The sequence below is a fragment of the Sceloporus occidentalis genome, unplaced genomic scaffold (assembly GCF_023333645.1).
Source record: "Sceloporus occidentalis isolate IW3139 unplaced genomic scaffold, rSceOcc1.0.p SCAF_6, whole genome shotgun sequence".
NCBI classification, from domain to species: Eukaryota; Metazoa; Chordata; class Lepidosauria; order Squamata; family Phrynosomatidae; genus Sceloporus; species Sceloporus occidentalis.
The window spans coordinates 71561395-71625226 of record NW_028316986.1 but is presented as its reverse complement, the minus strand read 5'-3'; the positions used below and the strand labels follow the sequence as shown (position 1 = coordinate 71625226).

General features: G+C 40.3%; 1 protein-coding gene across 3 annotated transcripts; it reads left to right on the top strand.

Annotated features, from left to right (window-relative positions):
• The first annotated feature begins 5042 nt into the window (after positions 1-5042).
• LOC149310919 (uncharacterized) lies at positions 5043-57584 on the top strand. 3 transcript variants are annotated; one of them, XM_089530025.1, is made up of 21 exons: positions 5043-5064; positions 9456-9902; positions 14361-14457; positions 15718-15903; positions 16368-16463; positions 18343-18460; positions 19531-19624; positions 20856-22266; positions 22701-22827; positions 29886-30042; positions 31965-32180; positions 40177-40323; positions 41531-41680; positions 42894-43005; positions 43303-43406; positions 43919-44074; positions 44659-44760; positions 49626-49766; positions 51540-51624; positions 53486-53606; positions 55343-57584. In XM_089530025.1, exons 2-21 carry the CDS (start codon positions 9474-9476, stop codon positions 55530-55532), a joined length of 4239 nt encoding a protein of 1412 aa, XP_089386151.1. In that variant the 5' UTR covers positions 5043-5064; positions 9456-9473; the 3' UTR covers positions 55533-57584. The 3 variants fall into 3 exon arrangements, with proteins under 3 accessions (XP_089386151.1, XP_089386152.1, XP_089386153.1); XM_089530026.1 differs by lacking the exon at positions 43919-44074; XM_089530027.1 differs by lacking the exons at positions 49626-49766; positions 51540-51624; positions 53486-53606; positions 55343-57584 and adding an exon at positions 47493-47512.
• Positions 57585-63832: the final 6248 nt, after the last annotated feature.

Sequence of the window (63832 nt, the reverse complement as noted above, 5' to 3'; positions counted from 1 at the left end):
GTATAGTATTGCACTGGTCTTGTCATCAATCTGGTTACCAATATAGCAAGGGACTGAACAGAAATGGATAGCAAATTATTACCGTATTTAGAATTGTAAAAAATGTGTTGGGTATGAACAGTTGGCACTTTGATAATAAATACATTTTAAAGAAGAATTAGATGCCTTCTTTGGAATCAACCTGTCGTCTTTCTGCTAACTGAGAAAGGAAGACAACAGTATTAAGTAAATATATGGAGCCTTGGCCAGTTTCTGGATCTTTTTCAAAGAAATAACAACTTGCATGTTACCCTACTGAAAAAATGTTGAAGGTCTCTGTTAGGTATTATGACAGAAGCAAGCACTGCAAATCATTTCTGCCACCTGCTTCCTTCATGCAGGCATGACATTCTGAGACAATACATTTCAGTAGAGGTTCTTACCATATTCCAATTATTAAGGGCCCTTAGGTTTTAAATTACAGGGCAATGCCTGCACATAGGAGCTACCCCATTTGTGCTTTTCCTCCAAATTAATTGAATAAAAGTTGACTCAAGACTGAATGTGTCTTGCAAAATTATTAAATATTATCAATGGGCCGTTCACACAGCTACTTGAAGACAAGGGGAAATCAAAAGACTCATCTGCCAGTGTGGTTTTCCACCCATTTTAAAAACTTTAATGCTATGATGGGGAGGGGGATTTAACAACAACAACAACAACAACAACAACAACCATGGGGGAGTAAGTGGGAGAGAAGTGAAAACTTACTGTACTATCATGCAGTGGCCCTAATGTGTTGAGAGTAAAAATATAAGTGTTTGAAACTGCACTCTTTGGCACACAAAGGGATGTATTCAAACAACATGTAATGCAATTAATTTCCTACCTAACTCTCTTTAACCACAAACAATCAGGACTGTAGTAAAAGGAGGTATATTTTATCTGACTCTTCATTGTGCAGCTACCTCCGGCTAAAGGGAAGATTTAGGACTCCCAGACCTTTCAGCTACAACTGAAGTATCTGGTTTTTCAAGCCCTGCCTCCTGGCAAGTTGTTCAACGGGGCTGGGTGAAGGTGCTGCAGCAAGAGGAAAGAGAGGCAAGCAGCAGTGACATAAGGAAGCTCTAGTGGGCTTCCTATTTTAATTAATTATTGACTGCTCTTCTTGAAGGTAGAAAAGATGGTGAAGGAGCCAGCATGATGTAGTGTTGGGCTCTGGAGAATAAGGTTTGAATCCCCACTTGGCCATGGAAACCCAGTGGGTGACCCTGGGTAAGTCACACTCTTTCAACTGCAGAGGGTGGCCAACCAAACCCCCTCTGAACTTTGCCAAGAAAGCCCCATGCTAGGTTCATCTTAGGGTAACCAAAAGTGACTTGAAGGCAGACAACATCAACTGGGGTTATGCTAAGCCGAATTCTTCTGAATTATGCTGTGTGTGCTTTCCCTGTGGCCCCAAATGGACGCTATACTCTGGGCAACCATAATCTCTGAGGCAAGCAGTCAACGTCCACACTACCCCATATGCTCTTAACAGAATAGTTTGGGAGTTGCAAATGTGAAACTTTAAACACCTCTGAAGTCAAGAAAACAGGAAACTGAGGCAAAATATTTTGTCAGATCAGCCTGATAAGGCTGATTTGCAACTTCATTCTCAACCTGGACATTTCCAGACCAAGCAATCCTTTACAATGCAGATTTGATTTCCTTTGATGTAGGTCAAACACCTTTGCATTCAGGTTAGTTTTGCCTATAAAAGATCCTCAAAATCCTTTGTTAGTGGGCTAGTTAGAAGGTATAATGATGCTCTGTCACTGTGAATTCTGACTGGTACATCCGTTCCTCCCTCCGCTCACCGAAACGGCCATATCCCATGCCATTCCCCTCACAATTGGATCTGGAGTCAAACCTCATGTTGTGTAAGTATCACCATTAGTTCAGTCTCCAACTATTCCAAGCTAATACCTGATTTCCTTAGTACTGGCATGCAAGTGTGAGTGAATGTGAATTTTTTGTGTGATTCCCCCCTTAATAAAAGAAACACTTCAATTCTGCCTCTGCAATATTCCTTTGATCTCTTTTCTCTCAGTGTACAGGTGGGAAACTTTCCCATAAAGGTTGCTTGTAGCACAACCAATTAATTAAGCCAATTAAAATCCCCCCAGAGAGTCTCATTGCTACAGGAGGCGGGGAGCAGATGGAGAAGAAGAAAATAAAATAAATGCTGCCTGGGTCTCTTGTTGAGCTCTGCATGCAGCTGGCTTCTCATTTTCCCTCCCCCTCCCCACCCCACAGCTTCTTTTAAAAGCTATTGGCACACATCACTCAGCAAGAGGTCTGGATTGTATCTTCTTTCCAGTTGTCCCACTCCTCCCCTCCCCTCCCCTTTTGCCCAGACAGAAGCAGTCAGTGTTGAAGGGTCTTTATTGCTGCTGCTATCCATTTTTCCTCATTGCACAGTAGAAGTGGGAATAACAGCTGGATTTACCTGCTTGCCTCCAGCCCTCCATTGTTGTTGGTTCTGTGCCTGTGACTGATCCTACTTGCTGTTGTTGATGGAACTCACAACGCAAGTAAAATTATTTATTTTGAGAGAAGGAAGAGTTATAGAGTCAAAGACAGGCCAATGTGATGCTGGTGTACTTGTGAGGTGTTCTCCTGCCCTTGCTTACACAGTCTTGGCCAAAGATTAGTTTGCAAACAAATTAAAATTGAATACATTTCACATCTAGCAGAGAAATTTTTTTAAAGCTATGTTGTAGTTGCAGAGTGTTGGATGGGGACTTAGAAGATAAGGGTTTGGGTTCCATACAGAACCATAAAACTCATTGGCTTTTGTGCAGTAAATCTCTAAAAGTGTTGTACCTTCCAAGGGTGATTGTGAGGATAAAATAGAGAATAGTCATGGAAACACCTTGAAATCCCTGAAAGAAAAGTTGTCTAAAAGTAATAATAATAATAATAATAATAATAATAATAATAATAATAATAATAATATTTCCAGGGGCTTTCCCTATGTCTTAAGCCTATGGAAAGGACCTGACCTGGCAACCCTAATTCTATATCTGGGCATGCAATTACACAACCATGTGGAAGTGATGTTAAGTGTGTTCAAAACTCAGACATATGAGAACCCTATGCTAGGGTTTTCTTGGCAAGATTAATTCAGAGCAGGTTTGCCATTGCTTTGCCCTTAGGCTGAGGAAGGGAAGGTCACCAGGGGGTTTCTATGGCTGAAACAGGTGTCCAGATGTCCTCCTTTTCCAGCATGTGTCCTGCATTTCAATCTTCTGTTCAGAAGGAATTTCAAAATGTCTCCCATTTTGAGCATGTTTGACACTTGGTGCAGATTATTTTTTAATACTCCCCCCAACAAAAGAGATTGCCCGTCTCTTTGGGCTCCTCTGGAATATCCCCTGGCAGTGAAACCTTGCTTTTGTGTCATTTGGTGCCTCTGTAGGCAAAAGTGGCTTGTGCTGAGAACAAGTTGGCTAAGTGACAGGAAAGGTAGGAACATGCACACAGAGGGGGCAGCATCAGTATGGGAGACAGCCAGAGTCACAGTTTTCTCTATTTCAGAAGTGAAGAGAAGAAGAAGGAGCCTGGGAAGAGGGGCAAAAACCAGGGGTGGAAAGGGGTGGTTTTAAATTAAGATTCAAATGTTGCCAAGAAAACCCTATGATAGGGTCACCACAGGGTCACCATAAGTCAGAAATGACTTGAAGGCACACAACAACAAAAGTTCAGAAAAATACAGCTGAGTACATAATAAAATATAGTATATGTAATATTTTGTTGTCATGTGTATTCAAAGTAATTTCCAACTTATGGTGACCCTAAGGTGAACCTATCAGGGGGTTTTCTTGGCAGGTTTCTTCAGAGGGGTTTATTAATTTATATTTCTATGTGTGTTTTTAGTTTTTGTTTGCTCATCCTCCATTTTTCTTGAAGGCCCTACATTTTGCGGTGCCTTGTCCTCCTTGATGGTGACAACATTGGGTCACCCTGGGCTGAGTGGAAATGTGAACCCTGGTCTTCCAGAGTCCTACTCCAACACTCCAACCACTACACCATGCTGGCTCCTGGGGCAAATTCCTGCACATATGAAGGGATAATCTTGCTTACCCAATCTTGTGCTGAATGTCTGCTACCTTGACAGTCCTCCCTATAACGAATGTTCTGTCATTCAGCTTCAGACCACTGAAGGGACTGAAGGAAATTGTTGGTCTCAACAGATCAGTTGATCTTGGCTTGGAAGGGAATGAAACCAACCCTGCCAGCCTTGCCTTGCTGAGCCCAGAGTGACCAGATGTCATTACCACAAAGAAGTACAAGGCACCACAGAGTGGAGGACCTTAAAAAAAGATAGGCTATCATCATCATCATCATCATCATCATCATCATCATCATCATCATCATCTTGAAAGCATACAACAACAACAACAAGGCCAACCTGTGATGGGATTTTCTTGCCAAGTCCGGGGGGGGGGGCTTGCCATTGACCTCTTCAGAGGCTGAGAGAGTGAGACTTGCTTATAGTCTTGCATAAGGCCAAAGAAAGGGGTTAACAACAATAAGCCTTGACTAGAAAGTAGTTTGTGACAGAATAAAGACCTTTGCACACTCTGCACACACATTATTATTATTATTGTTATTTCTTACCCTCCTCTCCCCATGCGTTTAGGCGGGGAACAAACAAACAACAGCAGTTAAAACACACATCAGTTTGAAAAGGCAAATCAGATGTGGACCTATGAAAAACAACCCACATCTAAAATTCATCATTAAAAGAAAAGCTAAAAACACTCATGTTGATATAGATTCCTGCTTCTTAGTGATGCTCCAAGTGGAGGACTTTTTGGAATTTCTCCTGGAGAGAAGAAGGCTGAAATGTAGGGCTGATCCTGGAACAGGACGCTGTCACCCAGTGTCCCTCTCCCTCCCTCGGTCTCTTCCCTGCCAAGGCTCAGCTTTCAGGACTGTTTACTGTTGCTGTAGCTACCTCAGTCAAGAGCTTGGGCTTTGGCTGTTCCCTTCCAGTGTTTTGCATTTCACCAAAGCCAAGCAGAGGAACAACTCCAGGTAAGGAAATCAATGTGCCAAGGACTTTTTTTTTGTCACAAATTGCTCTCTCCTCAAGGCTTGTACTTGTTAGATCCTTTCTTGGCCATATGCAAGACTGTAAGCAAGTCACATACTCTCAACCTTAGAGGAGGGCCATGGCAAACCCTGTCTAAAGAGACTTGCCAAGATAGATTGTTGTTTCTGACTTATGGCAACCCTGTCAAAAAGTTTTCTGGGGCTGAGAGTGTGTGACTAGCCTAAGGTCCAGGGCCAAGTGGGGAATTGAACCCTGCTCTCCAGAGTTGTAGTCCCAGCATTCAAACCACTACGCCACACTGGCTATATGTGTGTATAATGCATGTAATGTAATTAATATGTTCTTATATGCCTTCAAGTCATTTCTGACTTATGGTGACTATCACGGAGGGGGTTGCCATGGCCATCTTCTGAGGCTGGGAGTGTGTGATGTGCCCAAGGTGAGCTTCCATGTTAGGATTCGAATCCTGCTCTCCACAGTCCTAGTTCAACATTCAAATCACTGTACCATACTGGCTTTCAGGGTTAGGGTTAGGGTTAGCCTTTAGATCACCATAAGTTGAGAACAACTTGAAGGTACACAGGAACACAACACTGTAAATATATATGATATACGATTGCACTGAACCTCATAGTTTCTCCTTAAAATTATTCACTGGTGATTGTTGCTGTGCGATGTGCATTCAAGTAATTTCTAATGTATGGCAAACCTAAGACCAACTTTTCATGGGGTTTTCTTGGCAAGTTTCTTCAGAGGTGGTTTGTCATTGCCATCCTCAGAGGCTGAGAGAGTGTGACTTGCTCAAGGACACCCAGTGGGTTTCATGCCAAATGAGGATTCAAACCCTGGTCTCCAGAGGGATACTCCAATGCTCAAACCTCTCGTTCTCATTTAAGTTGTGTATCTTTCAAGTCCTTGGCCATCTGTTCTCAAAGCTGGACAATTCTATCCACATTTTATCTGGGAGCAATTTGACTCAGCCATTGTGTTTAATGTTTAGTGTTGCACTGTATATAATTTTTTTTGTTGATCAACTTGTGAAAAGAAACAATACAATCATCACATATGAACCCTACAGAGTATAGCAGCAAACTAAACAACAGGAAGAAAAAAATACTAATAAACGTAGATATACACTTTAATAAGATCCTATGTATGTTTACTCAGAAGTATGCTTCCTTGTGTTCAATGGAGCTTACTCCTATGTAAGTGGGTTTAGGCTTTGCAGCCAAAGTGCAACAGTGCAATCTAGCCTTTTAGTACACAACTTCACATTTCCACATTTTGGTTGTCTTGATGCCTGTAGACCACTGATGATCTTGAATAATGTTGTGGAAAAAATGCTCAACTATTGCTTGGCTGTAATTATAATATTTGTTGTATTTAACATTCCCTGTATCTATTAAAGTGTATATGTAGATATACTAATACTGACAATCTTTATTTATGGTCAATAGACCTGTCAAAGCATAAAATAACTCAACATAAATGGAAAGATCACATATAACATTAAACCAATATGAAACAAAAAGTTTCATTATAATGCAGAAAGTTAAAAGTAAAATTAAATTGTCAGATTGGATTGCAACATTGGGGATTATCTTAATTATGTTATTAATTATTAATTAATTACATTAATATTATTTCTTCCTATCCATGATAAAAAAAAAAAGGGGGGGGGGAGTTCAAATATGTAAAATAATTAAAAGTCCTGTAGCACCCAGGAACACTCCAGACTAGCTTCCCTGAGTCTCAGGGCTAGGGAAAGGTAGGATATAAATAATAATAACTTTATTATATTTAAATATAAGCACACTTCATCAGACCCATGAAGGCTGGATCTACGATGCAGAATTACTGCAGTTTAACACTTCTTTAACTGCTATGGCTTAATGCTATACAATTCTGGGATTTGCAGTTTTATGAGATATTTAGCCTTCTCTGTCAGAGAGCTCTTGTGCTAAAACAAATGATAAATCTCAGGATTCCATAGGATGGAGCCATGATAGTTAAAATGGTGTCAAACTGCATTAATTCTGCAGTGCAGCAGCACCTGAAGTCTAAACTAGAATTTCTGATGCCGATACAATATATATTATTTTTCTGTATGTACGGTACACAAATTTTTTTGCTCTTACAGCAATGGAGAAATAATTCATTGCATTATTTTCCTTGCATTATGCTGTCTGTTTTTGCCCCGTATCTGTGCTGCATCAGCCCCATGCTGCAGCACAAATGAGCCACAAAAATAGAGCCGCCTAGAGCGGCTTTTTTTTTGCAACGTCAGAAGCTGGAAGCGGTGCCACCATGATGCCTCTGACGTGACAATGGACAACAAGGTAAGGGGGCAGTTATTTCCTGCATTTTATTAATGCTACAATACACTTGATGCTCTAAACCCTTGTTTGCTTACACAGGTATTATGTTAGAAGTTTCTGGTGCTGAGATGTGTGTGGCTTTTCAACTCCATTACTAGGGAGGGGTGGCCTAGGACAAAAAGGCTAGAGAGATGAAGGATGGATTCACTGCCTATATTCTACAGAGCCTGGAAGGTTGTTGAAATTGATGTAGTTGAAATTAATGTAGTTACCTTTAAGTAGTTAAAAAAACATTTTAAAGGTAATGTAAGGCTCGGTACACATGGGTGCTTTGTGGTATGGCAGCGGTAATTTTAGGGTTCAGGAGCGCGCAGCAACCACACACTCCCGAACCCTTCCGTACAGCCATGATGCTGCCCCCACTGTACAGTGCCCAAAAGTCACTGGCAGGAAGAGGCATCATGGTGGCACCGCTTCCTGCTTCTGTCGTTGCAAAAAAGAAGCCGCTCTAGACGGCTCTATTTTTGTGGCACATCTGAGCTGCAGCATGGGGATGATGCAGCACAGACACGGGGCAAAAACGGACAACATAATGCAATGAAAATAATGCAATGAATTATTTCTCCATTACTGTAAGAGCAAAAAAATAAAAATGGATTGCTTTTTAAACACCACAACAAGTAATAGGAACAAATTGTTTTTAATGGTAACTGTCCATTCCACCTACACACATGCAGACAAGTATCACAGAAAGTAAGAAAGTAAAATAATAGCAAAGACAAAGGTAACATCATGAATAAATGGGAAAAACATTGCAAGGAAAGAGTCCAAGAAGAATTTATTAAAATATTTGGGAAGTAGAAAGGAAAGTACTGTATTTGGAAACAATAAACAAACAGAACTTGTAACCATCCTACGCACTGCACAGCACAACACAATATAGCAGGCATACTTCCTACAGAACAACTTATGTGCACATGAACAAAGGATGCTGAAGGCAACAGTAGTTTACTGAGGTCAGAATCCTTACCCAAAGGTCAGTGATGGGTGACTCCCTGGGAAAATGTGTTCTAGGATTAGAAACAACCTGTTAGGCATTTAGAACACATTCCCTCTCCCCCTTTCTCCCAGCCTCAGTGGTTTTACCTGTTGAACAGCGGCTAGTTAACTCCTTACAAGCCAGTCAAGTCAAAAGTGTGCACCAGTGGAATGATTGGTTATGTTAGGAACCAAAGTGAGAACAGCTTTGATGAAAACACAACTATTTTTTACACTAGCATAGTGCCTCAACAAGATTGCTTCTTTGAAATATAACCCCCTAATGAGGCTTTGTTCACCTTCTGGTTACTTTGGAGGAAATCCCACAAAACCTCAAGAAGCAACAATATCAGTCTGAAGGCAACAAATTTGGTTTAGGCTTTGGATTTCAGCCAAACCCACATCTCAAGCGCCTCTGCAGAGGTCCTTAGCAACTTGACTAATCTGTGCCAAGACTCTTACTATTGGATTCTGCACAGAACTAATGTGATGAAGCACATAATTATTATGTGATGACCCTTCATCACATTTGAGAAGAATATTTGGACTTTGGTTTCCTTGCATTCTCATCCTTCTATCCCTCTTTGCCTATACATTGGTCCAGCCCTAAGTCTCCAATGACTTCCAGTTACCCACTGTTAAAGTCAGTGTAATCTAGTAAGCAAAATAATGGATTTGGTTTTATGTCAGTTGACCTATTTCACTTCCTCTTTAAAATTGTTACTACTCAACCTCCACATCCTATCTTTGATGATATATTACAGGAAGTCTTGTGGGAATGAGAATGATTTGAAAGCACATCAGTAATGGTATTTGCATGTGGATTATGTAATGTCTGCTATTTAACTATTGGTGGGCTCACTATGGCATAATATTTTTGCAGTTCTTATAGAAGAGAGAACTTTGCCCTACAGTCCAAATATGCTTTCCCTGTTTACTGGAAACAGAAGACGTTAAGATCTATTTCACAGGAATGTCCTTGTTTTCAAACATATTCACTGCATTTTCTCAATAAGGATTTTGAAGAGTGGGAAATGGAAGCAGGTACTTCCCAAAGTGGATCTCAGTGGGCTGCAAAAGATTCCCTTGGAGAGATGTCATCTCATCACCCAGCTGATGAAAATATGGGATCTTCATGTTCTTTAAGTCTGGACTCAGTAAACAGCACCAGTGACTTCTTCCCTGAGCAACTTACATTCTTGTGCACTTCACTGAATAACAACATGCTGGATAGAGATGCTGGGCTGCCTGTTGTCTTGGGCCACACTCAACTGTTTCAGGACACTCCATTTCTTTATCTGGCCAGTCATAGTTCCCCACCTCATGTAGTACCACCTATTCAAGCTGAAATGTTTTCAACCAGAAAAAATAATGAACCTGGCGGAATCCCAAGTTGTTCTTCTGCCACTGCTTCTCCTCCTTTAATAATTCAAGAAGACGTAACCTCTCAAAACTTGAAACAGGTGAGTTTGTGTTCCATTTAAAACACATTACCTTTGTTATGACCAAAATTTCTGACTAATAATACAACTTGCTGATTTTTTTATCTCTTTGACAAGAGGAACATTCTCATCCGCCACGCCTAAACTATGGAATGACCTGCCAGAGGAGATCCGTCATAATACAACTTTTGATGCCTTCCGGCAGGCCTTCCCTGACTGATCGTTCCATGATATTGATATGGTTTGCCCTTGTCTGCCCAATGACACCTCATTTTAATTATATCTATTTTATTAATTTAATTATATTTTATAATGTTCTTGTTTAGTTTATAATAAGGGGTAAGGGAATCATGTAATTTTTATTTATGTTTTATATTTGTTATCAATGTATTTTATGGTTGTAACCTTGATCCTTCTGGGAGAGGCAGGCTATAAATATTATTATTATTATTATTATTATTATTATTATTCCCAAAAGTAATGCGTTACAGGTAACAACAATATGACTCCCTAGCTCTGTTTTTGAGAGTTGGCAAATGGGTCAAGCTGAGCCAGTGAGCTTCATGGTGGAACAAGCTCACCCTTTTCTACATACAGCATGCAAAGCCCCATTGCTTTCACCACACTGAGATCTTTAAAATATCAGCCCCAAGGGTGAACTAGTAAAAGCTATGCTTGGCAAGCTTTTAGATGTGGAGCTCTCTCAAGTGGTAAAAAGAAATACATTTTTTGTGCTACCATAAGCTTTTCTCACCTTCCATATTTTGCATATCAGTTTAATTTTTATTTATTTATTCTTGTGATGGGTCATCAGAAGGTAAACACGGGCTTAAATTGCAAGTCTGACTGCAGAGGCACATACGTATCTCAGGAAAGTCCATTGTTGGAGGAGCAATATGTTAACTGCAGGGAACACCCATTTCCCTATAATGTCTAGGTTGACCCTCAGTGTCCATGCTGCCTTCCCCTGTTCCTGCTGGCTGATTTTCTTTTAAATAGGAACTTTAAGCAAATGGCAAATAGATAATCTAACTGGGGTTATCATACATATGAACTGTGTTCCTGAATGGCAGAAGTCTAGCCTTAAGAATATAATATGCTCCATTCTATGGCATTTAACCACTGTAGCTTCCTGTTTCTGCTGCCAATGAATACTTAGTTTGTCACTAAGGTCAAAAATCAGCATATGTCTTGCTACTTATATGTGCTTTCACATACTTATTCATCTATGTATTAGATATGTAGGAGAATGTGTGTGTGAAAGTGCATATAAGTAGAAAGCCATATCGTGGGGATGTCTTTACAAGTCTTTATTTTGTTTGATATACATGCAAGTTGTGTAGTGAGTTGAGTATTGGACTGTAACTCTGGAAATCAAGGTTCAAATCCTGGCTTGATCATGAAAACCCACTGGGTGACCTTGGGCAAATCACTCTCTCTCTCTCTGCCTCAAAGGATGGCAATTGCAAACCCCTTCTGAAGAAACCTGCCAAAAAAAACCATGAAAGGTTCACCTTGGGGTCACCATAAGCCGCAAATGATTTGAAGATACACATCAATAGCAAACATGCATGCTAACACACACATCTATGCACACTAGGCATCAGTGATGTTGTAAAGCCAGAGCTGGAACTGTCAAAGCACTGAGACATATCGATTATCAGGGATGCTGATAGCATGTGTTAGCTCTGCTCCCCATTTCCTGTGAGCTTATCGGTAGTCTTCACAGTAGCTGGGGTGGGATCAATTTTCTAAGAAATAACATGTTCTTCTGAGTTCTTCTTCTTGTCAAAATGTTAGGGACAGTTTGGCCAGGTACACACAGGCAGGGAAGCACCGTGGTGGCACCGATTCTAGGGTTTCAGAGTGTGCAGCAACTGCATGCTCTGGAACCCTAGTCTGTATGGACACTGGCATCATGGTGGCCTCCCATCCACACAGGGGCCGCCATGATGACAACGCTGCTGTACAGTGACCAGAAGTCACTGGCAGGAAGTGGTGTCATGGTGATGCCTCTTCCTACATCGTTCCCCTGCGGTTTGATTGCTGCAGCAACTATGCACAGCAAAGAGGAGCGGCGTTTCACCACCACTGTGTACCAGGCCTTTATTAGTTAAAGGATGATAAACTTTGTAGCTTTACAAATGACCTCTTGTTGGAGATGAAAATAGAAAGTTTATTTACTGATATGCATAAACACATCTGCCTGCTGTGGTATATTGATTAGGTTTGGTTTTCCAATTTTGGTTTCTCTTTTGGGATGTAGTGATGGGGACTGCCATTATGAGCAAAATTTACAATTGAACCACTGACGTGTGTCTCTTGAAGAGACAATTGCTTGAAGATGATAATCTTGAAGAGAGAATTAAACTACATGTCACATTAAATAAGTCATGTGCACCTAAAGATTACTTTGTGAAAGTTCAAAAGTAAGTGTGTGTGATCCTCAACTGAGGCCCAGTAGACACGGACAGTAAGCGGCTGCTGATACTAAGGTTCCGGAGTGTGCAGCAACTGCACACTCTGGAACCCTAGTCCGTACAGGTGGCAGCATCATGGCGGCGTCCCGTCCACATGGGCGCTGCCATGATGATGCAGCCACCATTCAGAATCTGCATATCTGCGCCAGGAAGAGATATCATAAGGCTGGGATGCAGCCTTTATGATGTCTCAGGAAGGAGCTGCATTTTGCAGCTCCATTTTACAACGTATTGTTCCCACAGCAACTGCAAGGCCGTTGGAAAAATCCAGAGAAGGAAGGAGCCACCTCTTCCTCCTCATGGCTGTCGGGGTGTCAGGGGGCATGAAGCTGCATGGACACCCCTTTTCTTCTCTTTGGCCTGGAAAAATGCCAGATTGGGGCCACAGTTTGACCATCTGTTTACTGTGGCCCCAATCCGGCACTTCCAGGGGCGGCACAGACCCACCTCTTTCCGGAAGGTCTGTACAGCCCCTGAATTAGGATAAGTGTAGAAGCAAGGAAGTCTTAGATGCTATTGTCATTTATTTTTAAGCTAGCCCTCTTCACGACTGGATTTAAAAAGGATTTTACACACCAGGAGTAAGATTTGCACTAGTGAATTCTTCCTAAAGCACCCACATGAGTGGGTATTTTGAGATTAAGAACCATAATGTGGGGTAGGGAAGGTTGAAACCTCCCTCTCACACACTGGTAGGGTTGCCATAAGTCAGGACCTCCAAACTGGGACAAATGTAGGACAAAATTTTCAAATGGAGGACACATTTTGAAAAAATGGAGGACGCTCAAAAAATTGATGGTTTTTTTAAAAAAATTTCATATAAATGCATGTTTCTTAGGCATGATAAAAATGGAGGACATTTGGCATTATTCCTAGACAGATGGCAGAAATGTGCTTCCCTTTCTGGCCAAAAACCAGAAGAGGAGGAAGAGTGGAAGAAGCAGAGGAGGAGGAAGCGGAGAAGAAGAAAAGGAGGAAGAAGAAGAGGAGGAGGAGGAGGGGTAAAGGAGGAGGAGGAAGAAGAGGAAGTAGAGGAAGAAAAAGGGGAGGAAGAGGGGAAGGATGAGGTGGAGAAGAAGAGGTGGAGGAGGAAGAAGAGGAAAAAGAGGAGGAAGAAGAGGAGGAGGAGAGGAGACAGAAGAAGAGGAGGAGGAGAAAGAAGAAGAAAGGCCCTTTCTCCTGCCTTGAAGCTTCCCTGGCCGGCGGAGGAAGCTTCAAGGCAGGGAGAAAAGGGTCTCCCCTCACGGAGAGACCCTTCCTCCCTGCCTTCAAGCTTCCCTGGCTGGCGGAGGAAGCTTCAAGGCAGGGAGAAAAGGGTCTCCCCGAGGCGAGACCCTTCGTCCCTGCCTTGAAGCCTCCGTGGCCGGCGGGGAAAGCGGCAAGGGAGGGGAAAAGGGCCTTGCCGAGGCGAGACCCTTTCCCCTGGCCCTCCCAGGCCGCCTCCCTGGCCGGCGGAGGAAGCCAAGCAGGGAACGAGCCTTGCTGAGGTGAGGCTCTTTTCCCTGCCTGGCGTCGGTGGGGGGGTGGGGGGGTCCCGGGGGCAGGGCCAAACCGGGGTGGGACCATGTGGCCACGCCCCAAACCGGGAAAGTCCCGCCCCCAGGCGGGATATGGCAACCGTACACACTGGTCCAAGCCAGACTGGGGCCATTTTTCATTACTTAACTTTTAAAAAGTGATCTTTTGCTCCCCTTGACACAGCATGTATTTTGATCCTTGACTGCATTAAGCACAGTCCAGACAAAAGTAAATAGGTCATGGCCTAGTCTTGTTGAAAGCAATAAAGAAGAATGTGCACTGTACTCCTAGTGGGCTTGGGAAATATGTTCAATTGAATTTAGTGGTATTTATATTAATATAAATCATACTCATATATATACTCAAATAAGTGTGAGTATAGCCTTAGTTATCCTATGGCTAATTTAAATCCTGTTGCTGTGAGAGGGAATACGTTATGTTTAATTTTTGCGGGATTGAATCATTCTTGTTCTGTTTTTAGAGTCCAGGAGATCAAGAAAAGCTCATGTTGTACCAGCTGGAGCACCTGCAACAGCTAGTAACTGAACAGCAGAAAATCATTACACTCTACAATACAGGTACTGCAGAGAATGATAGCCACATGCATTCTTTCAGCAAAGTGCTATATTTCTTAGCATACTTTCAAAAGGCTATAAAAGTATTCACAGTTGTCTGGGTCATTATGACATGTTTTTTGGAAAGTGATTTCCTGCTGGAGCCCACTGGCAATACCTCTGCAATAATGAAATTCACTTTCTTGACTCTGAGGTCTCTTTGGTCCCTGATTTCTGCTACACAATGAAGGTTTAATAGATACTTTTTGGTTGTGGAATTCAAAGAATTACACAATTTCATAGAATTGAAAGAGACCTTGGATACCTTCTAGTACAATCTTTAGTTTATCCAATAACATTCAAACAATGATATCTTTATTGGGACAACCTAAATGCAAAATTACATGTTGCAAACTTTCAAAGTCACACTGGCTTCTTCATCAGGCACACAGGAGAAAGAAACTGAAGATGTTAGTCATAAACCTGCATTTTCTGTTTCTGGTCTTAGTCCAGATGATAGGGAGGGCTGTCTGCAGGCTGGCACCTCCCCCTTTGGCCATGTGGTCACTGGTAGATTTTCAAATTCAAGGAAATTGAATGTCCATTTGCAATTCAGAGAAGATGTTTCCTTGGAATGTCTCCTTATTTTGTGAAGCCACAGGATCCTGTGTAGGTAGAGAACATTGAATTTCTCAAGAAGTCATGTTTTGCATCAGAAAAACTTTAGGTGGTGTAGTGTGCCAATCAGTGCCAATATAAAAAATTGCTTTACCTTTGTTGGAGGTGGAAAACTCAGATGGCAAAGTCTTTAGTTAGAAATACTACAACTGCAGCATCCCTAAGACATTCCTCAAGCCTCGATTTAAATATCTAGAAGGAAGGAGAGACTGCCACCTCCTGTCATAACTTATGAGGCTGTCTTATTCCTCTACTGGACAACCTGTTACCATTTGAAAGTTTCCCCTAGTGCTTAGTGGAACTTTTTCCCCGCTATTCTGTTTTGCCCTTTGATGCAACAGAATGTCCCTTCTATCTTTGCTTGACTGCTGTTTGACAGGTATCTAAACATTGCTATCATATCCTCCTTAACTTTTTCTTGTCCAGACAAAACATATCTGGCTCTTTCAAATTGTCTTCTTGGGACTTAATTTCCAGACTCTTAAATATCCATTTGCTATCCTTTACCATGTTAATTACTATTACTAGTTTTGTTCATTATTCCATGCTTTTAAGTTTCTCCATGTATTCCCCCCTACTTATTTGTCATGATTCCATTTATTTTAGGAGTGTCAGCTGCTTTGTTTCCTGCCCAACTCCCTCTGGAGAACTCTTTCCAAGATCCGAATAAAGGATTTTCACAAGCCAGTCTCAGAACAATCAAGCCAGCTTTACAGCAGTGGGCCACAAGAACCCTAGAAAACAGCAGATTTTTAGAAGTTTCAAAGGAACACTTTGAACCTGAAGAAACAGGTAATAAATATGAAGTGAAATATAAAGCAGGGATTGGGAACGGTAAAAGGGGCAGCGGCCAATTTTTGCCTTCTTCCCCCCACAGCAAGCTATGTTGGCATGCCAAAACCTCCACACCCCCTAAAATGTCTAGACAGTTTCACCCCAAACCTCCTAAACAGCTGAAAACTTTTGCAAAACCTGAAATCAACCCAGTTGGCTAATAGAGATGGAACACATAGATTAAAGGCATGTAGCTAAGCTTGTCACTTTCCCCATTGTGCACATACATATACTTGACTGGTGTCTGTGCAAATAAATGCTAGTGGCCATTTCTCATTTGTGAATTCCCTTACTTGAATTTGCAATGAAAACTCCAGGAAACTGAATGGAACTCAATACTTCTTAATGTTTTTTAATCAATTCAGACTAGATTCTAATCAATTCACCCCATTTTTTTTTTTTTTTTTTTTTTGTGCATATAGGAGCAAACATGGAACCACTATGGCAAAGTGATGAAAGAGCTACAGAAAATTCTTGTGGACAACTTCCCAAAGAAGAGGAAGATGCTGCAGCACAAGGTGATATTGGGGCCATTTCTGGACAGTGTTTGTGTGAAACTGTTTTTACATTTCTTCATTATTGGAATTACTGTTCTTTATACAGAAAATCCAGTTCACTGAATTGCTGTATTTTCTGTGCTCCTGTTGTTTCCCCATAAAAAATGGTTGATGACAGTTGAATTGTTAGCATAGCAAATGTAGATAAACAAGATGCTGTTGATACAGCTGGAAGTTTGCATTTTGAACAATATCTTGTTTTCTGATTGTGTTTAAAAACAAATAATGGTAGCATATTTGAAAAAGAGCTGATAACAAGACTTCACTTGTTCCAAATATTTGGCCTCCATGGAGGTGATCCAATGTGGTGTTGAGTTTTAACTAGCCTTCTCTTACCTTTGTATTCTTTGGAAAACAACAATTATCTGGATTGTGCAGTGGTGTGTGTGTGTGTGTGTGTGTGTGTGTGTGTGTGTGGAGAGAGAGAGAGGGGGGGTATACCCTTCACCAAGGCCATGAGTGGAAATCCTATTGCCTTCTAGATATTAATGGATTGCAGCGCCTAACATTCATCACCATTGGCTAAAAGGAGTATACTGAAAACATCTCATTATTCACATTCTTGCTACATACTGTATCTTCAAGATATTTCTTGAAACAGTGAGATAGCTCACTCACATGAGTCTTGGTGTAACAGACCCCCCCAACTTTACAAAACAAACCAGAGTATTGTGTTATTACACTTTGTGAGCTTTAGTGTATAAAGAAATGCCAAAAGTCTCAGGATTAAGTCTCCATTTGCCTCAAATTGGCATCTCCAGATTAAATAACCACCTCCCAACTCCATCTCAAGATCCAGGGATAACCTGCTAGTTTTCAAACTATAACAGTTTGTGTTTACCGATATATGTGGTGCACTAGAACAGAAATGTAGTCATAACAACTACTTAAAAAAATCAGTATGTAGTTCCTTCTCATTGTACCTCTGTGTTAATTTTCAGCTGCGATCATCTCTTCCTTTCAACGTCACTTTCTTTCACTATGGAGCCAGGCATTGCAAAAAATAGCACTATACTGAATGTCATGTGGAATTGCTTTTTAAATCCCAACTAAACACGTAGAAAACTATTGGTTCTCAGCACTGCTAAAAGGCAGGAGTGTGGAAGAACCTTTCATCCTTCAGTTTCAGAAGTTTATTGCACGGGCCCTAAAACGGGCCCATTGTGTTACAAAACGTGCACACGGAATGAGATGGGGCTAAGAACTGTATTTTACTGCACGAGGGAAAGCCGCTGCTGCTGCTGGGCATTCCAATTGCATCCTCCCTCTGTTCCAGAGGGTGCGATTTCTAAGAACTGTTCTAAAGCGTTCTCAGAAATCGCGCCCTCTGGAATGGAGGGAGGATGCGATTGGAACGCCGGGCGGCAGCGGTAGCATTCCTTCGTGCAGTAAAATACAGTTCATAGCTCCATTCCATTCCAAGCACACCTGTGTGCGCACACGTATTGTAACGCAATGGGTCCATTTTAGGGCCTGTGCGATAAACTTCACTGTGTCATATCTGGGCGGATTTCAGGAAAAGGGACACCAGCACTGCTTGGCTGTCCCACCCTATACCAGATGCTGATGTTGGGCCAGTCTGCCACTAGTAATTAGTTGCATTATATTGTAGTATGAAAACAGAATATATGATTTAAATTGTGAATTTTAAGCTTCAGAAGGAGAAGGTGCAGTAGGCAGTGTGGAAAATAACTTTCTCATTAAACATTAACAGATTCATTTAGATATGTGTGAATGAATGATATCAGTTCTCCTTGGAACATTAATACTAGTCCTCACCCCACCATTCTTAAAAGAAAGCTAATTTATGTAGGAAAAACTATTTCCTTCCTTACTGAAGAACCTTGGCTTGAAAACCTGGCATCTATTACAGAAGAAAAAAAGGAACAACAAATAGATGAAAATGGGCCTCTTTCCTCTTTTGAACTGAGAATGAATACAAGGACTCAGAATGATAGGTGAGAGCAAAATCAAATATTATGTACAGGCATAAAAATCAAGTTTTTATGGAATGGCTTTGAAACTGAGACTTGGTGCAAATATTCTTTATTAAGGGGAAAACACACTGTATTTATTCTCCATTTTGTCCAGAAGGGTATCTCATTTTATCTTCACAAGATGCATGTAGAATAGGTTTTGCTAACAGATGGTGAATAATCAAAGGTTATCCAATAGACTTCATGGCAAAGCCAAAATTTCAATATAGGACTTCAGAGTCCAAATCTAGAAGAGGGATAAGCGGTCCTGGGGCTGCAAGTTCCCATTATTCAAGGCTGTTTTTTTCATCCTTGACCCTTCCATACTGCCCCTCCAGACATCCACCTTTTAAATAAGTTGCAAACTCTACAGCAAGCCCTCTACACCTGGGTAACATTAAATTGGCCCCTAGATCCATCACAGGTGTTAATCTCACTGTAGAATATGAACAGCATTTGTCCAAAATCAGAATTAAAAAATGATAAAAGCAGCCCTACAGAAAGGTGCTGAAAAATATGAGCTAATTAGATTTGATGCAGTGGGAACGTACCTTGCCCCAGGGAGTATCAGTATGTTGCCATTTCCCCCTCCAATCCTGATTACAGCACCCCAAGCATTACAACTTTATCACACACCTTTTTTTGCCCGTTATGGGAACTGGAAGAAGACTCTCATTTATGCACGCGACCAGCCAAAAACGGATTTTATTGCACGCCAAAGCATCCTCCAAAAGGCCCCATTCCATCCCCCGGCGCCAAGGCGTCCCCGTTCAGTGCTGACGGGCACCATTTTCCACAGTCGGAAAACTTCCGACCAGTACAGTTAGCACTTCTCAGCACTGAACCAGGATGGCTTGGCACTGGGGGACAGACCGGGGCCTTTTGGAGGATGCTTTGGCGTGCAATAAAATCTGTTTTTGGCTGGTCATGCACGCACACGAGAGTCTTCTTCCAGTTCCCATAACGGCAAAAAAAAGGTGTGCGATAAAGTTCACAGTTATAACTAAATGTGTCAAATATTTGTGTTCAGGTCTGCTTTATTATTACCCTAGGTCTAGCCAGCCTGGAACTGGAGAAAGACAACTCAAAGAGTCTGGTTGGGAGCAACTTAAAGTCAATATTAAAAAAAGAGAGCAGCAGCAACAGGTATTATTATCTATGATCTGTACTGATAACATGAACCAATTTTGGATGATCTTATTACTGACAAAAGCCAGCCATATCTTGCCAGTCTCTTTTTCACTTTGATAATAGGTGGTCTTGGAGATATCTCATCCACAAGGTTGCCATAAGTAGGGGCCAACTCATGCACTCTCCAGAGAGTAGAAACATGAGGAATTTTCTGAGGCATTTTTCTCCATAGAGGAAATTGGTATCCTTCTCCCATGTTAACCCCTGCTTTGAATTATATACCCCATGCAGAGAACTCAGGTTTAAGATATCAAAGATAAACTTACAATAAAATAAAATGGATCCAACTATTTCCTTTGAGGATGGATTTTGTCTACACAACAAGTTTTTTCTACATAGCAATTTTCCAAATTGCTGCCCTGGGTCATAAGATTGCATGTTTTCAGTGTTATTTACTATTAATTAAAAACCTGTCTGGACATTCCTGAAATTTTCTGGTGGTTATTCATACAGCTACTAACCAGGCCTGCCTCATCATGGTTTCCAAAACCAGACAAGATCCAGTATGTTTGAATAGTACAGGTTATGAACTATATCCTATTGTTAGTCCCAAAAGAGCAAACACATTAAATCAGTGGGGTTTGTGTAAGTGTTCATTCACTATTCCATAGTTGTTTCAATGGATCTTCTCCAATTATGATTACCAACAGAATTCAGGTTATTATAGGTTGTTGTATGCTTTCATGTTGTTTCCTACTTATGGTGACCCTAAGGCAAGCCTGTCACAAAGTACTTTGGCAAGATTTGTTCAGAGTGGGTTTGCCTTTGCTTCCTCTGATACTGAGAGAGTTTAATTTGCCTAAGCTCACCCAGTTGGTTTCCGTGGTCGAGCAGGAATGCAAACCATGGTATCCAGAGTCCAAAACTCAAACCACTGTACCATGCTGGTTGTCTGGTCATTATATTTGTTGTTGTGTGCCTTCGAGTCATTTCCGAATTATGGCAACCCTAAGGCAAACCTATCACGGGGTTTTCTTGGCAAGATTTGTTCAGAGGGGGTTTGCCATTGCCTTCTCCTGAGGCTGAGAACATGTGACTTGCCCAAGGTCACTCAGTAGATTTCATGGCTGAGCAGGAATCAAATCTTGGTCTCCAGAGTCATAGTCCAGTGCTCAAACCGCTACACCATGCTGGATCTCTGGCCATTATATATCATGACATTATTCTATCACTAAATTACTTGCAGATCTCCTATGACACTAAAGAGACAGCTCAAAAATCATTCTTGAAATGTGGACAAGGCACTGCAAAGCTTGAAAGAAACAGAGAGAACCTTGGCAAAAAGCCAACCAGACCTCTTGGAAGAGTCAGCTTTGATTGCCAAAATAATTTCTCTTCGCCTTTTGAAAGAGATAGAGGAAAGCTATCTGGCAAACATTCACAATCGAAAAGGCAGCTTAGCAGCCCCACAGTTCTGTTCCTGGGTGATAAAAATACAAATTGTGTCATCTCCAAATATGATATAAAAACTGACCTTAATAATCATGAGTATATCTCAAAAGGAAGAAAAGGCAACAGTTACATTGGGGATCATGATGACGAAGAGACAGAAGATGAAAAAGAACCCTGCATATCTTCTCAGATCAACTGGTCCAAATGTTCACACCAATGTCCTGAACAAATAAGTGAACTTAAGGCACAGGTGACTGAGAAAATAGAAGCCACATTTTCCGTGTGTGAATCCTATCCTAATGTTCTTGAGAACAGACCCATAGATCCTAAGGTTCCATTGTGGCTTATGAAGGACATAGAGGGCAATGTCTCACAGCAAGTAGATGGGGGGTCCATGTATGCCTCACCAGATGTCTTAGAACTTCACAATGGAGAAAACAACCAAACCATTCAAGAGAATCAAATCTCTGGAATCCAAGTTTTTGAAGGACTCAACAGGATTAAGCAGTGTAAAACTGAATATTGTTTTGCTGGGGAAGAAAGCCCAGAGATCCAAGAAGAAATTAGCCGTGGCTTTAAGAAAGTCAATGATCAAATAGTAAAAGTTACACCTGAATCAGATAGAAAACAGATGACCACAACTACTGATTCACAGAAGAAACATCATAACAGTGCAGGCACTGCTGACACACGGGAAGGAATACCCTTCTCCAGTGACTCAGTGTACACATCTACTGAAAGTGAAGATGAATCTAAATCCCATTGCTCTCAGTATCCCATAAAACAAATTACCCTTAGAGCAGCTAACACAAGCAAAAGCATAGATCATTCTGATGCTGACTATGCCACAGATGAGCCTAGTGGAACAGAAGATTATTCACTGAAAAGCCTGCTTCCCAAGAGGTCTGGTGGACAACAACCAACAGGACAACAGAAAGTCTCCATTATCACAAGCAGCAGCAGCAGCAGCAGCAGTGAATCAAGTGCCAGAGATAAGACTCCCTTTCCCATTAGAAAATCTCCCTTTCATTGTTTGCAAGCTGCAACAGGAGGAAGAGAGCCTGAAAAAGGGAGCAAAGGTACGGTCAGCAATTATGGCACAGAATTTAATATGCAGCCTCATTCCTTGACAACCGATCTTGTGACTAGCCTCTTCCCTATGTTCAAGAGGAAAGCAAATCTGGACAGTAAGAGAACTACACTAGGTAAGAAGTGTAATAGGTAAGAAATATTTCCCAACTCCTAGGTGGGGAAAGTGCAGTCTGTGGCTTTCATGTTGTTCCCAGGGTCCTAGTATTTCTGAGTGTTTTTGAAAAAGAATTTTTTGCCCCCAAATACCCTTGAACAATCACTACTGTTAGGTCACTTCCTGCTGAGAAAATACCTCTGTTGTGCCCAGCATGACACAGAGAAGGGGAAAGCATGATGAAATTCCCCTGTCCACATCTCTGGGGGCACTGAGAGCCTTCTCAGGACAAAAAAAAAAAACATTTTGGGGGAGCATGGGATCGTGCATGGGAAAAGGTAGTTCTCCAGTGTCCCTTGGGCATCTAATGATGTCCCAACTCTGTTCTATTTCAATCATCATTTTAAATGAACACTGACTAATCACAACATATTAACATCAATATCTTTGTAGAGGAAACTCGAAAAAGGCACATGAGCAAGTTAGAAGAATGTGAGCAGGACATTCCAGTACATCGCAGAGAAACTTCTCTGTTAGCTCAAATGAAAGAAGAACAAACAAAAGCAATGGATTTTCTCAGGTATGAAAGTAATGTAGTTATAAAATCTACAGTGCTATATAAATAAAGCATAATAATAATAATAATAATAATAATAATAACAACTGGATATGATCTATTGCAGCAATTTGACATGAATAACAACAATAATATTATTTATTATCCATATAGTTGATTTATTGCTCAAATCCAGTGGGTGACCATGGGCAAGTCACATTCTCTCGACCTCAGAGGAAGGCAACAAATGAACAAACATTGGCACAAAACCCCTGTGATAGGGTCACCATATGTCAGAAGCAACTTGAAGACACAAAACCACAAATTTCTCAAAAGCCTCTGCATGTGTACAAATAGTGAAGATAAAACAAAACAAAAACAAAATATTAAAGTGTGTGTTATTTCAAAACCTACAGGCTAACTTTATTCACCCTAGAATTAATCACATACCTAAAGCCCCATTAAATCAGATGTAACCATATTGTAACCATAATTCAAGAGGGATATTGACAATGTCCAGTGGAGGGCAACCAAAATGGTAAAAAGTCTGGAAACCATGCCCTATGTGAAGAGTGGATTAGACAGCTGGTATATTTAGCCTGGGGAAGAGAAGGTTAAGGGTTGACATGATAGCCATGTTTAAATATTTGAAGGGATGTCATATTCAAGAAGGTGAAAGCTTGTTTCTGCTGCTCTCAAAACTAGGACACAGAGCAATGGATTCAAACTACAGGAAGAGATTCCACCTAAACATTAAGAAATAATAATAATAATAATAATAATAATAATAATAATAATATTTATTTGTATTCCGCCCCTCTGAGAACAATCGGGGTGGCTAACAAAGTTAAAAATACAAAACATATAAAATCCCTGGTACCCTCCCCTTCTTAAAAAAGTATTAAATCCAATGCAATATTTAAAAAACAGAACAAAAAACAACAAACAAACAAACAAACATACAAGTTGAAAACTGACCAGAAGGTCAACAACATCACACCAGCAAACAATCAGTGGGAGCAGCAGTATCTTTCCCAGATATTTTTCTTTTCTTTTCTTTTATATTTTTAAATTTTTATTGGTTAAAAACAAATATACAGACATATCAAGGAGGGAAAAGAAAAAAGAATTACAATTATAAAATAATAACAAACAAACAAACAAACAAAAACCAACTTAGATACAAACTATCTACTCCTATTATCTAAACATCTTACATTTAAAATCACTTCCCCTCTTTCGAACAGAAAAAAGAAAATCTGACTTATTATGTACTTTCCCTTTAATATCTTTCCTTTCGGTGTTACATTTATTTAACTCTTGTCCTTTCGCTGTTATCTAAATCATGTCAAGTATATCCATTGTACATTTCTGATCTATCTTATACAATATATTATCTAATGAGTATACAAGTATCAATATTCCTAAACATTATCACTTTTCCTGTACTATATCATTTTCATTCTGTACACTCCTTATTTCTCTGTGTTACGTTTCCTTTATGTCACATCAATTCTTACTTCATTACCACCTATGACTCCTATCTCTATATATTTGAGCACTCTGCGAATATTAAATATTTATGTTAGTTTCTCATCCTCTATCTTTCCTTTTTAATTTCTATTTTGGTGCTTTCTTTACTTGTTCTTTAAAATGTTCTATAGTGGATGCCCATGTATCTTCCCACCTTGCTTCTTCTCCACCCCGCAATAGATTAGTAAGTCTATCCAACTCTACCAAGTCAAATACTTTTAGATACCAATCTTTTAATAGCAAGTCGTCTTTACTTTTCCTTTACCATCGTCTTGCGATCACCATTCTTATCATGTAAAAAATAATCTTTCCGTAGCTACTTTCCAATTTTGAGTCCTTTACCATACACAACAAGAAAAATTTAGGTTCAAATTTTATTTTTGTATTTAATATTTCTTCCATTTTTTTATGAATTTGGCTCCAAAATTTTTTTATTTTCTTACACTCCCACCACATGTGTATATAGTTTCCGTTTTTATACTTATAGTTCCAACATTCTTTCATGTTGTGTTTATCTATCTTAGGCGGGTTACAGACCGCCTGTTTGGGGTGGCGTGCACCCGCCCCTTTCCCCGTTGTTTTGGGGCCTCAGCTGTTAGAACGGCAGCCGCTGAGGCCCCGATCCGCCGCTTTCCGGGCCGCGGGGAAGCGGCAAAAGGCCCCTTCCCCGCAGCCTGGAAAGGGGTGTCCTTGGGGCTTCAAGCCCCAAGGACACTTCACGGCAGTGGGGAGGAGGAGAAAGGGGCTGCTTGGCCCCTTTCTCCTCTGCGTCTGAAGGCTGCGCCCAGCGACGCAAAACCAAGAAGGAACTCTGAAACGGAGCTCCTTCTTGCGCTGTGTAAAGGGTGCTTTAAGCGCCCTCATGCGGCACAAGGACGTCACGTCCGCGCCGCCTCGTTTGGAGGCAGCGTGGTCGTGACGTTGTAATGGTGGCGGCCGTGTGGAACGGCCGCCGCCATTTTGTGCGCGCTCCGTGCGTGCTCGAGTTGGAGCATCCAGAAAGGACACCCCTTTCTAACCCTAGCACGCGCGGAGCGCACACTTTAAGGCCCATCTGTAACGGGCCTTACTCAGCTTTTCTGGGGTTATGTACCATCTATATTGTAACTTCAAATAGTTTTCTTTCACTTTGGTACTTAGTGTATATTTCAATCTGGTTTTCCAATTCTTTTCCCATTCTTCCATTAATATTGGTGTCTCCAGATCCTGTGCCCACTTTATCATGAATTGTTTAACAGTTTCATCCTCCATTTCTAATTTTAATAATATATTGTATAATTTGGAAATTGTGTGTTTCGAATCTTCCGTCATCAGTATTCCGAATGTAGTATCTTCCTTTTCTATCTGATAAATTTTCTTGTCCAATTTAAACCTCTCAACAATTTGCCTATATAAGAACCAGTTAACATTGAATCCTTCTTCAGTCAATTCCTCCATTGTTTTTACTTTAAATTCCCCCTTTTCTATTTTTAACAGATCGTTATATCTTACCCAATCTGTTTCTTTCATCCTCTCTCTTCTGAAAAAAGCTTCATTTATCGAGGCCCATCCAGGAATTTTAGTTATGAAAAAGGGTTTATATTTCAGCCATATTCTTAATAAGGATCTCCTTAAAAAATGATTGTTGAAATTCTTATTAATCTTAATTTGGTCATATAATAAATATCCGTGCCAACCTACTACATTATCAAAACCTTCCAGTTGTAGAATTTTATCTTTTTTAATTTGCACCCAGTCCCTAACCCACTGTAAACAACATGCGTGATAATATATTTTATAATTAGGTAAACCAACCCCCCCCCCTCTTTCTTTACTGTCTTGTAGTATTTTAAGTTTGATCCTTGGTTTTCTTTTGTTCCAGATAAATTTGGTTATTTCCTTGTCCCATTCCTGAAAGGGGTTATCATTAGTTATAATAGGGAGGTTTTGAAATAAAAATAGTAATTTGGGTGTAATACACATCTGAATTGCTGCTATTTTCCCGAGCCATGAAATTTGTAAATTTCCCTGATTTTTAGGTCCTTTTTTATGTTGTTCCATAAAGGTATGTACTTATTTTTAAATAGATCAGAATTTTTCCTTGTAATATTTATCCCCAAATATTTTACTTTACTTTTTATTTCAAAACTGGAAAGGGTTTTAATTTTTTCACAATCATTTTGTTTAATATTTAAGGGCTAAATATTTGATTTTTCTCTACTGATCTTGAAACCTGCATATTTACCATATTCTTCTACTGTTTTAAGCATTTGTGCAATATCTTCCACAGGATTAGGCAGAATAATAGCCAGGTCATCCGCATAAGATAGCACTTTGTATTCGAAATTCCTTATTTTTATTCCTGCGATTTCTTTATCTCGTCTAATTTTATTGTTTAATATTTCTAAAGCAGTTATAAAAAAGTAGAGGAGATAAAGGACAGGTTTGCCTGGTCCCTTTCCCAATTTGAATATTTTTGGTTCTTTCCCCATTAATCAATATTCTGGCCTCTTGCTCCTTGTAGATTTCTTTTATCCATTTTATATAGTTTTCGCCTAATTCCATTTTTTTAAATACTGCAAACATAAAATCCCAACGTAAATTGTCAAATGCTTTTTGGGCATCTAGGAAGATTACTACCACTTGTTTATCTGGCCTTTTTTCACAAAACTTGATCAAATTTATAAGGGTTCTTATGTTGTCTTTGATTTGTCTTTTTGGTAAAAATCCACATTGATCCCTATCAATCCAATCATTTAGTATTGCTTTTAGTCTTGATGCCAAAATTGCTGAACATTTTTTATAATCAACATTTAATAGGGCTATCGGTCTATAATTTTGGGGGTCATCCAATTGTTTGTCCTGTTTGGGTATCAGAGTAATGAAAGATGATTTCCAAGTGTCTGGTATCTTTCCCTTTAATATCCCGTTCATAACACTCTGAAATGGTGTGATAAGATTATAAATCAGTTTTTGATAGTATAGAGCTGTAAAACCATCTGGGCCTGGAGTTTTATTTGTTTTTAAGTTTTTGATTGCCTCTATGATCTCTTGTGTGGATATTTCCTTATTAATAGCATCCTGTTGTTCCTTTTTGATGAATTTAATCTCTTCTTTTTCGAGAAAATTTTCTATTTCTTTGTTGTCAGTTTCCCCCCCTGAAAAGAGGCCATCGAAATAGTTCTGAAAAACCTTTTTGATTTGACCTTGTTCTGTATATTTCTTCCCCCCACTTTAATTTCTGTTATCATTTTTTTCTCTTTCTCCTTCCTTAATTTCCAGGATAACCATTTACCACATTTATTTGCACACTCAAAATACTTTTGTTTTGTATATTTAATTTTAGTTTCCATCTCGTCTACCAAAATCAAATTCAACTGTTTTTGTAATATCTGTATTTCCTCAAGTAATTTTTGATTTCCTGGATTCTTTTTTGCCAATTGTTCCTTCTCTTTTATTTCCTGTAATATTTTGTTCAAATTTGATCCTCGTATTTTTTTCATGTCTGCACTTTTTTGCATAACAAACCCCTGCATCACAGCTTTGGAGGTATCCCATACCAGCCAATCTTCTACCCCCTTGTTCAGATTTTCCTCAAAAAATAATTCTAAATTTTTTTGAGCTTGTTTTAATATATTTCCATCGTTTAATAGATTTTCATTTAACCTCCAATTATATTCCTTTCTACCGAATTTCATTTCCATTGTTACTGGGTTGTGATCTGATAGTATCTTGGGGAGAGTATCTATTTTGTAAACTTTAGGAGCCAACCATGATGAAATTAGGTACATGTCAATTCGTGACCATGATTTATGGTAACTGGAATAATATGTATAGTCTCTTGAATTTCCCAATTTTAATCGCCAAATATCTAGTAAGGCCAATATGTTTTTTAATTCAAAGAATGATTTTGGTAATTTGCCCTGGTTTTTCTTGTTGGGTTTAATACTCTTCCTGTCAATCATATCAGGTATTTTTCTAAGGCCGGGTTCTCTATTCTGGGAAGGCCTGCTGGAAGAGAACAGCCTTTTTAAAGCTGTCTAAGGATGTAAGTAGACGGATCTCATCCGGCAGGCTGTTCCACAGTCTGGAGGCGACGATGGAAAATGCCCTCTGGAAGGTAGTTGAAAGCCTAGATTTTTGTGGCTGAAGTAGGCCTCTCCCAGAGGAGCGGAGTGCACGGGGAGGATTGTAGGGGAGAAGGCGGTCCTGAAGATAGTTTGGACCCAAGCCATTGTACTGGGTCCAGAAGCTAATGGGCAGCCAGTGGAGGGACTTTAGAACCAGGGTAATATGGTCCCTCCTGGATGTTCCAGAAATGACAGAAAGACTTCCTGACAGTAAGAGCTGCAATTGTACAACTGCTCTGGGAGCAATGTTTTGTACCTGGGGATTTGTATTATTATGAGGTCATTCACAGGTTTCTAAACACAGCACCAGAGGAGCACCGTAACACCACACGCCTTGTGGTGTGGTATGTGACATCACGCCGCCATGGGGGCAGAGTCAAAGCATGCGTCATGTGGATGCCACACCCCAACTCCGCCCCTAGGCCGGTCTTAATGACCAGTCTGCACAGCCCCTAGGTAAAATGCATTAGCTTGTCAATATCCATTTATGTCCATTCATATAATTGAAATGCAGCTTGTATATATGTAAGGAAATAACTGGGATAGCAATTGAAAGTGGTGCACAGGGTATAATGTGCTTAGCCCATTCCATTTGGATCATCTTTCTGATCAAAATCAGGGATCCATAATAGGGATAGAAGAAATATTCAGAAATATTCAAAAACAGATAGAATAATGTGTTTTTCTAGTATAAAGAAACCCTGATAAGAAGAACTCTGGACTAAACAGAGCATTCATAGGATGGAACTTATTCTGAGAAAATTTTGTTTTGCACAGAAAAGAATGTTTTCTGCATAGGAAACAGAATTTTCAGTGCAGAAAATGATATTTCTATGCAGGAATATTATTTCCTTTGCAAAAAAAACCAAAAAACAAACAAACAAAAAAAACCACCTTCCTTTGAAGAAAATGCTGTAATTGAGTCTTAATGTATGCCAAATTCACATGTGGGCGATTCACCCAGAAAATAGCATTTTCAGGTCAGGAAGCATTTTCTGCACAGAAAATAATATTTCCACACAGGAATATTATTTTCTTCACAGAAGATGCAGTTTCCTGTGCAAAACAACCACATACAAATTTTACGCAGAATAAGTCCCAAATTGTGACAAGGTCTTGAAAGCTCTGTAGTTTTTGACTTTCTAAGCATGAAGAAAATTGCTAAAATTACATATTGCTTCCCTCGAGAAAGAATCTAGTCCACAATAGCTTTCCTGCTTGTGTTCTTGCATCTTTCATTGCATGGCTGAGAAAATATCAGCAATAGTAGCATATTGATATGGGAAGTAGAAAGCATTCCCTGTCACACACCTCACCAACCACCTGCTGCTGTGATCACATTCAGAGCCCTCTACAGCTGCATTCAGCAGAACATCTGACATCCTGTACATGTGGTATTCCTACTTTTTAAAAATCACCAACTAGTTTATTTTTCAACAGAAGACAAATAAGACAGTTTGATGCCTTTGGACCTCAGAAGTCACATCCCGCGCAAGAGTGCAAGAGGGACAAAGCTCTGAAACTGCAGAAAGAAAGTGTAGAGGCTGAGAAATGCACCGTCATAATTAAAGAGGAGGGAGAAGCAGGGGAAATACAAGTAAGTGCCATTATGTGCTACAGCACTGCTATGGTCGTTAATTTTTTTGAATGAGTGTGGAGCTGGTTGTTGGGTAGTTTCCAACTGATCAATATGAGGACATTTTGGAGTAAAGTCCTGAAATGAAACAGAAGTAAGGGATGAAATAGCTTGACACTTAGAAGCCTGAAATTTCAGTGAGGTGCTTTTTCTAGTTTCTCTGCCCTCTCCCCACTTTAACTTTTTTAAAGCTACTGGTTTTTGTGAAGCTCAGTCGATCACTACTGCTCTTGTCCTGACAAAAGGCATTCAGTTTAAAAATTCCTTTCTGAGAAAGAAAGACACAAACAGGGGAGGATGGTGGTAGTGGTGGCAGAAAATGAGCAGCAGCTGTCCATTGTGTTGTGTGACTTCAAACTGCTTCTTGAGGTAAGCAAAATGAATAAACACACTTTTAAAAAGCAAAGGAAAGGGAGAGCTCTGCCACTTCAGAAGGGGATGAAGATTCCCTTTGAATTACAGCACTCCTAGGACTGTGTGGCATGTACTCTTTAAAGCTCTCTTTTTCACACAATAATCCCTCCCCCTAGTTTCCCATAGGGTCCAAACAGTCAGGCCAAAATAAAGCTGCTTCAGGTCACTTTGGAGATATGCTGTTTAAATGATGCATGCGCCTTAAGAGGTCAGAAGCCGCACCAAAGCCACACTTCAGTCCTAAGATCTGGACTGCAGCTTTGGTGCAGCTTCTGGCCTCTTAAGATGTGTGTGTCATTTAAACAGCATACCTCCAAAGTGACCCGAAGCAGCTTTATTTTGACCTATCTGTTCAGTCCCTAAGGTAGGATAAATCCTGTAGAAAAGCATTCTTTATTTGTTTTTCCCCTCCTCTGTTCAGTTTTAGTTGTGTTTGTTTTGGAGATTTTCGTAAACTATATGTTTTAAGGCTCAGCTTTACTGAATTTCTTTTCTCTAGCCACTTCTTTTTGAGACACCAATCCTCGGTGCTTGCCAGGGCTATGCAGTGCCATAGGCAACAACATAGGTGTTATACAATGCAGAAACTGGGACTGAGAAACTATGATTGGCTCAAGGCAAACACACAGGCGTTATATTATGCACAAGCTGGGATCTGATCTGATCTATAAAATGCATTGTGCAAAAATGTATGTACACAGAGTTCAAAAACAAAAAGTATAAACTTTCCTTGGATCTGAGAAAAAACTGTAATTCTGAGCAAGTCTGATAAAGGCAGACCTTGATTTTAGAATAAAGTCTTATGTGATACTATATTTAAGGTTAATTGTTCTGTGTATTCACACCGAGTCTTATATTTCTTGACTTGGATTCCACCCCCCTTTTCAAACTTTTGTAATGCCAATACAAAAATCCCAGGGTTTCTCTGCTTAAAATAGTAGTTCTGTGTGTTCTTCATTAGTAACTTTTGGCCTCTTGTTATCTGGCTATATCTTTTTGACCACACTGATGTGACCCAGCCACATGTTTCCTGGTTTCCATCTGTGAAATGTTGGAGGGTTTGCAAGTGTTGATCCCATGGCATTTTACTTTTTAGGGTGCTGTGGAAATGGTGCCATACCTAAAATCCAAAATGAGGTGCATAATACCCCAAGCCAACTAAGTTATTTGAGCATATGAGGCAGAAAGCCCCTCAATTACCTTTCTTATCTCTAATAATAATGTAGCTAGCAATAATATAAAATAAATAATTAACAATTTGCTACCTTTCCAGGACTTTGCCCAATAGTAGAAAAGGCTCTGTAGTGTTGCTTCTTTACCCATGGAAATGACAAAGGGTCTATATGAAATCAGGAGAGAGATTAATATTAATGATCCTGACAGAAATGCATCCTTGTTCTCCTCCTCCTCCTCCTCCTCCTCCTCATTCTTTTATCTTTAAAAAGACCTTCTGTCTTTTTTTATGATAGATGTTAAGGCAGCAAATAGCAGGGCTGCAGGAGGAATTCAGAAGAAATGAGACCCAGTGGCATGCTGCCCATGATAAGTTAAGATGTCAGGTCGAAGCACTTACCAAGCAGAATTTGGAACTTCAAAATGAACTTGGAGTCTCCGAGCATCAGAAGACAGAAACAGAAAGAAAATATGGAGCTATGGATTTTCTTCCCAGAAAAGCAGAAACACCGGTATGATATATAAATAGGCTTGTTGTTTGTATTTGGCTTCTTGGCTTTCATCCCCATGTCTCTTTATGAGGAAGGGCTGGAGCTGTTTTGATCCAGGCACCCTACTCTCAAAATATTCCACTCATAGGGAAGATTACACTTCTGGCATATTGCTTTTCCTTTTCCTCATATGGATGGAGAAAGTCAGAGCAGCTTTGACATTCTTCTGGCTCATTCTTGCACTGGTCCATCTATCTGGGGGTGGGAGGAGATACTGGGGCTTCCCAGGCTTGAAAAGTGGAATTATAGCAGGATAGCCGCATCTGTGACTTTACCTTATCACATAGTGCTATGTCTGTCCAGTAGCTGGTCTGTAGTTCATCTGCTGCCGGAGTGTTAAATGTCATTGATGGGCAAAATTGTAAATTGCCCCCCAGTTGCATTGCTTTTACACTGTTGAGTGAATGTGATAAGTTCCTCCCAAAGCAATTCTGATCTGCAGTCATGTGGTGCAAGTCAGTGTGATTCTATTCCTCTGCTCCTCTTCTCCCTCTCCCTCACTAAAAGTATAGTGTCTAAATCAGGGGTAGGCAACCTTTTTGACCTGGGGGCCGGGTTGCTGTCTCTCAGACAACTGGGGGGCCGAAACCAAAAAACTGGGGGGCCGCATGCTGGGGGTGGAGCTTCCACCCCCAGGGGCGGAGCTGCATGCCGGGGGTGGAGCTTCCACCCTCCAGGGGTGGGGCTTTCTCTGCTCCCTTTCCCAACCTCCAGCTGTCTGAGAGACAGCTAGAAGTGGGGGGGGGGATTGGGAGAGGGGGTGACAGGCGCACGCCTGCTCCTCCTGCCCTTCCTTGGCCCCCAGCTGCCTCTCAGAGACAGCTGGGGACCAGTAAGGGCCCGTGAGGGGCAGGAGAAACAGGCGCGCGGCCCCTGCTTCTTTCCTCTGGGCTTTGCCAGGCCTGAGGTGTCATAGAATCATAGAATCATAGAGTTGTAAGAGACCCCCAAGGGCCATCCAGTCCAACCCCCTGCCATGCAGGAAATCCACATCAAAGCATCCCCAACAGATGGCCATCCAGCCTCTGCTTAAAGACCTCCAAGGAAGGAGACTCCACTACACTCCGAGGGAGTATGTTCCACTGTTGAATAGACCTTACTGTCAGGAAGTTCCTCCTAATGTTGAGGTGGAATCTCTTTTCCTGTAGTTTGCATCCATTGTTCCGGGTCCTGTTCTCTGGAGCAGCAGAAAACAAGCTTGCTCCCTCCTCAATATGACATCCTTTTAAATATTTAAACAGGGCTATCATATCACTTCTTAACCTTCTCTTCTCCAGGCTAAACATCCCCAGTTCCCTGAGTCATTCCTCATAGGGCAAGGTTTCCAGACCTTTCACCATTTTATTTGCCCTCCTCTGGACACGCTCCAGTTTCTCAATGTCCTTTTTGAATTGTGGTGCCCAGAACTGGACACAATATTCCAGGTGGGGCCTGACCAGAGCAGAATACAGTGGCACTATTACTTCTCTTGATCTAGACACTATACTTTTCTTGATGCAGCCTAAAATTGCATTGGCCTTTTCAGCTGCCGCATCGCACTGTTGACTCATCTTCAACTTGTGGTCTACCTGGACTCCCAGATCCCTTTCACATGTACTTTCATTCAGCAATGTGTCTCCCATCCTATATCTGTGCATTTCATTTTTCTGCCCTAAGTGTAGTACCTTACATTTCTCTGTGTTGAATTTCATTTTGTTAGCTTTGGCCCAGCTTTCTAGTCTATTCAGATCATTTTGAATGTTGATCCTGTCCTCTGGAGTATTAGCTATTCCTCCTAATTTGGTGTCATCTGCAAATTTGATAAGTATGCTCCCAGTTCTGTCATCTAGGTCATTGTAGTAGTAGTAAAGTTTATTCGGTCATTGACCAGCAAAAGGTCATTGATAAAGATGTTGAATAACACTGGGCCCAGGAGAATAACACTGGGCCTCCGAAGGACACTGAAGCCCCGTGGGGAGGAGGAGGAGGATGAGGCCAGCGGCTCCTGCTCCTTTCCTCAGAGCTTTGCCAGGCCTGAGGTGTCCTCCAAAGGACACCTCAGGTCTCCCAAAGCCCCGTGGGAAGGAGGAGGAGGCCGGCGCCCCCTGCTCCTTTCCTTGAGGCTTTGCCAGGCCTGAGGTATCCTCTGAAGGACACCTCAGGTCTGCCGAAGCCCTGCAGGGAGGAGGAGGCGTGTGCCCGCCCACTCCTCCTTGGTCCCTTCCTTCGGCTGAAGGGGAGGGAGGCCGAAGGGCAGGGCTTGGGCACCCGTCCCAGGCCCTTCCCTTCGGCCAAAAGGGCTCCAAGGGGCCCTTTCGGCTGAAGGGAAGGGCTTGGGCAGGCCGCCTCCTGAGCTCCTCCACGGCCCTTGCAGCCCCAGGCCACTCTCTCTGGAGGGAGGCCTGGGGCTGCATGGGCCGCGACAGAGTCCCGGAGCGGCAGGCTGCCTCCGCGGGCTCCTTTTTGGCCTCTGCAGAAGCTTTGGAGATAGAGGCCGAGAAGGAGGGAGGAGGCCGGCGGCGGCAGTCTCCTACAGGCCCGCTGCAGCCCCTGGAGCCCTGCGGAAGGGTCCGGCGACTGCAGCGGGCCTCCTACAGGCCCGCCGCCATTTTTTCTTCAAAAATGGCGGTGAAGTCTCGCACGACCTTTCCTGTCCTGTCCCGCAACTGGAAAGGTCACGCGAGACTTCGGCCGCCATTTTTGAAGAAAAAATGGCACCCAGAGTGGCGTGGAAGTGGGGGTGGCAATCGGCAGCAGGACTGGGCTGGGGCTGGTCCAAAGGCCTTGCCGGGCCGGATCCGGCCCGCGGACCAGGGATTGCCGACCCCTGGTCTAAATCAATGGAAGTAATAGTGCCACTCTATTCCACTTTGGTCAGGCCTCACCTCGAATACCGTGTCCAGTTCTGAGCATCACAATTCAAAAAGGATGTTGAGAAGCTGGAGGGCGACCAAAATGGTGAAGGGTCTGGAAACGATGCCTTACGATGAGTAACAGAGAGTTGGGTATGTTTAGCATGGAGAAGAGAGGGTTAAGAGGTGATATGATAGTGCTGTTTAAGTATTTGAAGGGGTGTCACATTGAGGATGGAGCAAGCTTGTTTTCTACTGCTCCAGAGAATAGGACATGGAACAATGGGTGCAAACTACAGGAAAGGAGATTCCACCTCAACATTAGGAGGAAAGTCCTGACAGTAAGAGCTGGTTGACAGTAGAACACATGCTCCCTCAGAGTGTGGTGGAATCTCATCCTTTGGAGGCTTTTAAACAGAGGCTGGATGGCCATCTGTTGGAGGTGATTTGATTATTGTTAATGCTATTAATTGCTCATTATTGTCATATTGCTGTCACTTCTTGCTGAGCTGTTTTAACTGATGTTATTCCAGTTAAATTTTTTTATTGTTATTATTTTGTATTGATGGGACGGAGGGTAGAAGGGTGGGGTTTTTTGGGGACTGCTTCCTTATTATTATTATTATTATTATTATTATTTTGTGACTCTGTGTTTGAAATTTTCCTTGCTCAATCTTCAAACTGGAGAGGCGGGATACAAATAAATATTATTATTATTATTATTATTATTATTATTATTATTATTATTATCTATTAAGCCTTTTATTCATATTAATCATTCTATTAATCATTTTATTGATTGCATGGCAAGGGGTTGAACTGGATGGCCCTTGTGATCTCTTCTTACTCTAGGATTTTATGATTCCCAAGCAGGCTGTTTTTCTTTTTTTAAATGACTTTTCTTTCTTTCTTTCTGCCTAATAATTGCCATTATTGCATGACTGCACTAAAAATAAAAATAAATAGAGACTGAGAGGCATGTTGGTAAGGGGATAAGGTAGGGACAGAAATGGCACCATCACGCTTCTGAAGAGCTGTCCCCAACATGGTATGTGTTCATTTTCTAGAGTAATGTAATCATGGGTTCTTATGAGCCTGGTGTGATAAAGTCCTCAGAGAAGAAACAGGCTGAGATGGTAATCATGAGCATGTAAATTTGAACAGGAACCCAGAATTTGAAATGTTAGCTTTAAAAATGCATTATGTTAATTGTTTTTGAGCTCCAAAGGTTAATTCAATATTGTTAATGCTAATAAGTCTTTTATTCATCATGTTAATCATTCTATTAATCATTCTATTGATTGCTACTTTTTAAATAAACCATAAAGAGTTCAAAAACCAGAACTCCTTTTCCAGGCAAAATTGTACTGGTCTGCACATCCAAATTCCTGTTCACAAAAAACTTTCCAGAGCTGGAAATCTGAGCAGGAAAACCTTTACAGATTTTAATAGCTCCTATTCTCCTATCTCTGATCACAAGTCAAAGATAATGTCACAAGAATAATGAAAAAATGAATCAAAATACACTAATTGTTTTTTTCACCGATATTCTTTATTGAGTAATTTCAGAGTATTACATAGATAAATCACATATCCATCGTGTTATTTCATCACTAACCACACATCGTTATACATTAATCGTAACCCTTGAGCAATTATGAGATTAACCAGAGCAAACATCTTTCATCCTTCTTTCTTAAAGCAAAAGAATTCCCTTTATCTATTGCATTTCATATATTTTTACGTTTAAATAGAATCTTTCCTTAGCAAATAAACCTTACAAATAGTATAAATACTTGCAATAGTATCCCCCCCAGATATCCTAATTTTCTTTATTCTAACATCATAGTTCCATATTCCATTTGTTTTCTATGAACCTCTGAATTGGCATCCATTCTTTCTGTTTTATTGAGTACTCCGTGGAGTTCTCTCTATCAAATGATTCCCCACTTTCCATATCTTTAATTTCCAATAGTTTTAGTAGCCATTCATTTATGTCAGGTAAATAGGGTAATTTCCAATTTTTTGCTAATAAAATTCTGGCACAGGTGGTAAAATTCATAAATATTCTCCAATATTTTTTTTCGTTCTCTGTACCTAACAACGAAGTCATATTTAGTAGGTATAGTTCAGGACTAAAAGGAAAATCAATGTTCAGTATCTGCTTGATGTTCTTATGAATTTTCAACCAATAACCTTTAACTTCCGGACAGGTCCACCATACATGTATATATGTCCCTTTTTCTTTATGGCATTTCCAGCAGAGATTGTCTTTTAGTTTGTATATTTTAGCAATTCTAGCAGGTGTATAGTACCACTTATTCATCACTTTCACACAGTTTTCTCTTAATTCCTGTGATGTGGAAAACTTACTTGATCGTTTCCAGGCGATTTCCCAATAGTCAAAGGGAATTTCATGGCCAATTTCTATAGCCCATGATAGCATATGTGTAGTTATCACCTCCTGTTCTAACTCCCTGCTCAAAAACAATTTATACAGCCTCGCAATTTTACCTTTATCTTTTGATCCTAATACTTTATCCAGCTCATTTTGATCTTTTTCAAATCCTTCTTTTTGCAGATCTTCTTTAAATCTCTGATTCAATTGATAGTATCCAAACCACCCAATAGGCTTTCCCATGGCATTCAGGTCTACTCTAGAGATCAGCTTTGGATTGTTAATATGCTCTTTTTTTAATACATCCTTATATCTGATCCAATTAGGGTTTCCTTCCCATCTTCCCAGGAAAGCCTCCTGTACCGATACCCATTTAGGGATTCCCCGATAGAATTTCCCTTTGATTTTTTCCCACGTTTGGAAAAGGGGCTTCCTAATAGAATGATTATGGAAATCTTTATTAACCCTAATTTTATCATACCAGATGTACGCATGCCATCCGAATCTCAGGTTATCTGCTTCAAGATTAAGTAACTGTCTTTTTTCTAAATTGATCCAATCTTGGATCCAAATCATGCAACATGCCCTAAAATATAACTTCAGATCAGGAAGGGCACATCCGCCTAGAGATTTAGGTCTTATAAGATATTTCTTTTGTATTCTTGCTCTTTTCCCTCTCCATACAAAATTCAATATAGATCTTTCCCATTCTTTGAATACATTTTCGTTCATAATAATCGGCAGGTTTAAAAACAAATACATAAGTTTTGGCAATACCGCCATTTTAATGGTAGCGATTCTTCCCAGAATTGATAGATCGTAAGATTTCCATTTAACCAAGTCCTTAGAGATCTTACTCCAAGCAGGCTTGTAGTTATTCTCAAAAAGGTTTGTATTTCTGTCCGTAAGCCAGATACCCAAATATTTTATTTTCTTTTCTGCTTTTAAACCAGATCTTAAAGATAGTTCCTTTATTTCCTTTTCTTTCAAATTCTTAGTTAACATTAAGGTCTTTTCCTTATTTATCTTAATACCTGACAAGTTTCCAAATTCATTTAACTCTTCCAAAGCCCAAACCATAGAATTTAGTGGGTCTTCCAGAGTAATACAGATGTCATCTGCATAGGCTCTAAGTTTATGTTCGTGCCCCTTAATTTTTAACCCCCTGATTTTCTTATTAGCTCTAATTGAATTATTTAGGACCTCCAAAACGGTAATAAACAGAAGTGGGGACAAAGGACACCCCTGCCTTGTTCCTTTGTTTATCGGTATACTCTCTGTTTTTTCATAATTCACAATTAATTGGATTTTTTGCTGAGAATATATTTCTTTTATATTTGACAAAAAGAAACTTCCGATATTCATTTTTTCTAACACTTCAAACATAAACACCCACTTAACCGTGTCAAAAGCCTTTTCGGCGTCCAGGAAAACAAGGGCAGCCACTAATTGTTTTATAAAAAATAATACAATAATAATTAAAGCAAATGTGAAAATATTTCCCTTGTTATTCAATATTCCCTAATATTAACATACCATGTTATTTTTAAAGAACTACTTCAAAGCTCTGCAGGGCCCTATGGGAACAGTCCTATCTTGAAAAAGTGAGGTGGCTGCCTCAGGGAGCAGCTGTAGAGAGCTATATAGTAAAGGTTGCAGTGGTGCTACATGAGCTGCTTCATTGTTTCTGAGGGTGCATTTATGCTGTAGAAATAATGCAGTTGGACATCACTTTAAAGGCTGTAGCTCCATCCTATGGAATCCTGAGATCTGTAGTTTTACATGATCTTCAGCCTTCCCTGTCAAAGAGTGCTGGTTCTGTTGGTGTAATATGCCTTCAAACAACAGAAAAATACTTTGATTGACTGAATGATGACTCACAGCCTACATTCTATATTAGTGGACCAGGAGACTGGTTACATGTTAGTTGACAATTGGAATGTTTGGTTGGTTGTGAGCTATTGTTGGAGCAGCAGGTTATTGCTGTGAATTACTGTGTTTTAGTTTCTAGCTGTGAAGCAGAATTTGAAGTTGATTGAAAGTCAGAGAGAAGTGTGTGTGTGTATGCATGCTGTTTTATATTGTACGTATTGTAACTGAAGATAAAAACCTCCCAGGATTTGGTTTAATCAACTGTCTGTGATGGTTTCTTTTAAGCGTGAAAAGTGGTCAGTGCACTGCCAATACCAATAGCTGGATTTTTTTGTTTATATACCCTGCTGTGTACATTGTTTTGATTGTAGTTGGGTGATTTTTACCCAGACTGCTCTGGGAGTTGGTCTTTGTCCCAATTTAATATACAAGCCAACAGGTTCCTCACAAAACTATAAATCTCAGGATACTGTAGGATGGAGCCATGGCAGTTAAAGTTGTGTCAAACTGCATTATTTCTACAGTGTAGATGCACCCTGAGTTACTCTACTGCCCTCCAGAGCAGTGGAAGAAGTTATCTTGTCACCACTGTTGAGATAAAATTCAGCTGTCAGTCCAATCAGTTTTTGTACATGGATCTGGGCAGGAGTGGGGAGGCAATATCTTGTCCCTTTCCTCAGGTGGCAGCAAAATATTTTGGGCCAGCATTGTAAAGAAATGTTCAGTCTTGTGGATGTGTGGTCCTCCATTTCCTGGAAAGAAATGGCTAAGGCACTTGTAGCCTTAATATTGTTTACTTTTGCGTACATTAAACATTTTTTTTATTATTATTACTGTGCCATCATTTCTTCAACAGGTCTCAGCAGCTATTTTGCATGGGGCATCATCCCAAGAGGATCTGGAAGAAGGACCACTTAAGAGTAGCCACAAACATCTCAGCAATGTGCATACAGGAAGGAAGACACCACTGGATGAATTTGTTCCTGGAGATAAAAAACCAAAGGTAAAACATGCAAGCTCCTGATGCATAAAAATAATTTTTAAAATGCTTTCAACAAATTGGAGGTGTTGTTGTTTTATACTGACCAAAAACAGTATGAGCACACTAGGGCCCCAAACAGACAGGCAAAAAGAAGTGGTTTCAGGCTGCTTTGGGAGTGTGGCATTTATATGATGCATGCCCTGGAAGTGGCTTGAAATTGCACTGTGCCTGCTCTCTAAGGGGAGGGGGGGAGCCAGACTAAAAACCAAAAATAAAGTGCCCTAATGTGGAAACTGTGCAATGCACCTTTGACCCTGCATGTAAATATTGGTCCCAAAGAAGCACTCCATCCTAACCCTAACCCTAACCCTAACCCTAAAGTGATTTATAAATGCACCGGTGCTGGTGCACATTTAAAAAGGATGGAGCCAGCGATCGGGATGGCAATGCAAAAAGGGAAAGTGTGACACCTCCAATGGCTACATACAGAACCAGACAGTCCATCCAATACAGGGCATGGGTGCAGGTGGGGTAAAGGGGACATGTGGGGGGGCATGATTGTACATTGCCAGTGTCTTACTGGGCACACTTCTGCTCCGATGCCCTGTCCCAGTGCAGGGTCGCAGGTGCAACTGTGTGGCCAACCAAAGGGGGAGGGATGGCATCTAAGTGGCAGGCAGTCGCCAGCAGTGTGTTACTGTGACTGTACATGGATGGTGATGGCGGGGAAGTTTCTTTTTTTTAAAAAAAAATACCCAGCAGCATGGCTTGACACCACACTGTGCGGTCATGGCATGCACAAGTGAGCCTCCTTGGGAACAGGCAGTACTGTCAGCAGGGGTTAAGCCCACTCTTGGAAGAAGCAGCTTTGGGCTGCTCTGTCCTGGTTGTCTACTTCACCCCTAGGTGACCTTAGGTGAAGCAAGCCAATTTTTCTCATCTTTGGCTCCTCCATATTAAATATTGAAGATAGTACCATTGACTTACCTTAGACTGTAAGAACTTTATTATCTAGTTATAAGGCTTTCAAGGGTGCTGTGAGGATTACAGTTAGATAGTGAAGTGGTCTGAGCACTTCAGTGGACCATAGAAGTATTAATTAAATTAATACTTCTAAATACTTAAAATACTGACACATTTGCAGTTGTTAAGCATTTAGTTTCTGGTGGTTTCTCCACTAATAAGACCACAAAAAGCAGTATCATCAAAATGTTTCAATGTCTGATAGGCAACAAGAAGTGCACTCCAGAGGTCTGACTCACTGAAATCTGCAACAGGAGACCAAAGAGTGAAGAGCCCATCTAAAGTCCTTTTTAGCAGAAGTGCGATGCCCACAGGTCGGAGGACACCCCACCAAATGCCATCTGAAGTTCACAATGTAATGATTAGCTTTGATTCTTTAGTATTTATAGTTAACTTGTCTTTGCAAGGTAGTTTTGCAGAAAGGAATCAATTTCCAGGAAGTTACAGTTTTTGAAGAATACTTGGAGAGGAAAGGTGTTTTTTTTTCATGCAGCATTTGCATATTTTAAGCTCATTTGCAGGCTGAATTTAAGTGATTTGTCACATAATGTCTTTTAATGGGAAAATGAATATTTCCTCCTAAAGTCATTGTGAATTTAAGGTTCTGGAGAGAGAATGCCTTTGATATTCTTTGGGACTGCAGCTGCAATGCATTTTGCTATTTTTGAGGCATGTTTTTAAATTACCCCTCTCCCCCATTTCTACTGAAGTATTGAAAAGGTGTAGAAGCAACAACAGCAAGCTGTATGTTCTTCAAAAATGAAGGAAAAGCAAGGGGCAGTTTAAATTGTAATTATCAGGGTTGGGTAGGGGTGAAACTGGAATTCAGGTTAAGGGAAGGTAAAATGGGAATGTGGTATTGTCCAGTGAGGCTGGATGAACCCTACAACTATTTCACAACTGCTCTTTACCTGAAATCTCATTTGCTGTGGCTTTTGACCATTATTTTATTACATAAACCCCATGTAGACTTTTTGAGAGTTGTGGCCATTTTTATAAGGCCATCAAGCATCCTAGGGCTTTTGAGTTAGTAGAATTGCATTTATGTCTTGGGGAAAGTCTGAGGAAGAGATTATGAACTTTGACTATTATTTCCAGCTGTTTGTTTATCTGACAAAAAATCTTTTCCATGGAAGAAGACATTAATATGATCCATACAATGACCAAGAGCCTATTCATTGCCTGAAAAAACCACAAAAAAACAAGCCTGTTCATTGCTGGTGGAGCACTCCTTCACCATACTTATGGAGTGGCAACATTCCAGGGTCATTTTCAGTTGTGGGTGGATGGAGCTGTGCCCACATGTTGGGCTGGTCAAATAGGGAACTGCTTGCATAAAGTGATAATAGATACTTCCTTACACAGATGTGTAAAGAGTTCAGCCACAAGGTTGTGGCTAATATCTCTGTTTATAAAAAAAATAAGATTTTCCTGTTGCTTTTGGGTCAATGCAGAAATGGGGGCAGCATTTTTTGTCTAATTTTTCATATTCCCAAAGGTTTCAAGCAATAAAAAGTGGGCAGGTAAGAGTATTGTGTCTTCACTGAAATTTTTGCACTTTATTGTAGAGTTTATCTCAGCTGGCTCATCAGCAGCAACCAAGTGATGGAAAAAAATCAGTGCTGTCTGCATCTAACCTGAATGCACTTAGGGATGCAAGTCCATCTTTATATGTGAAAGGTAAAATATGTGGAAACAATAAGCTTCTATTGATAGGAGAAAACAAATTACTCTTGCTCAGAATATGTCTGTTTAATGTACACAAAAATAAACAGCATTAAGGCTATAAGGGCCTTAGATTCTCTTGGGATGATGCCCCATGCAAAACAGCTGCTGAGACCTGTTGAAGAAATGATGACACAGTAATAATAAGAAGAACAAGGGTATGGGCTTCAGAAAGCAAGCCTTGAATCACCTGTGCTTTAGGATATGTGTCCCTGACAATTTTGTAATCTAGAAATATTTTAATCTTTCTAGGCACATACTGTTCCACTTCTGGTAGATCAGAAGATACAGCTTTTTTAAACAGCCAAAATAATGACCCTTTACGTTCTGCAAACTTGAGCAATGTGGAAATAAAGGTAAAACATAATATTATGTATGGAGAACATGCCTAAAATCCTACATTCAAAAGTTTATGGGGGGAAAAAATAGAAGATATGACTCATTTTCTTTTACTCAGAAATGAAACTTTCTGCCTTTTAATGTAGGAGGCCTCTTAGACCAGAGCCAACTCTTATCATTAAACAGAATAAGGGTAGGAAGATGTCTGAGGAAGCAAATGCTGGGGGGTCTAAATGTGGCCCTTCCAGTTGTTGTTGCTTTCCTTGTTCTTCTCCAGCTTTTCTCTTTCTTGGAGGACAAAGCAGTATGCACCACACAACCTGTGTTGGACCTCCTAAATTAGACTGCAACCTCTGGTGTGGTCCCATTGCCAGTACTGAAGTAAACTTGATAGATGTTCATTGATTTCTGTGCAAGGAATCAGAATAGAACATCACTTTGTATTCTGTCTCAGGCAGCAAATGCTTTGGATTAGCTCTGCTTTAAACTCAATTTGGATGACTTCAGATTGCTGTTAACATCTTCACAGGTGAAAGACAATATGCACTGTGAAAGGCCTCAGAGGTCTAAGAAGCCCTTTGAACAGGTGGCTTCTATGACTGACTCCAGAAGAAACAGTATATTCTCAAATGGCAGAAAGACACCAGCAGAAAATAGTACTGTTTTTGTGGATGCTGGAGGAAAGGTTTGGTCTCTCAACAAACTGTCTCTCTGACATTTTTCCACCTAAGCTTTCTGTGGTCCATTCCACATCCATTACATTTCGTCCCATTGGCTGGGACAAAAACGATACCCATTGGCAAAATACAATAGTTGGGGGAGGGTAATTTTTGTCCCAGCAGTTTTATTTGTACCAAACAACAACTATGCATGGCAATTGGGTGAAACATGGAGGATACTGTTTATAACTCTACAGGTGATATTGTCATAAAATGCCCACCCTGTATATTAAACTCTTTGTGTTCTTGAACACAACATGACTCTATAAATAATGGTCTAAATTGTCCCATTTAACTGCATGAGGTTAAGACGTTATCTTCAATGTGATGTATTTTGAAACTGAACAATACAGATAGTAGGGCAGAATAGAATCTTGTTTTAATGTTAAAAAAAAAAAAAAAAGGGGGGGGGGGAGGGAATGACCTAACAGTCTTCTTGCATGAAGTATCACAGCTCTTATGCCAGGTTTTATAGGGGATAACACTTTACAGAAAGATATATGTGAATAAATCCAAGTTTGATTGTTGATTGATGTTTGATTGTTGATAGATTTCCCCTTTGAAACCAATATTGTCCAGAAGGGCATCATTATATAATGAAAGCCAGGAGGATGGGGAAGTGAAAGAAAAAATAGAGTATCCAGATGGAAAGGTAAGAAATTTTAGATGAATATAAAATAATAGATAAGCTATACCAAATGAGAAATAACCTGAAACTTTGGATGTCAGGATATGTTCTTTTAATGGAAGAACGGGAATATAGCACTGAGGTCTCTAGAGTACAGCATTGTATTTTTCCTCTCTCGTCTTCACCACACTTTCACCCATTCACCTAATCTATTCTTGAGGCTGACATTAACTGCAGTTAACATTATTCAGAATTCTTTCACTGGGAAATTAGGACTGAAGCTGTTGAGCAGACCTTTCCCAAGAATGAACATGACTAGTCCTGTTGCCAGTCAGTTGTTTAACTCTTTTCTGAAGGTGACATGTGTATCTGCCTAAACCTTTGCCTGCCTACGTCTTCTTTGCTTGAAATGCCTTCACCATCCCCGGCTGTATTTCTAAACTTAAGACCCAAAATATTTTTTTTCTGGGCCAGTATACAGTATATTTTAAGTCCTGCACCATAAAGTTGTTATTTTGAATGAAGACATCTTATATGAATATGGTATGTAGTTAGCTTTAGCATCATGTCGATAAGCCTGATGCCTACTAGTCACACAAGGAAGCTAGCATGTGTACACAGCCTTAATGGGCAAGGTTTCATGTGTGTGCTAATAAGACAGCTGGCTTGATGTGACACACGCATCCATGGCAGAAAATGTTCACAAGGGCTGTGCTTCCCATCTGCTCATTTAGAGACTTGGATGATTTTCCAGGAGCTCTGTGTATGGAACAAAGCTAGTGTCCTGTGGAGCCAGAATGCATGTGATGAGGGCCACATTATGCCAAAATACAAGTGCTGCAAGCATATGTCTCTGCCATATGGTAATTCAGTGAAGTGCAGCTTGCAATGCTCTTTGTAGAATTAGAAGTATCCAGGGAGATGAAGATTTTGCTGATCTGTGACAGAATTTTTAATGCAATTTGGCTAATTATGAATCTTAAATCAGCATAAATGAATGGTGGAAGGATGCCTGTCATACTGTGAGGCCTTTAAAGGGATCATGTGACTGCTCTTTACATTTTTTTCTGAAATATGCTTCCAGGACAGATTATACTCTTGCCTTTACCAGGGGATGGTTCTTTTTAAAAATACCTACATTGACCCATGGATAAATTGACCCAGATTTTTGGGGTCAATTTTTTGACTAAAATGTCTAGACTTATACATGATAATATACAGTAATTTCACAGGTTCAACAACTGAGGTGAAAAGCATGTAACACAGGACTATATAAAGCCCTCCTCAAGTTTTATAAGAGGAAAGCCTTTTGTGAGAGTTCTGAGCCACTGTGAGATTGCCAGGAGCACAGATCTTCCATAAGAGTCCCTCTTCTTGTGAGACTGGAGGCAGGCTTTATATAGGCTAGCCTTACTTAAAGGCCATTGTTGACTGTGCATAGCAATACAGAGTGCTATCACATATTCTTCTTTGAAAAAACATGACCACCCTATCTGGGGGACCTGACATTTGCATTAACTGAGACCAGACTTGCTCTGAGTGGCCCCACCTGTCCTGAACTTTGTATATAGGTAAATGTTCATAAAAAAAAAAAAAAAAAAGAACAGAGCAATGGCATCACTAGGGTTGGCGTCACCCGGTGTGGTAACTCATGATGTTACCCGCCCCCTCCCATTGACCTGCTCCTATACCACACCATACAGAATCCTTAGTAATGTTTTTTGCACTAATGCAACTCATAAATCGTAAATGTCATATATCACTGAAAGTAATGGTAATAGTTGTGACATAAACAACTACCAAAATTAAAAATTATACCTTTAAATTTACAACATCATATGGACAGAATAAATGTGTTTACATATACATAGTTTCAGGTAGTGAAAATGAAAATTTTGGTAAAATGTGATGTTTTAAAAGAAAATTTAAATTACGGCATCATACGCACAGAATAAATGTGTTTACAAATACATAGTTTCATGTGGTTAAAGTAAAAATTTGAGAAAATGTGATGTTTTAAAAGAAAAATTAAAAAATACAAATAAAATTTTGAAATGTTAATTTTTTAAAAAAAGCACTGAGGGCCTCTTTTTTCTCCTCCCACTGAGCCTCACCCCATTTCTTACAGCATTTTAAAGAAATACAGGTGACTGCCACAGTCTGATCTGGCCAAAGTGCAGATATTTGGGGAGCTGTAGTATCACCCCCTCTGAGTGTCACATGGTGCGGTCCATACACCCTGCACCCTTTAGTGACACCACTGGAACAGGATATGACAATACAGCAACAGCATGGGGCAAGCTGAAAAAAGTGCAAATGTAACAAGGAAAACTAGTTAACAGTACTTTTACTGAGGCCATATCAGCACTACAAAACTTTATTAGATCTGTAGCATTTTTACAACTATTTAACTGTAATGATTGTCCTTAGAATTCAGATGAAGGTTCTGAGAATTCTTTATATGATATTCTTTGATCTCTTGACAATATTATTGTTCCCAGTTTCAGATCAGTGTAAATTAGGTGTTTAATAATCATTTGAGCATTTGATGCACATATGAACAGCTTTGATCAAATTATTGAGGCCCTGTCAGCATGGGCCAAAAAATATGTCTTCCCCCATTCCCATGGCAACCATTCCAGATGACACAGGTCCCTATCCCTGGTTGTAGTGGGAACTGTCTAGATGTCATCCGCACTGAACCAGACATATACCTCCCTTTAAAATGGATTAATAAAAGTCACCTTTTGCTCCAGATCTTCTAGGAAAACCCAGAGCCCTCTGAAGTGATGCCGAGCAGCAATTTACAATGTGTTACACTTTGCCAACTGCTGCTGGCACAAGTCTCTCCCTCTCAGGTCAGACAGAGGCACCCAGCCATGTGATTGACACTAGGCCCTTTGTTCCTGACCTCAGAAGGACCAACTCAGGCCACCAGCAGCAATGGTGAGTGGCACAGAAGGATGCATGTGTGAACATCTGCTCAGTGTCACTCTGGAGTGCCAGGTAATGGGGGGGGGGGGGGGGGGAATGTCAGGGCTGCCCCTGGAATATTATGGCCCATGCTGACATGGCCTGAGACAAGAGATCTCTTGTTCTTCTCTTCAGAACTGAAGGCACTACCTGTATAATGATGCCAGCTGTTATAGATTATAAAAGCTAAACTTTAACCAGGGCCAGCTGAAGACATTTTGCTGGTTGAGGCAAAGAATGACATCACTTCCACTCTCTAGTCCTCATATATATGTTGGATAGAGTAGAAGTGAATTATTTCTTTAACAGTGGCTATCACACCTGAAGAAGCAGGGTAATTCAGCACACACAATTCTGCTGTCCAAAAGAAGGGAACAGAAAAGAGTTCAGAACAGCTGGGAGGCTGCAATATTGAAAACTGGAGACAGCTCCTGTATCTTTAGTGGTTGTTAAAAGACAGAATTTCAGCAGAATTGCTTGTTACCTGGTTGTGTTACAAACAACATTTGCTGAAATGTTGTCTTATATACAACACTCAAAGGTATAAGAGATGCCTCCAGTTCCCACTCTGGCAACTATATTTTGGGTAGAAACATTATTTTCTGTGCAGAAAAAAAGCTGTTTTCTGTGCAAAACTCCATGTCTGAATTTTGCAGAGAATAAGTCCCCAACTACAACATTTTCTGCATGGGCACAACATTTTCTGTGCAGAAAATTAAATTTCTGCTAATAAATACTATTTTTCATCCAAAAAATGCTGTTTTCTATGTAAACAACTAAGTCCTGAAATTGTGACTAGTCTTTGAAAATGGCAGTTTTCAAATACTTCCTTGCATCAAGAAGAAAAAAGCTAAAATAAAGCCTTACATGGCTTGGGCCCAAGTTACTTGAGGGACTGCATCTCCCCATATAATCTGCCCCGCACACTCAGAACAACTGGGAAGAACTTGTTGGAAATTCCACCTTCTAAATATGTTATTACTTCCCAGATGGCCTTCTCAGTAGCAGCCCCACAAATCTGGAATAGTCTTCCAGACAAGCTCAGTCTTATCACCCACCTGGAAACATTTAAAAAGAGGCTTAAAACCTTCCTCTTCTGTCAAGCCTTCCCCCCTGGAAAATGAAGTCGTGTACTCTGATCCCACTGACTCTCTACCTCACCCTATTGATTGATTGATTGAATGATTGTTTTTAGATTGTATATTGTATTTAGTGCTCTTGGTTTTATCTGTTTTATGATGTGTTTTGTAATGGTTTTAAACTCTATGTAAACCACTTTGATCTTTTTGGAAAAGCGGTATATAAATAAAATTTTATTATTATTATTATTATTATTATTATTATTAAAATAACCAATTGCTTCCTTCAAGAAGAAAGGTGAAAAATTACATCCCTAGTGTTACACAATCAGTATTGTGTCCCCTGTTCAAAGGATGTCTTCAGATGTCATGGACAGCAGCATCTCATTGTGACACTGAAGCTGGATTAAACATATGGCAGCTAATGTATGTGGAATGAAGAAGTAATGCCTTGTTCCCTTTGTTTCAGACACATAAAATGTCTTGAGATGGTCCTGATTCTGAATTTTGGGATGAGCATTAAGCTGCTTTAACACCTCTAGTCTGTATTTGCCTCTCTAGATTTAATCTTGTAAAATATGATGAAATTGCCATAGGCAAACTTTGGCAAGAATTAAGTCTAAATCTTCTGGATATCACAACTTTGCTTGAAGTATTGTGGAGATTCATTTGGTATTTCTTATCCATTTCCTATGTACTGAACATCTGTCTGTCTGTCTGTCTGTCTATCTATCTATCTATCTATCTATCTATCTATCTATCTATCTATCATCATCTATCTATCTATCTTTATTAATTTCCAGTAAAATAAAATAAACATATGTCTTTCTTTTAAAGGTGAAACAGGTATTCAAGGATGGACGCAGAATTACTACTTATCCGAATGGCACAAAAATGGAGATTAGTAGTGATGAAAGGACAACTGTTGTTACTTTTTACAATGGCGATATCAAGAAGATCTTGCCAGATCAGAGAGTGGTGTGTTCACTTATTTGTTTCTTCTTGCTTTAAAGCCAAAACTTTTAACTGCTCTAATGAAGACTGACTTGGGTTCTAAATAGAATAATTTGGAGCAAAAGAGAAGTGAACATTTAGCTGTGCTTTGGACTGAGCTAGTCTCTTTTCAGTGACCATTAGCAAGGTTTTGTATTTTTTAAAGTAAAGGAAATGTCAAAGTAGCTTAATCTCTTTACCTCAAATGCCTTTCAGAGGCTGCCTATCATCTGCTAGACATGGGAAGAAGCAAAGACTGTTCATACTATTTTATTGTGACCCCTTAATATCTCACACAGTATCCCTGCCACATATGTATACATAAGACACATAAATATATACAGGTTGAATCTCCCTTATCCAAAATGCTTGGTACCAGAAGTGTTTTGGATTTTGGAATACTTGTATTCAGGCACATAATGAGAACCTTTGGAGGTGGGATTCAGGGCTAAACACATAATTTATTTATGTTTTATATACACCTTATACATATGGTTTGATGGTAATTTTTTACAATATTTTTAATAACTTTGTGCATGAAACAAAGTGCACTGAACTATCAGAAAGCAAAGGTGTCACTATTTCAGACACCCATGACAAAAGTTTTGTTTTTTGGAATATTTTGGATTTTGCCATTCCATATAAGGGAAACTCGACCTATATAAAAAGGAGAGGGGCATAACCAACATGCCACAGTATGTTGGTCAGAGTGTCAGTCTTTGTAGGATCCAGCTCAAGGGAGACTATTTCTGTTTGTTTCCTGCATAGGATACTGTATTCAGCACATAGTGGTTAATCTTTGTAATGGCACCAAAACCCTTCACACTTCCTGAAGGTGTTTTTCAGATTTAAAAAACCGGTTCCCTGCAATGAACTTTTCAATGAAAAATATATGCACTTAAAGCATATGCACTTAAATTAATCCACTTAAAGCAAACGTACAAAATGCAAGGATGTACAGTATACTCCCCTTCCTCACATTTTTTGCTTTATGAGCCTTTCCTGTGCCCAGTGGTCTCCAGAGACACACCTGTAGTGTAGAAACAGAAGTATTTATTTATACACCATAGTTTGTCAGTAATCAAGAGTAAAAAGGTGCTTTTATTTAAAAATGAAAGATGAAATCTTTTACACAATCAAGGTTTTTTGCCTCTCCGATACCAATTCTATACTTACGCAGTGTTGTTGAGCAATATACAAAATCCTGTGTATGAGGAAGGACAGGGGTCTACAACAGGAGGTGGGAGGATGTTAGTGGAAATTTCTTCCAGAGCTGATGGGCACTGCAGGGTCCAAGTGATGTTATCAGTTCTCACTCCAACTAGTAGAAGGGTGAAGCACCTGAGATATATATATATGGTCATTTTAGCATTGTTGAACAAAGTAGAGTGGGAAAGTTGGCAGGTTGCCATCACTTTGTGGTCTGGCTTTGCATCCCTCTGCTAAAAAAAACAAAAATTGTATGATTTCTCCCCTCTCTTACCCCGCTACTCAAGCATGTTGATTTCAAAAGACCTCTGGTGTGCATTTTTCAAAGTGCTGGTGTTGCACTGTTTCTCTTCATATCTCCTCTGGACCACACAGAAATTGATAACTACATCAGGAAATTGTGCATCCCACACAGCCAGATTTCATGCATTGTTTTGTATCACAGAATGTCCTAAGTTAAGGGGAAATGTCTTACAGCTGTTTGAATGTTGTGACTAAGATATGTGGGGGAAATGGTGGACAATGGAAACTTCTCCATTCTTCTTGCAGGTTTATTATTATGCTGATGCACAAACAACCAGAACAATTTTCCCAGATGGTTTGGAAGTGCTGCAGTTTCCTAATAAACAGATTGGTATGCAAAAAGTGATTCGTTGTTGTTGTTGGTGGTGGTGGTGGTGGTGGTGGGGTTACACTTAGTGTTGCCAGGTTTTCCAAACAGCAATAATGGACAGTTGAAATTCATGATGTATGGGGTTGACAATCAGGAAGTAGCTATAAACAAGTTAATGTTCTAGCTAAATAAAAAGTGAAAGTATTGATTTTAATTAGCCAAATGTTGCTCTGTAAAATTAACATGTTGTCCACATTCATAAATTACATGATGCATACATTTTTATCTTGATGAAAGGCCTACACTAAAAAAATGGATTTTTTTGGACATCTTGTTTAGTCTATATAAAAGGAAAAGTTTTCATTCTCAATAGGTCCTATAAGGGGCCAGATTTCCAGCCCTCAAATACAGGGTACCCCTTGCAATGAGGGGCACTTGGCAACTTTACTACACTTATAGATAATATTTTAAATTGGCTTTTCCTTCTTTAGTGGATGAATAATTAAGAGAAGGGCAAAACATAGAAATCCTGAAATAAGAAACTAACATATTTCTGTTACATTTACACACTGCACACTGAAATAGACCTTATAAACCTGTGTTGAAATCCAAACCAAGCCAAGAAGCATACTGAAATGTACTGATGAAGTTTGCATATATCGCATTACAAGACAGAGGGGAAATGCATATTGCTGTCCAGCGAAAGTTTCCAGGATAGTTTGCAATGTGCATATCATAAATAACTGATTGACATTCTTACACAGTTAATGTCATTGCCTCAGCCTTATATGATTGGATTATTTCCCTAGTTTGGGTGCCTTCATCATCATTTTCACTTTGTTGTTTTTGCTGCTGTGTGCCTTCAAGTCATCTCCAACATATGGTGACCTTAAGGGCTAGCACAGGGTTTTCTTTTCAAGATTTGTTCAGAGAGTTTTGCTTATGCCTTCCTCTGAAGTTGAGAAAGTGTGACTGGCCGAAGGTCATTCAATGGGTTTTCATAGCCAAGCAGGGATTTGAACCCTGGTCTCCAGATTCATACAAAAAAAAAACAATATCATGCTAAATAATTGTTAGTACTGTAATGTGCCTTCCAGTCAACTCCAAGATATTGTTACCTTTTCACAAGGTTTTCTTGGCTAGTTTCATTCAGAGGACATTTGCCATTGTCTTCGTATATGGTTGAGAGTGTGTGTGTTGCAGTGGATTTCCATGGCTGAACGGGGGTTAGAACCCTGGTTTCTTGAAATGCTAGTCCAGCATTCAAATCACTGTACTACACTGGACATCATGTCATATTATATTACAGATTATTTTATATCATAATGACTTCAATCATTTTTTATTTTATATAATGTCATGTTTTCAGCTACAATCTATTTTTGTAAACCCTTGTCCTAAAATGTGGACCCTGCAGTAGAGAACTGAAGTGCTTAGCACATTTAGGGCTATTTAAGGTGCCAAATTTCTTTATAAGAAGGCTCTCTGAAAGAAACAGTAGGCAGCCTGTGTGTAGGCTATTAAATATTAGGATTATGCATGTGTATATTTTATGTACACCATTCACACATTGAAAAGTCATAGCCAGCCATTTTACTAAGGATAGTTATTTGTTATTTGTTGTCAAGTTGACTTTGAGTCATGGCAACTTTATGAATGAGAGTCCTCCAAAAGCCCAATCCTCAATTGTCCTGCTCTGGTCTTATACAGTAAACCCAGGGCTGTGACTTCCTTGACTGAATCAATTCAGCAGTAATGCAGTCTCATCTTTTCCTACTGCCTTCCATTTTATAGAGCATTATTGTCTTTTCCACTGAGTCACATCATCTTGTCATATGTCCAAAGCATAACAGTCTAAGTTTAGTGATGTTCTTTTCTACAGAAAAGTATCATCCTGATGGTACTGAAGAAATTGTGTTTCCAGACCAGACAGTGAAACGCCGCTATGATCGGGGTCTTGAGGAAACTGTTTTTCCAGATGGTACAGTTGTCAAAGTAGAAAAGTAAGTAATACATGGGGACGTGGATCAGACAGTGAAAAGAGGGAATTATTTGAAAAAAGGTTGTTTCAGCAAAGTCTTTACCACAGCTTGGTAAAGTGACTTTTTGAACTAAAATTCCCAGAATCTCTTATTTGCTTGGGTATTCCAAGTTGTAGTCTCAATACTGATCAGACTGAGGAATCTGATATTCCTCAGCAAAGGAAACATGGGTGCAATTGTTTTCTGTAGCCTGCTGCTGCAAATTTTCCTTTGCCAGGATTCCATTTCAGGACAAAATGAAAAGCAAGCTTGTAGGCAACAGGAAATGTTTCCTGCATCCTTGCAAAGACTAATTTGTATTTAATTACAGATAAAAGTTTTCTTTTGTTTCCCACTGGGAAAATGTTTCCCACTTTATTAGGAAAGTAGTGCTCCTACGTGTAAAATCAGGAGTGATTCTTTTACATGCCCATTTGCTCCTTGTGAAAGAGCTTGTGAAAGTTACTTCTTTGGACTATAGGTGCCAGTACTTCCTAGCCAGTATGACTGCTGGGAGATTCAATGAGTTATAGACCAAAAAAAAAAAAAAAAAAAAAATTACTTTCCCAGCACTGCTCCTGAAACAGGTAGGCTGAACCTGCTTTCACTGTAGTGATGATGGAGACCAATAGCTGTACATGATTAGGGAAGGAAGAGACGGAGGTTGATCAGCAGCCATATACCTGCTTATGAATCAACTGGTTATGAGTGGCCTTTTCTGCTATTCTCCTCCGTATGTTAAAGAATTTTTGGGGTTTTTTGTTTTTGTTTTCATTGAGTTGAGCATTTTAACATTCTTTCTCCTTCTTCTCTTCTCCCTTCATTTTTTTCTCATAAGCAATCACACAAACAGTTTTTGAATTGCAGGGTTGTAAAATTGAATTGTTCCATATTGTGGATATTGTGAAATATCAAAGTTAACAAGTAGGATACAATTCCAAAAATACATGAAATTACTTGAAGAATAAATTCTGCTGTTGCTGTTGTGTGTGTGTCCCACATTTGTAAAAATAAAAAGTACTTTACTTTAATGACAATAGAACAAAATGACACCTCTGCAACATGCTTAGTATTAAAACTGTTATTTCTTTAAAAATAACAACTGTATAAGCAACAACATTCATCAGCCTGAACATCAGAAATAGAGGGAACATTGACCTGGGCCTGCAATGGGATGCCAGGTGGGGAGATGTTGTTGTGTTGTATATGCTCCAACTAGGCCAGGAAGCACAATGCCATTTTAAGTGCAAATGCACTCTATCAGCATTCCTTGTGTTGGTAGTCAGTACTGAGGACAAATGAATATGTTACAGTTACAAAACATTTGACCTCAGAGTTTACCATGGCAAATGATAAAGAGTGTTCTGAGGAGTAAATTCACTGATTTTATAATGAGTTAGAGCACCTATTTACTACAAAAATACTAAAGCAGGAGGGCAGTAATTTCTACTGGCCCTCTCTACATCATCTGTGAGTTCCTGCTTTAGACTGTCAATTGCGTTTGATCTATAGGATTGTAGGAGCATATGCCCTGTGCAGTTACATACTCTCCCAAGCTTTCCAATTTAGCCACTGCCAGAACAAGACATTTGTCTGGGTGGATAGCTTGTTTTAATATAGTTATTCTTATGTGTAAAGTGTCTGCAGTTTGGTGGTCTTTCCAAGACTCTTTGGACACTAGTGCTTTAAAGTTTAATGGTTTGTTTATTGCGTTACAGAAATGGAGTTAAAACCATCCAGTTTCGCAACGGTCAAAAGGAGATACACACTGCTGTGTCTACAAGAAGAGAGTACCCTGATGGTACTGTAAAGACTTTCTATTCTAATGGCCAGCAGGAAGCCAAGTATTCTTCAGGGCATGTTCAATTCAAAGATGAAAAGAGGACCATACTCCTGGATAAGAAATGACTCATCCTTCTGGCTGGTGTTTCTTAATGTCATGTCATATAATGTCATGTCATGTAATTTATTTCTGTGCCATATTTTGGACAAAAAGTGAAAAAGCTTATCAGTAACATGTTTTTTAAAAGTCAGAGACATGTATTTTCACAGTTAAGAAACAATAAGCACAGCTGCCATAATAGCTTGATGACTGGTGAAAATCATCTGTTGGAAGAATTCTTGCACCGAATTCTTACCAGCCATTGAATTCTGTTTAGAATTCCCATCTGAGCCACTTCCCAATAGTGTAGAGCATCTCCAATGATGAGATGTAATGTAGATCCTCCTTGTAAATTTCATCATACAGGCAGTCTTGTATGTCCATAAGAAATTCATCAGAGACTTTGGACCAAGCCATTTAAGGGCCTTAAAGAACAAACCTAGCACTCTAAATTGCACCTAGAAACAAATCAGGGACCAGTGTATTCTAGGTGCATAGGAGTAAAATGCTTCATATAATGGTTAGGCATGGTCTTTGAAGCAGTTTTCTGCACCACACACTCTTCAGATGTAGCCTTGTGTAGAATGCACTACAGTAGAACAACCTAGACATGATGAAAACATGTGGCCAGATGTGATTTCTCCACAAAGTGTAGCAATTGGCATACCAGCCAAAACTGTGTGAAAACACTCCTGGTCACAACAGCTAATTTGGGTCCATCCACAACCTCATAATGATTTTCAAAGTTGATGCAACCTATGAGATCAGCAGTAAAAACTATCCCCTTCACTGTCCAATAGATGTCCCATCTAGTCTGAATAACATCTGAATTGGTTAACCTACGTACATCTAGCCAATTATGGTTTGCAACGGTTACAGAGTTTCCATTTTTTCCTTCTTTTCAACCCTGAAGGTGGTCAGTCATTCCTTTGAAACACAGTATTATGAATATGTGGGTGTCACATAGCAGCAATTCTCCATCCCAAATCAAACTAACATGGGAAAAGAAAAGTAGCGATTGATGTTTCAGCACTATTTCACAGCCATAAATGATTTCTCTCAAGACGAAAAATGGTGAAACCTCAATGGACCAATAGGTTCACAGGAGTTCTCCAGCCATGCTGCCTGGACGATTCTGGCTGCTGTAGTCCAAAAATGACCTTCCCAAAATCTGCTGGGAGGACCAGCTGAAGAAATAGTAATGTGTCACACATCCACTTCTTGGCATAGATCATTGATTTGACCAAAGTAATTTCAGTCACAAATCAGAGCCAGAATACTGCTTGTAATGGATCTAAAAACCAGTCTCATCCAAGGCCACCAGGAATTAAATCAGCAATATCTTCTCAGGCATCTTTGTCCCCAATCCTGACTCTGCCTGGCCTGAGTGTGGAGACAGGCCAATAGTGATCCAGGACATAGGTACCCGGGTTTTTGTGTTTTTTACCACAACCTCCCTTAATGGTAGAGTCAGCTTCACTTTTCTGTTTGACCTGTGTGCCTTTAGGGTATAATATTTTGAATCATTTCTCTCTCTTCTCTCTTATTCATTAGCCCCTCATTAATTAAATGGGTATGAATAGTGGGGAGGCAGGGGAAAATGCTCGTGATTTTTTGTTTGTTGAGTTTCAGGCAAAAATGAAATTATTGGCTGGCTAGGGTTTGGTTACTCCAAGATTATGATGGAAATTTGAAAACTGTACAGATGCATACAGAGTGCCACCTGCAAATCTTTTGCTAGTTTTAAGTATTTCATTATACTTTTTCCCCTCCGTTTCCTGAGCTCATCTATATGCTATCTCATGTATCTGCTTTTTTTTTTCACTTTCTGGATGACTGTCTTTAATGAACTTGGCACAGTGGGAGAGGAGGCTTGTACAACAGACAAGAGGCTTTTTCAACCATTAACTCATGATCCTAATAATCAATGGCTAGCCATAACTGAGATGCTTAAGTGGAATAGAAGAAGTTGGAAATGACTTCTTAAATGTGCCAATAATGGACTAGACTTTGTGCACACATGTAATTACTTGTTTCTACTATTTACTGATTTAAATGCATTGGTAAATAAATGTGATGTATTAACAGCTGATCATTTCCCTTCCTATTATTTATTTTGACACATCAAAATAAATAAATGGGCTCTAGAACATATTAAGCCTGAACTCTCACTAGAAGCCTAAGTGACTCAACTGAGGCTATTGTATTTTTCAATATATCATGGAAAGACATGACTCCTTCGAAAAGACATCAATGATGGGAAACACTGAAGCCAATGGGAAAAGGAGACTACATTACAGATAGATTGATTTAATAAAGAAAGCCACAGCCCCAAGCTTGCAAGATCTTAGCAGGTCTCTTAATAACAGGATCTTATTTGGGAAGGGTGTATTTCATTCATAGACTTGCCATACACTGAAGCCAGTGTCATAGTACATAACAACAATAGCTGTCTTGCTAGAGGTCCTACTAGAAGACTTCAGACAAAGGAAAGAAAATGAGCAGCCATTAGGCTCAGTGAAGCAATTGCTTTAGTTGACAGAGCACCAAGAGCAGCAAATTTGATACTGCTCTGACAGGGCCCATGCTGCTTTCTCACCTGCTCCTTCAAGGTTCACCCTCCACATTGCTTGAGAATGAGGAAGATGCAATGGCAGCATTCACATATTGAAGGGGTAGTGGCAATTTTTTATATTTCACCTAAAATTCATAAGGCAGATTTTCCGCCTTCTGGCAGAACAATCATTTCAGGTTCACTTTTGGAACCATTATCTCAATTTTTGGACTTATTCTTGGCTCCTTTTGTGGTGAAGGCGCCTTCCTACACTATACATGTTTACTTGGTAGCTTGGAGATGATGCGCTTGAGACAGTGGATACAGGCCCTATGTTCCTTGAAACTAATCCTGTCAGATGCAACTTTCCTACACTTTTCTGAAGTAGAACAAACATGTATTATTTTGCAGGAGATATATACATTCATAAATATATATTGCATCCACAGAACCATGTATTTTCAGGATGGGCATGAAATAAGGCATAATGTTGCCCACTGGACTAAACCATGGTGATTTCTGCTAATGGTCCAGCACAATTTGAAGAGAACTATAAGATTTATGGCTGCAGCTCAAGTCTCTGGAGCTTGGTGAACAAACAGCAAGGCCAATGGAAGTTTCGTGTGGGCGTATGTTGTTGGTTGAAAACACAATGCAGAAATAATCAAGTTTGAACCTGCTTTAACTGCCCTGGCTCAGTGCTAAGGAATTCTGGGAATTGTAGTTTATTGTGGTACCAGAGTTCTCTGACAGAGATGGCTAAATGTCTCAAAAAAACTACCATTCCCAGAATTCCTTACCACTGAGCCAGGGCTGTTAAAGCTGTCTCAAACTAGATTATTATAACAGTGTGCTTTGGATTGTTGCTGTGTGCCTTCAAGTTATTTCCGTTTCTGAGTGTTTAGTGAGGGAGCTTTGAGAAGAAAGGCCAGGAATTCTGTTTCAGTGCCTACTTAAAGATTACTGAATATGGATGGTGAGGAAGCTGCTGCAGTCCCTTGCAACAGCTATGGTATGTTTGTGTTCTTGCCAGAGGATGTGGGTAGCTACACATGCAGCAAGTGCCAATTGGTTGTCCTATTGGAAGAGAAGGTCCAGCAACATCAGGCCCATCTATCTACTCTTCAACATATTAGGGAATATGAGTTTTTCTTGGATAGAGTGGAGAAGACTGTCCAGGATGAGGAACACACAGCAGGTGTTTCTGAGGAGCAAGTCAGTTCCCAAACACCAGAGGTAGACATTTGGAGGAGTGTCACACATAAAAGGTATCTGTACTAGGGATCATTATTTGAACTTGGAGCTAGAGAATTGATTTGAAGCTCACTTTCTCACCTGTGATTGATTATTTATTTGTTTGTTTGTTTGTTTCATTTTTATGCTGCCTTTCTCCCAGAATGAGACCCAAGGCAGCTCACAAAATAAAAACATTTTAAAAACTTACAGTAAGAATTTAAAAACAGTTAAAATCAGTATAAAACATAGAAAAGGAAACATAACTAAAACACACACCCTACATAAAACCACTCTGTCATGAATATTATCTTACAAAGACTTATTATTATGTTAAAAAGTGATGGAGAGGAACAGTAGCAAGAGCAACAGTATCAGCCCTCACCAGAAACAGATGGTGTACCAATAGAGCTGCTTCATTCTACAGAGACAGAATCTGCTCTTGTTCTCTACACAATCAGTCAACAAATATGGAAAACAAAGTTATGGTGCACATATTGGCAATGCTCAATATGCATTCCAGTCAGGAAATCCTCTGTCTTGGTTACAAAGGGTTAAAAGTGTGAAAAGTTAAACTTACATTTTGATGGGTCTCAGCATCACAGAGGTGAGGATTTCCCAATAAGGTGGCCAGTCAAGCAGGAGTGCAAACCTTTGAGATGTGTCTCAGCAGAGTTTATGAAAAGCCTGAGAAAGCAGCATGAAGCAGCCTCTATGACCATGAGATGAACTCCATCTCCCAATGCTGTCTACTACAAACCAACCTTCTAAGACACACAGCCCCCTTCCATATGGATGTTTATTCCTAATTTTGGAGAGAAAGTGGGATGATGGTGATGACGTCATTAGAGAGTGAGAGATCATTGGGGATGCATCCAGCTATTTTTCTCTAGCTTGACATTCTGCGACAGGAAGCCACAGAGATCTTGAGATCCTCAGGATGTGCCTGTCTTTGGAGCATGTCTGACAGCTGGGCATCTTCCTACTGATCCCCTTACTCTCTGACAACACAGAAATGGCCATGCTGGGGGCAAGGGTGGGACTGTGTTGCTTTTTTGGGGGGGGGGGAGGGGAAGGGAGGAGATCTTGGTTATTGCATGGCTGAAAAAGAATGGTGATCTCCACAATGACCAAAAAAGTATGTTTTGATCATATATATCTGACTTACACTATCATCATTCACTAATGAGATGCCAGCTGTCATGTCATGATTCTGAACCTCTTCTTATATCATGTTTTGTATTCGGGAATAAATATTGAAGTACAAAACACCATATGGTGTCATCATAGTTTAGAAAAGCTCTGGTCATGCTGCCAAGGGGCTCTGGAATTCCAGCCAAAAAAAACCCCTTTATGTCTGGAATCCTATTGGGCAGTTATGAATGGATAACTATTACACATAATAAGTTTTGCACTTGTGACTGTTTAAAATAACAATTTGTGACTGTTTCATATTTATAACACATATGTAGCCCCTAGTTTAAAGGATACATAAGGCCCTTGGAAGAAATACCAGATCTGCAAAAGAAAATATATGACCTATATGAGTAAGAATGACAACGTTTCAAATACTCACAGGTTATGAGTGGGGGAGGGGGGGGAGGGGATGCCTCCTGTTTCAGAAAAGTCCCTCACATTAATCTAAAGAAGAAAACAGGATTTTAATTAGCATGGCCAGTTCTTAACTGACACAGTGCTTGGAAAAGTTGGCCAGAATCGTTTGGGGGAATTACAGATGTGTAAGCATCAGTGAATGTCATTCCGATCCCCCAAATCCTCAGTTACCAGACATCAGCCATTGTGATCAACAGGGGCCTGTTCCTCTGTTGTTTGGGAAGTAGCTGGCAGACAGTTCAATTTCCCACTTGCACAAATGATCTCTGGCATGAGGGGGAATTGTTCCAGACATCCTGCTTCTTCCTGTCACAGTGGAGATTACTCTTGGGGGTGCAGCCTCCAGGCAGCATGACAAGAGCTTTTCTAATGACACCACATGATGTTTTGTACTCAGCTATTTATACCTGAGAACCAGAGAGCCAGTGTGGCATAGTAGTTTGGTCATTAGGCCCAAACTATGTCTCTGGAAACCATTCATGCCCATGCATGCCATACGTTTTCATTTTCAAATTTGGTATTTCATGGAACTAGCTCTGTCTTGATCTGATGTCATACTGAAACAGTTCACATGAGAATGAAATAATAAATACCAGCAGACTTCTGCCCCCTACTCTCCTCTTCCCTCTGCTGAGTTAATTGTGTACAGGCTACGTTGGCACTTTGAACTCTGTCTGCAACAAATAAAGTAAGATCATGGGAAAAGGAGAAAGTGGAAAGAGGAGAAAGAAACTTGGACATTTGGAAAGTAGCTACAAAAAGTGGGTCAACAGCAGATGAATCAGGACTGTCCCTGCCAAGCAGGGATATTTGGAGGGTATGTTAATGGCGGGTTATAGACCGCCCATTTGGGGCGGGCTGCACCCGCCCCTTTCCCCGGTGTATCGGGGCCTCAGCTGCCAGAGCGGCAGCCGCTGAGGCCCCGATCCGCCGCTTTTCAGGCTGCGGGGAAGCAGCAAAACGCCGTTTCCCCGCAGCCTGAAAAGGGGTGTCCCTGGGGCTTCAAGCCCCAAGGACACCCCGCGGCGGCGGGGAGAAGGAGAAAGGGGCCGCTTGGCCCCTTTCTCCATTGCTTCACTGGGCGCAGCCGTCTGAAGGCTGCGCCGTCTGAAGGCTGCACCCAGTGAAGCAAAGCGCCGCCGCAAACCAGGAAGGAGCTCCGAAACGGAGCTCCTTCCTGGTCTGCGGAAAGGGCACCCTAGGCACCCTGGCACGGACCGACGATGTCACGTCCGCGCCACCCTGTGTAGAGGCAGCGCGGTCATGACGTCGTCATGGCGGCCCCCTTGTGGAAGGGGAGCTGCCATTTTGTACGGACTCAGTCCGTACTAGGGTTAGGGGGGTGCGGAAGCACTGCACCTTCCTAACCCTAGTACGGACTGAGTCCGTACTTTAATGGAGGTCTGTAACCCGCCAATATCTTTCCTAATGTCCTTGGAGTCCTGAAAGCTGTTGCCTTTACAGATCAGTTGCTTTTTAAGTTAAGGATTCTATGATAAAATAGGCTAAGAACTTTGGTTATAATACACAGAATTTACAGTGGGAAAAGATGTGGTTATGATCTTATCCAGATTTCTTATGAAATGATCTACCATTGTTACATGACGCCAGTTAAGTTGTTGAGAATGTATAAGAATATTTCAAATGGATGCTGGAAATGTGAAAAACAAGAAGGGACATTCTATTGTATGTGGTGGACATATGAAAAGGCTAAAGAGTTCTGGGATAAAAAAAATACTTCAGTGTAGAGGATCTTAAAGGTCAACTTTCAATTAAAACCACAACCTTTTCTTTTGAGACTTAATGGTGAACAGATTGAGACCCAGCATGGTGTAGTGGTTTGTGCATTGGACAACAACTCTGGAGATCAGGGTTTGATTCCCCTCTTGAACATAAAAACCCACTGTGTGACTTTGGGCAAGTCACACTTTCTCAGCTTCAGGGGATGGCAATGGCAAACCCCCTCTGAGGACAATGGATTCTATGAACAGAGAGATGGGGTAGCAATGGGAAGCCCTCTAAGCCCTGTGATAGCAAGCTTTTACGTGGAACACTTTAAAAAGCAAGCCCTGGAAACAGCACCAAAAAAGCCCATAACTTGGTTCCAATATGTGGATGACACTTTCACCATCTGGAGCCATGGAGAAGAAGACCTGGCTGTATTCCTGAACTATCTAAACAACATCCACCCCAACATCCAGTTCACTATGGAAAAAGAAAAGGAAGGAACACTGCCATTCTTGGATGCCCTAGTCACACAGTATACAGAAAACCCACACATACAGACCGATACCTGCACAAGAACACCAGCCATCACCCAGGACAAAAAAGAAGCACAATCAAAACACTGGTAGACTGAGAAAAACGCATCCAAGAACCTCACTTCTTGGAAGATGAACTGAAGCACTTGGACCGGGCTCTACAGGCCAATCGTTATTCCAGCTCAGACATCAGAAGGGCTGCCAGGCCCAGGAAAACCCAGAGCTGTCTAATAATGTTTTATGTGATTTGCTTTTACATCTGATGTTTTTTAACTTGTTTTTTCTTTCCTATATTGTAATTTTATCTATTCCTCTATCCAATTGTTATTACTTTTAGAGTGTACGCCTCGGGTAGGCTTTTATATATTCCTTAATTTTACTGACTTTGTACAGCGCTGTGTATAATTACAGGACTTTAGAAATAAAGTTTAATAATAATAATAATAATAATAATAATAATAAGTGAAGACAAGCAGCCACCCAAAGAGAAGGTATTTTTACCATACAGCAAAGGCAAAGTGGTGAGGAAGCACAACCTGCAAATAGTCTACAAACCGACGAAAATCCAGCAAATGCTTCGCTCAGCCAAGGACCAGAGAGACCCTCTCACAGCCGCATGAGTTTACCGCGTACCATGCAGCTGCGGACAAGTGTACATAGGGAC

Bases quoted from the DNA above. Each gene is read 5' to 3' on its own strand.
- LOC149310919 (XM_089530025.1), top strand. From the start codon at position 9,474: ATGGAAGCAGGTACTTCCCAAAGTGGATCTCAGTGGGCTGCAAAAGAT. The intron at 9,903-14,360 runs GTGAGTTTGTGT...TTCTGTTTTTAG, and splicing joins CCTCTCAAAACTTGAAACAG to AGTCCAGGAGATCAAGAAAA. The intron at 43,407-43,918 runs GTAAAACATAAT...ACATCTTCACAG, and splicing joins TGAGCAATGTGGAAATAAAG to GTGAAAGACAATATGCACTG.